Source organism: Cryptomeria japonica, chromosome 10 (genome assembly GCF_030272615.1).
Source record: "Cryptomeria japonica chromosome 10, Sugi_1.0, whole genome shotgun sequence".
In the NCBI taxonomy this organism is placed as follows: domain Eukaryota; kingdom Viridiplantae; phylum Streptophyta; class Pinopsida; order Cupressales; family Cupressaceae; genus Cryptomeria; species Cryptomeria japonica.
Window position 1 is genome coordinate 336,126,332 of NC_081414.1, and position 72,089 is coordinate 336,198,420.

Consider the following 72,089-nt stretch of genomic DNA (forward strand, 5'->3'; position numbering starts at 1 on the left):
TTGGCAATTAGAATTCATCTTTTATTTTGCTTCCTAGTTACAAAAAATCAACATCTTACACCTATCTTTCTCACACATTTTGCAGTGTTCTAAATTGTTCAACTATAAATGGGAAGTAGAAAGATAATATTTTGTTTATTTAGAAGAGCAAAGATGTGTACGGTTTGTTCAAAAAAGATAAAATTTTAGGCGAAAAAATGAGCTTGTTTAGACATATTATTTTACAAATCATGAAGTATAAAAAAGGTTTCATCTTGATCCAATGCTTCTTGGGGAGAAAAAAATTATAGAATGTAAAACCAATATAAGGTAATGCACCCAGTAATAAAATAAAATGATCATCAAAACGGGCTTAAAATAATACTTATAGTTTTCGTTATATATCTTTTTATTATATTATATTTTTGTCTTGAGATTTAAATATTTATGAATAATTAATATTATTAAAATAATTTCAATTTTTTTTTTTTAGTTTTAAGTTTTAAGAAATAAATTTGTAAATAGTAAATTATTCATAATTAAGATTTATTTTCAATCAATTAGTAAGAATTCTTCTTTTTAATATTTTTATGCAACAATAATAAAGTAATTGAATGAAATTTTTAATTACAATGATAATAAATTATTAAATAATTATTAATTTTAAATTTAAATTAAGTTTTTAAATAATAATCAATAATTAGATTGTTTAAAATTAAAATTGATGATTTATTAAAAATTGATCATTTTAGATTTTTTATAAATTAAAGAGAACACGAATGATAATTTGAAGATAAAACGATAATATTTATTACATTCTATGTTAAATTGGTTTCTTATTTTCAACTAATCACTTCAATTAATACTAAACTTGTTTGTTAAATTATCATTTGTGTCTAAATATAAAATTATCAATTTCTAATAAAATCATAATTCACATAATATGGAAATCTTGCAAAGAGTATAATGAAAACGAGAGTTTTGTCAAATATTATCATTGAAATTGACCTCATAGACATGATATAAATTACTATGGCATAATCATTACACCTCATTTAAATGCAGGTGCTAGTTTGTAAACTATTTACTTTCATAGATTGAGAGAGAAAGTGGAGGGAGCGAAAGGAAGACTAGGGCTTCAGATGGCGATGGAATTGCAGAAGATGGGGATTCTGATGCAGATGAGGATGAAACGGCAAGGGGTTTTTGTCCTGGCTTAGCGAGTTTGCTTTGGCTGGCCTCAGTTTATGCCCTTAGCACGAGGGTTTGTGTTGGTTTGGGGATCCTCTGTTTCGGGTGACGCTCTGGAATGTCAATTCTCACTTCTATGCGGTTGTGGGTGTGGGATGGAGTGGCCTTTGGTCATTGGGGATGGATCTTTGCATTCCAGCTGAGCATTGATCGTCCCCTATTTTCCTATTGCTCACAGCAACTGGGGGATTTGGAGATTTCTTTTCTGCTGCTCTCTGTGAGTACTTGATTAAGCGTTCGATTCGGGTTTACTCTGCCAGATTGCCTCTTGAGCTACTTGCGGTTTCAGCTAATAAATTTTCAAAGTATCTTTTTGTGGTAATCCCTCTCTCATCGGGGGCTGCGTTTTTGGTCTTACGCAATGATGGTGTTGGGGTTCGGCTGAGCTAGGTGCCGCTTGGTTCTTTTAAGGGAAAGCTCTGTTTTTTATTATGTTTTTTTTGGAGTTGGTGGGGTGTGGGGTCTACCTAGCTCTTAGGATGTACCAGCATTTTATGCATACAATATATGTTATACATACATTACATGTTACACATACATATAATTGCATGGCAACATGTAGCACATCCTATGCATGCAATACATGTTACCCATACATTACATGTTACATATATATATAACTACATGCCTACATGCTGGTGTATCCTAGGGGTTCGGTAGACGTTGCCCACTTTGTTGGGGGCCTTTATAGAATTATTTTACTCAAGAAAGAATGTTAAGTGATAGGGTAGCCTTGAATGAGGCAAATATCAAGAATTTGATTACCATCCAATTAGGTGATACCTTGACAATTATCTTATCAGTCCAAGAATTTAGCAACAAAATTATGAATTATTAAGTCAATCTTACATTTTTGAACTATTTCATGTTTAGTTAAGAGAGTAAGGTAAAAAATTGTGGGTTTACGTTCTGTATTTTTATATTTGGTGATGTAGATAGAAAGTAGATTCTTACGTTGTTATGAAATATTTTCATATAGTGCCTTTTGTCATTTGAGGGGGTCTCTCAATAGATTTACTTGTAAAAAAAAATAGACCTTTCAACATAGATAATTTTATAATAGATTTCTTTATTAGTTTTGATATGTTAAAGTTTGAGAGTTGAAAGGATTGAAAATCACATGAAACCTCCATGTTCTCTCCAAGAGACAAAGGAGAACATGAGAAATTGAAAAACATTAATCTTTTTAATAAAAAAAGATATATTATTTTTATTTGTTTACAAATTAACTCTAAACCCTATAAATTTAAAAGAATTAAAAAATACTTAAACAACTATGATAAGGAAGGCCGCCTACCTAGATATGAAGCAAACTATATGTTGTTGATGTGGGTACCCATTTTGAAGTGGTCTCAACATTCATGCTCACCATATGAATAGAGGTGAACATAAACTTGAATGCGAGAAAAAAAATAATGTCTTAATGAAATGTGTACCCATTCCAAAATAAGTATGTATTTGTAATGGATATGATTGATTCATGAATGAGATCTCATCCTAAAATAGGTTCCAAAATAGGTGCCCATTCCAAATGGGTATTTAAATTTAGTTCAAGATCTCATTTGTAAATGGGTACCTATTATTTTAGAAATTATTGTTCTTGCCCACTATTTTTTAAGCCTGATAATTTCACTAAAAGTGGACTCATGGTAATGAGTTTATTCTAAAATTATTTAAACTTAGACCATTTCATTTTTCTTTTCATTTATAATATCATTAATTAAGTTTTCATGGTCACCATATAACTCTATCTTATTAGAAAGCAAAATTTTATCCTAATGAAATGTGAAGGAACAGAGGCAGTCATGGTGGAAAGTTGATTGTTCAACCTAGTGCTACATTGAAGTGGACCTAATGTTCTCAAGATCTACTTAGGCATGCAAAGTTAAACATGACTTGATAAGAAATTAATGTGCATAGTTCCAAATTAAAAGAAAATTATTTCATAATTGAGACTAGGAAATAAAATAACAAAGAAGCAATAAAGAGTTAAATTTGGATTTTTATACAATGTATTAATTTTTACTCTATTAAACAATTGATGCATTCCTATTATGGTTGGAATATGAGATTTAGTTATAGAACATGGATTAAAAAAAATAGGCATTCAATTAATGTATCACTATAATGATTGGGATATGAGATTTAGTTCTAGAACATGGATTAAAAAAACTAGACATTGATATTCAAAATAATTCACAATCATAGATAAAATTGAGCTAAGCGATGTGATCAATAATAGATTATACCATGTGTTTTATTCTAACTAATGTGATTTTGTATATTATAACAACATTTCATATTTTTTGTTGATGAATAGTTGTGGTTAAAAGTGTATTCAAGCTTATTGTATGATCAAGGGAAGACCATCAACTTCATTGATCACAATCAATTTCTTTAAGATTTGTACAAATATTAGAAGACAAATTCCTTGATCACAATCAAACACTTTAGGAGTCATACAAATATTGGAAGCGCACTAAGAAAATATGCAAATTTTGATGTGATTGAGAGAGAACTAATACTAAAATTTTCACTAAATGTATTTAATATATAAAAATATTGATAAGAAATAGTTTAAGATATGAGAAAGTTAACTAGTTGAGATTTTTTTAATTGAAGAGATTTAGACTAGGATATATGCTATACAACCAATTTAAAGACTGTCATGTCACACAACATAGTCCCAAGTGAAAAAAAATTCAAAGCATACATTGATCCATACTAGGATGATCTATGGTGGTAGTTTAATAATGAGTACAAGTTTAATTGTTCTTTACTATGATAAATGAGTCAAACTAGGTATCAAGATAACGCATTAATGAAAGTTATATTAGTTAGCCCATTGAAGATGTAAGAGTGCAAGATATACACTTTATACCTTAAAAAAATAATGTACAAATATACAATCTAAATAATAAGATATTTGCTTGATATGATGTTTAATATACTTTTTTTCTCAGATTTTAAAATATACAACTTTTATAATATTAATATTTTACCTTGAACGTTGATTTTATTACTCTAATAACAGCTTTAAATAAAAATTAAAAAAATAAAAAACTTCTAATTATATAAGTTCAACATTGTTTCCTATTTTCATACATGAGCACCCATTCAACCAAATTGAAACCCACATAAACATTTACCTAAATATTTTTTAAAAGTATAATATTTCAATATTTACAAATTACAATCACACACATTCAAAATTGAATCCTCGAAATAAAATAAGACAGTTTCAATCGAGGACAACCAATTGTTGGAACAATTTCCCTTCAATTGCCTGCTTTAGCACTAGCATTGGATTTATCTCCCCATTGTTCAAGAACAATTTGAGCAGGTTCTTGGAATATCCGCTCATCATTGCAACGCCCTCTTCCTCTTTAATCACCGGCGTGCTCTGTGAATCACGAAGGTTCCAAAACACGATCCTCGGAGGCGCCCCATACCCTGCCTCTTTATATTTCCTCTTTATTGCCATGTAATCTGTTTCCCATGGATTTAACGAAGCTTGGTCGAATTCCATGTCACTCAACACAAACAACTGTTTAATCATTTTCTCTGGCTGGAGCTTGCATTTGCAGGCCATGCTGAGAATCACACCAAAAACTTTTTGAAAATCAGTATTCATACCCCAATCCATTTTCTCTGTAAATCTGTATTTCTCCGCCAGAGTGTCGCCCTTGACCAAGTGCAGCTCCGGGTTCGCGCTAAAGGTGATTACGTGGCCTTTCCAGGGTTCGGCGCTCATTTCCGAAACGAGCAGTCCAAGAGCAATGCAGACTTGCATGGGAAGTCCACTCATGCTGCCTGACACGTCACACACCGCCAGGCTGTCAGATAGATTCCCTTCCCTGGTCATGTCTTCCACCATTCGTAGCCACTGAAGCTCTGCTACCTTATCGTTGCCCTCCGACTCAAGCGCTTGTTCAACGATCTCATGGGGAAGCAGCGCTCCAGCCGCTATTTTCTTTTCACCGCTTTCCACATCTGCAAGAAATTGGGCGAATCTGTCTGAGTCGTGCTTGACAAAGAGCTTCTTGTAATTCTTCATTGCTACAGAGGCCACTCTAGTGTATGGCAATTCGCTCCACAAATTCGCGCTCATATACACCTCAGGCAACTGCATGGCTTTCCGCAGCGGAACCAGCACTTGTTTCCTCAGCCTGTCGCGGACCCTATAGGCATAATGCCTCTCATCTGCCACATCGGGGTACTCTTCACGCGGGAAAACTCTTCGCGCAATGTTTTCGCAGAGAAGAGTGGAAAGATCGTACGAGGAGTCGAGAGAAGGGCACCATTTTGCGGCTAGGGTTATGGTCCTCACGTTGCCGGAGTGAAGCACATCCAAGTCCTGTGCAAGTAAATTGGCGAAATGCTGGGCTGTTGCATCATGCAGTGCTCTGTACTGTGCATCATTGGAGTAGCGTTTCAGGGCTCTCGACGCATCTTCCATCAACTTTTGCCTCTTAGAAACCCTTGCTGCTTGGCTTTTCTGCTTTCCTTCCAACAACTGTGCTGCGATCCTCTCTTCTCTGGGCTTGAGAGTTCCACGCTTTTTGGCCTCTCTTGCAGCGGCGCCCTTCCGGGCAAAATAGCCGGAGCTCCCACGCCTTCGCTTAAATCTGACTTTGGCAAGGTCGATCTTCTTCTTGTGCGCCGCCTTCTGGGCCCTTCTTCGATCAGTCTGTTGGGGCCCTTGCAGTATGCGGAGAAGTATCTCGGGGAGATCTTTCAGGTACCCGAATTCAGCAAAGGTGGAGAGATTGGCAAGGAGGGTTTTGGGGTGGTGAGAATGCATCCAACAGGCGGCAGCGTAGAATCCCTCTCGGTCGGATTTGCCCGTTCCTCGGACCCCTCTCAATTGAGAGACCAGCTTCAGAGCAGTGAGAGGGTTTTGCTTCCATGCAGCTTCCAGCAATTGGGTTACCTTCTCAGACGGAGTGTCCGGCACGACGTGAAAGAAAAAGTCGAGGCAGGCGTCCCCTGAAGACAAATAGGTTGGAGAAAAATTCTCTGTCCTTCCCATCAGATGGGTTCCTTCCATCACCATGCCCCGCCGCAGCATGTCCATAAAATCATTGTTGCCTTCCCCGGTTGTTCTAGTTTCCGTACAAATGAAATTGCAGATCTCTGGAGGGCCCAACAGAAGCGCCATCGACAATTGATTTTGAATCTAAACGAGGAAAACTGATATCGATAGTTTAAGAGATTGTAGGGCTTGAGCGTTAGGAGAGTGCCGAGAGAGAGGAGATGAGATTGAATATGTAGTTGGTGCTGTCGGCGTTGGTTTTGTCGGCATAAAAACTTGGGGGCCAAGCAAACGGAGTTTCCGCCGACCATTAAGACCTTTTTTGGGAGTCTTTTTTAGTCTTAAAGCGTGATGAGCAAGACAAGTTTAAATTAGTCTAGAAGCGTTTTTGTATTCGCTCATGGTTATTGGTCTTTGCCTCGGTAACGCTTAATTCATCTCTGGCGCATCAGAACCGGACAGAACGCATCGGAAACGGTTATGTAAAAACAACTTTCGTACAGGGGAAATTTATCACAAAATTAATTCATTCAATTTTTTAAATTTGAGAGTAATAAAAATGATGGAAAGAATGACATTTCGTAGTCCGTGGGCCGTTTTGATAGTTTTTTTCTAATTTGTATGTATGATTTTCCTTGACCATGCAATAATTGTGGATAGTAAAATATACTTTAATAAATATATTGGAAGGTACAAATCTTAAAGAAGATTTGATGTATTGAAAGTAACAAGTAAATATGTATGAAAAAAATTATATTCATGAAGGATTTTATGAGTGAAATTTCATGCTTCTTGTTATAAACACTACATTTACATATTCTTAGGTAAAAATTAGTCATGCATTGAAATGTATTACTAGTATGTCCTCTCGTTGTCTTCAAAAATTTGATAAAGGTAGAAATCGAATCAAAGATCTAACTACTCGTTGTTTCATTATTTCAAATGATTGACCTAATTGTTTCGTTCATAAAAGTTGTCCACTATTTTAGATTTTTTTTTAAATGTTACAATGATTTCAATAAAAGTTTAATTTTCTAAATGGGTTGAACAGATTGTGTAACTGTATTTTCTACTTTTCTCTTTAAATAGTGAAGCATAGATAGGGTGCGATGTTTTTCCTCATTTTTTCCTACAAATTGACATCTTCGAATAAAGGCAACAATTTTTCATGTCAATTTCCAATGGAGAAATTTTGATCTCCCTCGAGATATATGTATTGGTTGCATGGGATTTTATGGGTTTCATGGTTTTCTTTCCTGATTCTTTCCCTTAGGAGCTATCAAATCAGGTTTTAATATTAATAAAATTATTGTGGTTCACCACTTTTATCACAAAAAAAACATTGAATAATGTTTAATGTAAAAATATTTATTAGTTTACATTTCATTTGATTTCAAATAGACTATTCTTTACTTCTAAAATTATTATTATTATTATTATTATTATTATTTATTATTATTATCTTAAATATATATAATTAAGTTTAATTTAGTTTGTTTCATTAAAATTAATTTATTTCAAGAAGATTAGTTTACTATTCATTTATTTAATTTAGGTAAGATTTATTTATTTAATTTAACTAAGTTGAAATTAATTTAAGTTATTAAGTTAATTTTTATTTATTTAATTGTGTTTGATGTAATTAAGTTTGATTTGGTTTAACTAATTAAGTTAAATTTAATTGAAGCAATGAAGTTTCACTTAATTTTTTTAGTTAGGTTTGAAATTTTGATAAAGGTAGAAATCGAATCCAAGATCTAACTACTCGTTGTTTCATTATTTCAAATGATTGACCTAATTGTTTCGCTCGTAAAAGTTGTCCACTATTGAACTACCATCACGTTTCCAAATAATTTAAGTTGTTAAGTACAATTTAATTAACTTTAATTTATTTAATAAAATTTATTTTAATCTTTTTCATTAAATTATATTTAATTTTTCAATGAAATATTATTATGTTCTATTTATTTAAAGAATATTAATCTAATTTTTTTAAGTTTAATATAATTAAAATTAAAATATTTAATCACATAAAACTTACGTTATTTAATTAAGTTTAATTGAATTTATTTCATAAAGTTTAATTTAACTAAATTTAAGAAAATTTAATTTAATTTATTTAATAAAATTTAATTTAATTTATTTCATAAAGTTTAATTTAATTGTTTTAATTATGTTTAATTTAATTCATTTAATGAAGTTTCATTTAATTAATTAATTTAATTTATTTAATTTTAATGTAAATAATTAATTAGGTATTATTATTTATTATTAATTAAGTTTAATTTAATTAAATAGCTTAAGTCTAATTTAATTTAATTATTTAAATGTAACTAAATTTTTTTAATTAAGTTTTATTTTATTTATTCAATAAAATTGAATTGAATTTATTTAATAAAGTTTAATTTCATTTTTTTAATAAAATTTAATTAAAGTTTTTTGGATTAAGTTTTATTTGACTTTTGTTAATTAAGTTGAATTTAATTCATTTAATTAAGTTTCATTGATTTCCAATAATTAAGTTTAATTTAATTCATTTAATAAAGTATAATTTACTTTGACCTATTTAGTATAATTTAATAAAGTATAATTTTATTTATTTAGTTTCATCTAATGAATTTTATTACATTTAATTATATAATTTTAAGTTAATTAATTAAGTTTTGTTCTTGATTATTAATTAAGATTAATCTAATTAATTAATATTTATTTTATCGATTTATTTGATTTTAATGTAATTAATTAAAATTTTATGTGATTAAATATTTTAATTATAATAACTTAAGTTTAATTCCATTTATTTAATAAAGTTTAATTGAATTTTTTTAATTAAGTTTAATTGAATTTTTTTAATTAATTTTTATTTGATTTTTTAAATTAAGTTTCATTGATTTCAAATAATTCATTTTAATTTAAATTATTTAATAAAGTATAATTTAAATTATTTAATAAAGTATAATTTAAATTATTTAATAAAGTCTAATTTAACTATTTAATAAAGTCTAATTTAAACTATTTAATAAATTGTCATTTAAACTATTTAATAAAGTATAATTTAAATTATTTAATAAACTATAATTTAATTCATTTAATAAACTATAATTTAAATCATTTAATAAAGTATAATTTAAATTATTTAATAAAGTATAATTTGCTTCGACCTATTTAGTATAATTTAACAAAGTTATATTTATTTAGTTTCATCTTATGAATTTTATTACATTTTAATTTAATTAATTAAGTATTGTTCTTGATTATTAATTAAGATTAATCTAATTAATTAATATTGATTTTATTGATTTATTTGAATTTTTTTAATTAAGTTAAATTGAATTTCTACAATTAAGTTTAATTGAATATTTTTAATTAAGTTTTATTTGATTTTTTAATTAAGTTTCATTGATTTCGAATAATTCATTTTAATTTATTTCATTTAATAAAGTATAATTTAAATTATTTCATAAAGTATAATTTAAATCATTTAATAAAATATAATTTAAACTATTTAATAAAGTATAATTTAAACTATTTAATAAACTATAATTCAAATTATTTAATAAAATATAATTTAAATTATTTAATAAAGTATAATTTAAATTATTTAATAAAGTATAATTTACTTTGACCTATTTAGTATAATTTAATAAAGTATAATTATATTTATTTAGTTTCATCTAATGAATTTTATTACATTTAATTATTTAATTTTAAGTTAATTAATTAAGTATTGTTCTTAATTATTAATTAAGATTAATCTAATTAATTAATATTTATTTATTTGATTTTAGTGTAATTAATTAAGTATTATTATTCATTATTAAGTAATTTTAATTTAATTAAGTTTAAATAGGTTTAATTAAATGTATTCAGTTAAGTAGTTTTTATTTATTTTAGTTTAATCTATTAAAGATAAATTAATTAAGTTTAGTTAATTCATAAAACTTCCATTAGATTAATTTCGTTTAGTTAATTAAATGTATTCAGTTAAGTAGTTTTTATTTATTTTAGTTTAATCTATTAAAGATAAATTAATTAAGTTTAGTTAATTCATAAAACTTCCATTAGATTAATTTCGTTTAATCTACTAAAGATAATTTAAATTAACTTTAAATTCAAAATTAATTTAATAGTTTAATTAGTTTAATTAGTTTAATGAAGTTCAACCTAATTGCTTTAGTTTAATCTTAGTTCAAAATTAATTTAATAGTTTATTTATTAAGTCTTAGTTCAAAATTAATTTAATAGTTTATTTATTAAGTTCGTTATCATTTATTTATTTATTTATCTACTAAGCAACGCATACACTCACTAGTCTGTAGTTAAATCATGGGAAACAAGGCAACCCCGTTTTACTCAGTTTAGCTTGTCCATATTAACAAAAGCCTACATATCCATCAATTATTTCAAGATATAAAAATTTCTTATAGCAGTTAATCAGTATATAAAATAATCTAAAACAAAAAAAAAACATTAATCAATATACTAGACAACTATTTATTGATTTATAACATTAAATCTACTTCAAGATTACTATTTTTCAAGGCTAACCTTATGCTATTTCTAAAATAAGAAGGCCGATAGTGTAGATAAGGTAATTATTCGATCAATTAATTACTTGTAAACCATTTGCTGCCATAGATGGGGACAGAGAGTGGAGGGAGCGAAAGGAAGACTAGGGCTTCAGATGGCGATGGAATTCCAGAAGATGGGGGGATTCTGATGTAGATGAAGATGAAGCGGTAAGGGGCTTTTCTCCTGGCTTAGCGAGTTTGCTTTGGCTGGCCTCAGTTTATGTCACAGTGTACTGCCCTTAGAACGAGGATTTGTGTTGGTTTGGAGATCCCCTGTTTCAGGTGACACTCCGGAATGTCTGTTCTCACTTCCACGGTGTTGGCTTTGCGTTTGTGGGTACGGGATGGAGCGGCCAATGGATCTTGGCATTCCAGCTGAGTATTGCTTGCCCCCTGTTTTCCTATTGCTCACAGCAGCTAGGGGATTTGGAATTTTGCTTTCTGGTGTGCTCTGTGAGTACTTGACTAAGTGTTTGATATCTAGACATACATTCCTCAAGTGTTATAATGTGAACACTTATTAGTCTATAGTCACCCTAGGATAATTCCATTATAGCACATGTTCTGTCTTGAAATAAGAAAAGGTCACAATTTTATTTTATCACTTGGAAGGATGTATGGGTAGAAAAACTCCATAGATCTTGGGTTTATTCATGCATATGTCAAATTCATGCTCTATGGTAACATTTCCCCACATTAGTTCTATTGCTTGACTATATGTGTAGTACACCGATGGGTTAAGAGACCCATGGACATCTAGTTTTGCGTATGTGCTAAAATAAAACTTATTTCCATGAGAATAAGATCTAAAGGAAAAATTCATCCAGCCAAGGGAAATTTAGGGGATGAAATCCTTATCCAAGAGTTTCATACTATAGGCACTAAGAAAATTATAGAGAATTTAGAAGTCATGTTGTTGGGCTGGAGCAACGCATGCAAGATCTGAGAGAGAAGCTCGAGCTAAAATCAGAGAGACTAAAAATGGTGGTAGCTATCTATGGTACGGGTGGAATTGGGAAGACCACCCTCGCCAAAGCTATTTTCAATAGCATTGGCCCCAAATTTCCGGCTCGTAGCTTTGTTGGTCCTGTTAAGGCAAAGGAGTTACGCAAATTGGAGAAACGGATTTTGAAAGACCTTTCAAGACATGATATTCTTGTGGAAAGTGTTGACCATGGTAAGGCACTGATGAAAGCTCATTTAAGATCCATTAGAGCACTTGTTATCTTGGATGATGTTGACCATTCCGGGCAACTAGAAGCCCTTAATGTGGATTCGCTTGCACCTGGGACTAGACTTATCCTAACATCCAGAGGATTTGAGCAGAGTATTGAGTTATTGAGCTGGCATGCATTTCTCAGAATAGATCCTGATGATGACTATGAAGACCGGTCTATAAAGATTGCAAAATCTTGCCAGGGAATTCCTCTTTTGCTTGAAGTAGCTGTAGCATCCTTATATGACAAGACTGAAACCAGTTATTGGGATGAATCTATAAGGCATTTAGAAAACAGTATTGACCAGAACATCCACAGGCGCCTCTGCGTAAGTACGCAAGGTCTTGAGTCTCATGAAATTGAAATATTTCTAGGCATTGTCTGTTTTCTTGTTAGGAAAGAGAACCTGGAAACAACATTGAGGTTCTGGGAAGCTATTGGCCGTGCTCCAAACAGAGCCTTAGAGAAACTAATTCAGAATTCACTTGTTAGAATAGGTCCCTGTATCTCCTTTCGAAAGTAAGTTAAAATTTCAAACTTCTAATTGCATAAGCTCTAAGCTCAACATTGTTTCCTATTTTCATACATGAACACCCATTCAACTAAATTGAAGCCCACGTGAAACTTTTACCTAAATAGTTATAAAAAGTATATTATTTCGATATTTACAAATTACAATCACATACATACTCAAAATTGAATTGTTGAAATAAACGAGGATTGAAACCTGTTTCAATCGAGGACAACCAATTTTTGGAACAATTTCCCTTCAATTGCCTGCTTGAGCACTAGCATTGGATTAATCTCCCCGTTATTCAAGAACAATTTGAGCAGGTTCTTGGAATATCCGCTCACCAGTGCAACGCCCTCTTCGTCTTTAATCACCGGCGTGCTCTGCGAATTACGGAGGTTCCAAAAAACGATCCTCGGAGGCGCCCCATACCCTGCCTCTTTATATTTCCTCTTTATCGCCATGTAATCTGTTTTCCACGGATTTATGGACGCTTCATTGAATTCCATGTCACTGAACACAAACAACTGTTTAATCATTTTCTCTGGCTGCAACTTGCATTCGCAGGCCATGCTGAGAATCACATCAAAAACTTTCTGAAAATCAGTATTCATATTCCACTCCATATTCTCAGTAAATCTATATTTCTCCGCCAGAGTGTCGCCCTGTACCAAGTGCAGCTCCGGATTCGCGCTGAAGGTGATTAAGTGGCCTTTCCAGGGTTCGGCGCTCATTTCCGAAACGAGCAATCCGAGAGCAATGCAGACTTGCATGGGAAGTCCTTCCATGCTGCCTGACACGTCACACACCGCCAAGCTGTCAGACAGCTTCCCTTCCCTGGTCATGTCTTCGACCATTCGCAGCCACTGAAGCTCTGCTACCTCATCGTTGCCTTCCGACTGAACGGCTTGTTCAACGATCTCATGGGGAAGCAGCGCACCGGCCGCTATTTTCTTTTTTCCGCTTTTCACGTCTGCAAGAAACAGGGCAAATCTGTCCGTGTCGTGCTTGATAAAGAGCTCCTTGCAATTCTTCATTGCCACAGAGGCCACTCTGGTGTATGGTAATTCACTCCACAAATTCGCACTCATAAACACCTTGGGCAACTGCATGGCTTTTTGCAGCGGACCCTGTAGGCATAATGCCGCTCATCCACCACATCAAAATACTCTTCGCGCGGGAAAACTCTTCGCGCAATGTTTTCGCAGAGAAGAATGGAAAGATCGTACGAGGAATCGAGAGAAGGGCACCATTTTGCGGCTAGGCTTATGGCCCTCAATTTGCCCGAGTTAAGCGCCTCCAAGTCCTTTGCCAGTAAATTGGCGAAATGCTGGGCTATTTCATCGTGCAGTGCTCTGTACTGTGAATCGTTGGAGTACCGTTTCAGGGCTTTCCACGCATCTTCCATCAATTTTTTCCTCCTAGAAACCCTTGCTGCTGCGCTTTTCTGCTTTCCTTCCAACAAATCTGCTGCAATTCTCTCTTCTCTGGGCTTGAGAGTCCCGCGCTTTTTGGCCTCTCTTGCGGCAGCGCCCTTCCGGGCAAAATAGTCGCTCTTGTCCTTCGCTCTCTGGGCCCTTCTTCGATCAGTCTGTTGGAGCCCTTGCAGTATACGGAAAAGTATCTCAGGAAGATCTTTCAGGTACCCGAATTCAGCAAAGACGGAGAGATTGGCGAGGAGGGTTTTCGGGTGGTTAGAATGCATCCAACAGGCGGCGGCATAGAATCCCTCCCGGTCGGATTTACCCATTCCTCTGACCCCTCTCAATTGACAGACGAGCTTCAGAGCGGTTAGAGGATTTTGCTTCCAGGCGGCTTCCAGCAACTGTGTTACCCTCTCAGACGGAGTGTCCGGCACAACGTGGAAGAAAAAGTCGAGGCAGGCATCCCCTGAAGACAAATAGGTTGGAGAAAAATTCTCCGTCCTTCCCATCAGATGGGTTCCTTCCATCACCATGCCCCGCCGCAGCATGTCCATAAAATCATTGTTGCCTTCCCCGGTTGTTCTAGTTTCCGTACAAATGAAATTGCAGATCTCTGGAGGGCCCAACAGAAGCGCCATCGACAATTGATTTTGAATCTAAACGAGGAAAACTGATATCGATAGTTTAAGAGATTGTAGGGCTTGAGCGTTAGGAGAGTGCCGAGAGAGAGGAGATGAGATTGAATATGTAGTTGGTGCTGTCGGCGTTGGTTTTGTCGGCATAAAAACTTGGGGGCCAAGCAAACGGAGTTTCCGCCGACCATTAATACCTTTTTTGGGAGTCTTTTTTAGTCTTAAAGCGTGATGAGCAAGACAAGTTTAAATTAGTCTAGAAGCGTTTTTGTATTCGCTCATGGTTATTGGTCTTTGCCTCGGTAACCGCTTAATTCATCTCTGGCGCATCAGAACCGGACAGAACGCATCAGAAACGGTTATGTAAAAACAACTTTCGTACAGGGGAAATTTATCACAAAATTAAGTCATTCAATTTTTTAAATTTGAGAGTAATAAAAATGATGGAAAGAATGACATTTCGTAGTCCGTGGGCCGTTTTGATAGTTTTTTTCTAATTTGTATGTATGATTTTCCTTGCCCATGCAATAATTGTGGATAGTAAAATATACTTTAATAAATATATTGGAAGGTACAAATCTTAAAGAAGATTGGATGTATTGAAAGTAACAAGTAAATATGTATGAAAAAAATTATATTCATGAAGGATTTTATGAGTGAAATTTCATGCTTCTTGTTATAAACACTACATTTACATATTCTTAGGTAAAAATTAGTCATGCATTAAAATGTATTACTAGTATATCTATATTTAAAAAATATATGTAAAATATGCCGAGAGATGTCTTATAATAGAAGAGAATCATCTATAAAATAAAAGTTCTTCTATATTACTAAAGACTAAGAATACAGATCCATTAAAGTCCTCCATGCAAAAAGTTGTGAATCTAGCTAGAGACAAGTGGCAAGGGTTCTATTTTATTTGGAGTAATAAAATAACACCTCCACAAAAGATGAAACATGGCATATTTCATGCATTTATAAACATTGCCACGTGTCTCTGAGTATATGAAACTATTATATCTTTAATGAGAGTGAAAGAGTGGAGCATTATTAACATGCAAGACAATTATGTCATATCTCTTGGCATTATTTTACATATTTTTGTTTCAGAATATAAGTATACTAGTATATTCTACATTGATGAATTATTTTCCCAAATCTATGGGTGATTACATACAACAATTGTAACAACTATTTGAAAATATACTAGTATATCTATATTTAAAAAATATAGGTAAATTATGCCGAGAGATATCTTATAATACAAGAGAACCTGAGGATTGATTGTTCCCTTTTAAATATTATTGCATACTTCCACTATCATTTGAATGTAACAGTTTCATATAGTTGGAGACAAGTGGCAAGAGTTCCATTTTATTTGGAGTAATAAAATAACACCTCCACAAAAACCAAAAGATGGCATATTTCATGCATTTACCCGTCATTTGCATGTCAAATTATTTCAAAATTGATTTTTTGTTTACAGACATTTTGATGTCATTGTAGATGTCTCTCGCCATAACAAGAGTTCTATTTTATTTGGAGTAATAAAATAACACCCACAAAAAACCAAAAGAGGGCATATTTCATGCATTTACCCATCATTTGCATGTCAAAATTGTTTCAAAATTGAATTTTTGTTTATGATGTCATTGTAGATTCCTCTCGCCATAAAAATCTAATTAAAAATAAGTCGTCCATTTGAAAGTATCTTCCAATCACAAAATGACAAGAGCTTCATGGTTCACATTATGACTTCTATTCTTGAAATTTAGAGAATATCAATCTTATTCTTTCAATTAAATAAAGTTATTTCCACCAAGTGTTATATTTATTTACGACTCTATAAGTTGGTTTTTAATTCTCCTAATTATATGTTAGATAGTTCTGATACTGGGAGAAAACTAGGAGGGGGGGTAGGGGGTGAATCATTTTTCTCACAAGTATAGCAGTTAATGCAGATTATAAAATTTATATCGGAGCACAAAGAAACCAACATAATGAAAGATAAAGCATGAAAGAACAATACACACAACACCAATATTTTGATGTGGAAAACCTGATAAAGGGAATAGCCACGGTGGGAAACCCTACCCACAATCAGATAATACTTCTACAATAGTATGTGAAATAATTACAATGGGGATTGCACTTGCAATCAGGCCAACCACCTAGAGAGCATTGCTCATCACAAAACAAAGTTTCACTGACTTACAAAAACATCGAACTACAATCCGGAAAGTGTTGAAATGTGGCGACTGATCAGCAAAGTACTGTACACTCAGCACGTATCCTCGCCGGGGTCCAGGGCCGGGCTGGGGCCCGAACAGGGGTTCGGGGGCGGCAGCCCCCGAGAAAGCGGGGGTTCGGGGGCAGCAGCCCCCGAGAAAAAAAAAATTTGTCGTTTTTGTTGATGAAAACCGACATTGTAATAAAACCCTAAAAAAGGCCGACTTTGTTTGTTGCCCTAAAAATGCATGTTATAAGCGGCTGGGATGCTTAAGGCATTGTAATGTTGATGTATTATTTTTGTTGGATAATAAGAAAGATTGGACGGCTGTGTATGGTGGACGTAACCCATTTTGGGTGAACCACGTTAAATCTCTGTGTTATCTGTGTCCTGTTTTATTTCTTTATCTTTTGTATTTAAATCTGCATATAATTGTTAGTTCATATTTGCTTCGGATCTGCTTGAAACCCTAACAATTGGTATCAGAGCGAGGTTTTCTGTAAATTGGCAGGACTTTCATATTTGAGTGGGAGAAATGGAGGATTCCAAATTCAAGGTTGAAAAGTTTAATGGCCAGAATTATAAGTTATGGAAAATGTAGATGGAGGATTACCTGTATCAAAAGGATTTGTGGCGGCCATTGGAAGGAAAGGCAAAGAAACAGACCACAATATCAGATGAAGAGTGGGACATTTTAGATAGAAAGGCACTGGGATCCATTCGATTATGCCTTGCGTCGTCTGTAGCATTCAATATAACAAAAGCAAAAACGACTGTAGATTTGATGGCAACATTGGCTAAGCTATATGAGAAACCCTCGGCTTCGAATAAGGTATTTCTTATGAAACATTTGTTTAATTTGAAAATGAGGGAGGGAGGATCTGTAACGGAGCACTTAAATGAATTTAATAAAATTACCAGTCAATTGTCTTCGGTAAAAATTACCTTTGCAGAAGAGGTTAGGGCTCTCTTGATTTTATGTTCTTTGCCAGAAAGCTGGAATAGCTTGGTTATGACTGTAAGCAACTCTGTCTCTGGTAAAAATACTTTGGTATTTGATGATATTGTTGGTGTTATCTTAAGTGAGGAAATGCGAAGAAAAAGCACAGGTGAGACTCCAACATCATCGGATAGTGTTTTGAATTTGGAGAACAAAGGAAGATCAAAGGAAAGAGGAAAAGGCCCTGGGAATGAGAAGTCACGAGGGAAGTCAAAGAAAGGACGCTCTCAATCTAGAGGAAAGAAAGATCGCTGGTACTGCGGAAAGCCTGGTCATCTAAAGAAAGACTGTTGGTCTCGAAAAAACAAAGAAAGAGACAAAAATGAAAATAACAGTAAGGAAGCTAATATTGCAAGTAATACTTTACAAGATGCTTTAATCTTATGTTTGGATAATGTTAATGATTCCTAGGTAATAGATTCTGGGGCTTCATTTCATGCTACACCCCATAGAAAATATTTTCTAGATTATGTTCAAGGTGATTTTGGATAGGTATATTTGGGTGATGATGAACCCTGTCAAATTGTTGGAAAAGGAAAGATAAAGATCAAGTTGCAGAATGGTAATGATTGGTTTCTGCAGGAGGTAAGACATGTTCCTAATTTAAGAAGAAATTTAATTTTTGCAGGGCAACTAGGTAGTGAAGGTTGCATAGTTACCTTCTCAAACAGTATGTGGAAGGTCACTAAAGGATCGTTAGTAGTAGCTAAAGGTGCGAAGGTAGGCACATTATATCTATGTACTGGTAACACTTACTCTACCTTAGCTGCTACAGATAAAGTTACTGCAGGGACAACAACAATAAATGTTGCAAGAACAGATTCGATAATGTGGCACCATAGGCTTGGGCACATGAGTGAGAAAGGGATGAAAATCCTTCACTCCAAAAATCTATTGCCAGGACTAAAGAAGATTGATTTAGAGTTCTGTGAAAACTGTGTTTATGGTAAACAGAAAAGAGTCAGATTTCTCAAGGTTGGGAAAGAGAAGAAGAGTGAGAAGTTAGAGCTTGTACATTCAGATGTATGGGGACCGGCTAAGGTATCATCTCTTGGTGGCTCTTGTTATTATGTTATTTTTATTGATGACTCAATCAGAAAAACATGGGTATATTTCCTAAAACAAAAATCAGATGTTTTTGAAACTTTTAAGAAATGGAAAGCTCTGGTTGAGAATGAGACAGGAAAAAAGTTGAAGTGTCTCAGATCGGATAATGGAGGTGAGTATTGCAGCAAAGCGTTTGAAGATTACTGTTCCTTAAATGGGATTCGAAAGCAGAAGACAGTTCCAGGAACTCCACAGGAAAATGGTGTGTCAGAGAGAATGAATAGGACCAACATGGAACGTGCGAGGAGCATGAGATTGCATGTTGGATTGCCCTTACATTTTTGGGCAGATGTTGTACATACTGCTGTCTATTTGATAAATAGAGGACCTTCAACCCCTTTGGATGGTGGTATTCCAGAGGAGGCATGGACTGGTAAAAAGGTAAAGTATTCTTTTCTAAAAACTTTTGGTTGCGAAGCTTTTGTCCATGTTGATAAAGAAAACAGAACCAAGCTTGATGCTAAATCTCAGAAATGTACCTTCATTGGATATGGGATAGATGAATATGGCTATCAGTTATGGGATTTTGAAAATAAGAAAATAATTAGAAGTAGAGATGTTATATTCAATGAGAAGGTAATGTATAAAGAACAGATGCAGGAAAAGAAGCATGAACAGGACAAACAAGAATATGTGGTGTTGGATGAGATTCCTGAAAATGAAATACCACAGGTACCTGATGCTCAGCAACAACAGATTGTCCCACAAACTCCTGCAAGTGTTAGACGTTCTACGAAGACAAGTAGACCCCCTGAAAGATTTTCTCCTTCTTTATATTCTATTTTATTAACGGATTATGGTGAACCAGAAGAATATGAAGAAGCAATGCAGGTGGATGCCAAACAACAGTGGCAACTAGGCATGAAAGAGGAGATGGACTCCTTGATGAAAAATAAGACTTGGGACTTAGTCCCTTTACCTGCAGAAAAAAGAGCCTTGCCTAACAAATGGGTTTATCGGCTGAAGGAGAAGGAAGGAGGTCAAAAAAGATATAAGGCCAGACTTGTGGTAAAAGGTTTTGCACATAAAAAGGGTATAGATTATGATGAAATATTTTCTCCAGTTGTAAAAATGACTTCAATTAGAACTGTACTTAGTCTTGTGGCTGCAGATGATTTACATCTTGAACAATTAGATGTCAAAACAGCTTTTCTCCATGGAGATTTGGAGGAGGAAATTTACATGTTGCAACCACAGGGATATGAGGTCAAAGGTAAGGAGAACTTGGTGAGTAGGTTGAAGAAAAGTCTGTATGGCCTAAAGGAAGCACCCCGACAATGGTATTTAAAATTTGATAGTTTCATGGCTGAACACGGTTATCATAGATGTCATTCTGATCATTGTGTATATTTTAAGAGATTTGATAATGGCAGTTATATTATCCTGTTGCTTTATGTTGATGACATGCTTGTTGCTGGGTCTAACATGCAACATATAAATGATCTTAAACAGAAATTAGCCAAGTCATTTGCTATGAAGGATTTGGGTGCAGCTAAGCAAATTCTCGGTATGAGGATTACACGAGACAGGAAAAATAGAACCTTGAATTTGTCCCAAAGTGAGTATATAAAGAAGGTGTTGAAAAGATTTAACATGTAGGATGCAAAAGCAGTTAGTACACCTTTGGCTAGTCATTTCAAATTGACTAAGGAGATGTGCCCAAAGGCACAGGAAGAGGTTAGTAAATTGTCTAACATCCCGTATTCATCAGCTGTTGGCAGTCTGATGTATGCAATGGTATGCACAAGGCCAGATATTGCACATGCAGTGGGAGTTGTGAGCAGGTTTTTGAGTAATCCGGGTATGGAACATTGGAATGCTGTGAAATGGATTCTTCGGTATTTGAAAGGAACTACTACGAAGGCATTATGTTTCAAAGGATCTAATGCTGCTCTAAGTGGATTTGTTGACTCTGATCTGGCGGGTGATATTGATTCACGGAGGAGTACTACAGGGTATGTTTTTACTATAGGGGGAACTGCAGTCAGTTGGATTTCTAGGCTGCAAAAGGTTGTTGCACTTGCAACCACTGAAGCTGAGTATGTTGCTGCTACAGAAGCCAGCAAAGAGATGATTTGGTTGCAATGTTTTTCTGAAGGAATTGGGTCAGACACAAGAGGATAGCCCATTGTATACTGATAGCCAAAGTGCCATTCATCTTGTGAAGAACTCTGCTTTTCATTCAAGGACAAAGCACATTCAGCTCAGGTACCACTTCATCCAGACTATTTTGGAGGAGGGTCAGTTACGGCTTGAGAAGATTCACACAAGTGAGAATCCTGCCGATATGTTCACAAAGGCAGTTCCACAGGAGAAGCTGATTTCTTCATCAGTTTCTGTTGGTCTTCTTGATTGATAATTGTGGAATTTATACCAGTCAAGTCCTAGTGTTTTATCCAGCGGATGTGAACCACGTTAAATCTCTGTGTTATCTATGTCCTATTTTATTTCTTTATCTGTTGTATTTAAATCTACATATAATTGTTAGTTCATATTTGCTTCGGATCTGCTTGAAACCCTAACAGAAAGAATGAACTATGGAAGTAGCATCTCCTAATGCTTGATACAGTTCCAGTTAAGCATATATGTTTGCCTTGCAACACCAAATCCTTCACAACCTTCTGTTGAATGATATATCAATGTTCGCACATAAACCTTTATGTGATAATGCAGACATAACCATCGAAACCAATATTACATGAATAAGTCACCTATAAATATAGATCATCAACCTTAATGATAAGGTCGACTAAACCTTAAACCTGTAAACCCATAATTATAAAAATTATATCACATGATATCACTGGACCAATATTATGATTTACATTACATAGCATGGAGCTAATTCAAATTTTCAAACAATTACATCCACCAGAAATCACGCTAAGACCAATCTCCAACACGTTTCACCGACTGGTAGAAACCCTTAGTGCAATAACACAGAATATATAACCAGATCCAAATAAGACCACCAAGTCAACACACCACCCAATGCGAAGACACCAAATAATTAGGACATGATCAAGAACACCTTCAACATGCTACAAACCATTTCCATAAGCCGGACCAAATCACTTAACCAAATCATCAAGTATTGCCAACTGATAAAGCTAACCGATACCAAGAAATATCAACCGAGAACATAAACGATAGCTTCTAGAGCACCAAATCGTGAATCAATAGAATATGACAAACATATAACCATCCTAAATAACCATCCAAAACCGAATCCAAGGATCTGATCATACCATATCAGAATCACAGCCAAACCAAGACAAACATCAAGTCTAACCGGGATAGGTCCAACCGGGATAGAAAAACCATATCCAACCGGGAAACAGTGTTGGCATCAATGACAACACTTAACCAAATCCAACATATTGCCAATGTTATAAGTATAATCTCCTTGGCTTTTCACATACATAGGGAATCATATTTGAAGATATTATTTTATTTCTATGTTATAGAACCATTACTAGTATACTTGTATTCTAAAAAATATACGTAAAATAATGCTGAGAGATATCACATTATTGTCTTGCATGTTTATTAGTCTTCAAGAAGGAAATGGAGCTTAATAATGTTGCACTCTTTCACTCTCATTAAAGATGTAACAATTTCATATACTTAGAGACAAGTAGCAATGATTCTATTTATTCAGGGTAATAAAATAATACTTATAGAGAAACTGAAACATGCATGCATTTACCTATCATCTACACGTCAAATTTATTCAAAATCAATTTTTTGTTTATAGATATTTGTACGTCATTGTAGATGCCTCTCGGCATAATAATCCTAAGAGTGCATGGCATTCATGACTAAGGGTTTTTCAGTAGAAGAATGGATAATATGTAGTTATAGATCTAATAATGTATGATGAAAAAATGGATAAGTTAAATAATTTTTTATTGATTTCTAATCTACATCAATATTACATTAAAAAATATCTAATATATTTATCTTAAACAATTTATTTTTACATATTTTTAATTTATTTGAGATAATAAATTTTAGTTATGATTTAAAATATTAAATATCAAATCCAATTTAAAATATAGTTAGATATTAAATATTTACATAGTTTTAATTTAAAATATGAACAATAAAAATTCTTATATCAAATATAAAGTGTAAAACCTAAGATTTATACATGATAACAATATGTTGTTTCATTTATTAACTAACTTTATAATCTAACAACTATTTTTATAATATATTCTATACATATAATCATAACATTTATATAACATATTGCTATACATAACAATCCTTTATCTTCTTGCATTCTACACTTAGGGGTAGGTTTCATCCATGCTATCCTATTGCATCCTTCATCTCGGATATTCATTATCCTATCCATTATCCATATCCCTTATTTCACCTTTGATCTTCACAAGGCTAGGGATTTTCTATGACCATCATACATCTTATGGGCTTCACCTTGTATGTATCCCTTATCATATTCACGTCCCTTATCCATTTTTGACATTGTGTATCCTATCACCATCCATACACTCTTTTTTTGTCCCTTTATCTTGATCTGACATAAGGACATAAAATGCAAAATATGGTTTTGATAACCTCTTGACATGTCCCTTATCCCATGTCATTACTTTATCTCATCACGTGATAGCCCTTGGAAATTGATTTCGTTTTATCTCCATAATAAATTGCCTTTGTCTTCCCTCTATACACCAATATTTCAACAAGCTTATTGATCCATTTGTCATATCCCTTGCCTTGCTAGACACCGGGGGCAACTTAATGCATAGATATCTTGAAAAAATCCTAGAAAATTAGATAAGTCTTGAAAAAATCCATAAAAATTGAAATAATATCCTGAAATAATCCAAAAACATTCAAAAAAATCCTAAAATAATATAAAAATGTTTGAAAAATATCTTGAAAATGTACAAAATATCAAATATATCCTAAAAGCCTAAAAATTAGAAAACAAAAAAATTAAAAAACAATCACTTTCATTTCATCTCATCAATTAATTATCCCTATTGTACATAGACAAAAAATTTAGTAGACGTCAGATAGAAAAAATAAAAAAACATTGCACTTAACAAATCACACATTCACAAATAAACTATTCAATCAACCAAGCATTCAAATTTGTAAACTATTAAAAAATGAAAGTAAGCAATAATGGATTAGTATAGTGCATTGGAGAAATTTCTTTTAAAAAAGTTGAGGCTAAAAAAATATATAAGATATAATGAAACATGTAATCAATTATATAACCTTTTTAAGATGGTTAATTGTTTGACATTCTAAATCAAATGGTTATCTTTTTTATTAAATAATAAAAATGAATGTAAAGGCACAATTCCATAAATGATCTCTAACTCCACAATATTTAAATGAAATAAATTAAAGAGAATTGAAACTTTTTTTAAAAAATGCTACATCAGTTACTTTTTTTATATATATAGTGAGTTGTAGCTGAAAATTTTATTTAATAAAATTAGAAATACAATTACGATCCTGGTTTAAGCAAGCATATCAATGGGAAAGAACCAGGAAGAAAACCTCCAGTTGTAGCTCGCATTCTTCTAAGTTTATTAAAATTACATCAAATTGGCTTGTTGCCAACCCAAATGCAGAATATCAAAACCAATCAGAAGATACAAACTCCTACCCTACTACTACAATTTAACCCTATTTACAATAACAAGAGAATTTATCAAGCATTGTTTACCAACTGAGCTTTGGTTCTTCATTCCCCAGAAGTGATGAAACTTCCTCTAATTCTTTTCCAATAGTTCTCTTGTTGTCGATAACTTGACCCTCTCCTTACATTCTCAATTGATTAAGGTACCATGCCAACATAGGAGTTACCTTACCTGCACTTCTACTTGCAACTAGAGAACTCAAAACACTTGTTAGCTTAACATAAGAAGCAAACATATATACATTTGGAGAGAATTAAACTCGATATGAAGCAATACGAACTGTCCAATATTACAAGCACCTCATTAATATTTACCTATGGAAAATATTAGTCAGATCATTCAAAACTATAAGCTTAGTTGAGAAATATTAAATATAAAATTTCTCAGACCAATGTGGACTCAAACAACTATGGAAAAATCTAGATATTAAAACCTTGTTTAAACAACAAATCCATCCTCTTGCTTACTGTGATTAATGCAAAACCATGAAACTGAAACAATACTAAAAGTTAACATTTTGCTAAGATTACTTTAGCGGTCTACAAGTTAAATACGCTGGAGTACAAAATTAAAGGTAATGCCAGAACCAATCAAACAAGTAATGCGACCTTTAATCCACATCTATCTTTAATGACAAATAATACCAGTGGCAATCACGTGTGTAAACACAATTAGTGTACTTTGTAGCCTACTACAGCTTAGGGCAATCAAATACATTAGAAACAAAATCTGAGATAACAAAAAGAACACTTAGGAGCCAACCTGATATCTCTTGGAAATAAATCATTCGAAGAGAATGTAGCAAACTAAATAGTCATAATAAAACTAAAGTAGAAAAGATTTATAGCTATATATATAAACCAATCTATGTGTATATATAGTAGTTAATCTAAGTGTGTGAAGGAAGTGTTAAAGACATTTGGAATGGAAGACTATAAACCAGTTGGATCACCTATGGTTACCGATTGTAGATTGTCAAAAGAATATGATTCACCCTCAGTGTATGAGAAGGAATACAGATCTATGATTTGGAAACTTCATTATGTTGTTCATAGTAGACCGGATATTGCCCATGCAGTTGGTTTAGTAGCAAGATTTCAGAAGAGCCCTAAGGAGACACATATGACGGCAATGAAGAGAATATTGAGATATCTTAGAGGGACAGTTGATTATGGATTGTGGTATCCATACAAAGGCAATTATTCTTTGTAGGTATTCATTGATGTTGATTCAGCAGGGAATGTAGATGACCAAAAAACCACAACTGGTGGGGGATTCTTTCTAGGTGGCAGACTGGTAGCTTGGACCAATAAGAAACAAAGTTGTATATCTCAGTCTATAGAAGAAGCATAAGATATGGTTGCACCCATGAATTGTATTGTACAAGCTATATGGATGAGACATGTCCAAGAAGGATTCAAGCAAGATACGACATAACCAGTGATCATACATTGTGATAAAACAAGTGCTATAAACATATCTAAGAACCCGGTACTACATGCTAGGACTAAACATATTGAATTGAAGTGTCACTTTCTGAGAGAGAGAGAGAGAGAGAGAGAGAGAGAGAGAGAGAGAGAGAGTATAGGAAAAGAAAGTGAGATTGGAGTATGTATCAAGTAAGGAGAAATTGGCAGATATATTCACCAAACAATCACCTAAAGCTACCTTTGAATATCTCATAGGTAAGTTAGGGGTTATACCCCTACCCAAGATCAACTAGGATGTTGGTGAAGCATCAATCCAGTGGATTTCCTGAATATCTTTCACTGTGGATTGATGAGAAGTGGGCTACTCCTTAGGGGGAGCAATTAAGATGAGGAACATAGAGACGATGGAGATGTACAAGCTAAGATGAAGACAGAAGATGCCTTTGCACCTTTGGCATTGTTGTCAAAGGGGGAGAAGAAATATGATAGGGGGAGAAGAGAAATAAAGACTAGGAGAAGAACTGATGAGCAAACAGTGAATGATGTACAATAGACCTAATAGATTTCATGATGAGCTTTTGGTGTTGTAGTTTTTGGCGTTGCCATCAATGCCAAAGGGGGAGAATGTTGGCATGTTGGCATAACTAATGGAGATGATGGTGTACCGATAAAGGATTGTTGGTGATGATATATTGATGGACTGTTGGTAATGATATAATTATGATATGATGGTTGATGATCAATTATTTGTGTTGTCTTGATGGTAACTGTGTTTGTTTATGTCATCCAAGTTATCTAAGTCTATTAGTTAAGTCTAACTGGTAATGGATTGAAATGAATTGAGTTGGAAAGAAAAAATACCAAGTGACAGTGAACCGGTAAGCAGAAATAGAGAAGGAGATGATTGTGGCAGTGATCCATGTTGAGTTAGGTGTTGTGGTTTGAAATATGTGCTTATGACAATGTAATGAGTCTATGGTTGCAACCGCATTATGTTTGGAGAATTAGAAGTCATGTTTGTAATTGATTGTTGTCATTCAGTGTAGGGTTTGAGAACTGGTAACAAGATCTTTTAACTGGTGATGTTTTATGGTTTGGCGGTGATTATTTTCATGTTCATAAGTTGATGATGACATGTCAGAATCTGTGTGAAGAGATAAGATGTTGTTTGAGCGTGATCAAGGAGCGAATTTCTTGGGAAATAGCGAAGTGCTTAGTAGAATGTTCTAAGGGTTTGACAACTTATCAAATCGATGTGCAGTGATGAGTTATGATCATTCAACAATTGTAATTGTCTTAAAATTTGTTGTAATGATCTGTAATATGTTTTGGTGGATTGTTTTGCCACGCTTGATGTAATTTCAAATTTTCTAGGGTTACGTAACCAACCTAATTGTAAAGGTTATTTAGGTCAAGTTTAAGAAGGTTTATTGTGTCGATGATCAGAGAAGTGTGTGTATGTGTGTCAAACCAGATTGTGATGTCTGCATGAGTGAAGCAGATAGGACCTGAAATGGATCTATATTAGCAAGCAAAGAGTGCATTGATCAGATTATTTATCTGTTGTTTCCTAACAATTGCAACAATATTAAAATCCCTTAACTGGGTAGCTCCTAACAGGCCTGATCTTGTAAATCCCTTCACTAGGTGGCTCATTAATTTGGGTTTAAATCCTTTAGCAAGGTTACTCCTAACAGGGTAAAGCTCCTAATAGGGCTAAGTTGTAAATCCCTTGACCGAGTGACTCCTAACAGGGTCTTCTCTTAACCGAGCATTGTTGTAAAGCTCCTAACTGGGCTAGGCTCTTAACAGAGTGCATTCTGAAAGAGTGCAAATATTGTGGGTACTTATTCCCACCATGTTTTTTCCCATTTGGGTTTCCACGTGAAAAATCCTTGTGTTCATGTTGTGGTTGGATTTTTGAGTTGTTCATTTGATGTTTTTACTATATTTTCTTAATGATGAGCACTTAAGTTAATAGGGGTAATGTTTTGGTAAAACTGATTTGGAGATTGTTTGATCAGTTACCGATACTAGTTATGAATTGTTTTATGAAGCATTTTGCAGATTAGTGAAAAATTGCAATTTATTCTTATTACTGATTCACCCCCCTTCTCAGTAATAACTGGATCCTCACAATAATACATCCATGGCATGCTCCATCTGGCCCTACTTCTTTAGCTTATTCTTGTTCTCTTTAATCCTCCCTTGACTAGAAACCATGCCCAGCACAACACTCTTCATAACTCCATCTGTAATGCAGCAAAGGGATCTTAAGGCATCACACAGGTTTTGAATCTTCAAATTATGTTCCTCATTCTTCATCTCAAGGGTAGCAACTCTCTCCTTCAACTCCTATAAATTCTCTTCTAGATTCTTGTTGTCATTTGTCTTAGTAGGGGAGTCCTGGGAACAGGAGACCATATCCTCATCACCTGACAAATTAGGGACCTTAGGGCTTTGTTCTGAAGTATCTAAGTCCACCTCAGTCTCCCTGATCTCATCCCCATCTTCCTCTCCTTCCATTTCCTCTTTGAAATTCTCTTCTAGGTTTTCCTCCTCCTCCTGGAAATCCTCATCCTCAGTATTGTCAACAAAGTTATCATCCTCCTCCAGATCATAAATTTCCTTCATATTTTTAACATTGGCCTGGTTATCAGCTTTTTTAATTTCCTCTTTTCTTTCCTTAGCCCACAGCTGCAATCAATTTTGTCCCACTCTGAATGGTTTTCCTCCTCATCATCCTGATAGTGCAGGTCTAGGTCAATGGTGATACTTTTACTTTTTTTTATCTTTAACCAAGGAATTCTTGGGAGTTTCTAGCTTTATCTTATCAGGGTTCACATTTAGCAGGGCAAGTTCCAGGGATTATTTATCCAAGATAGCAAGGGTATGTTTTCCTCTATTATTAGCCAAGGAGGTGGAGTCAAGTGAACATTGAGACATAGGGTTATCAAGAACAAGCTTGGAGGACTTACCACAATTTTTCTGTGAGTTTTCCTCATTCCCAAGCGTAGGGGACAAACTAAAAGTTTAAGTAAAAGTTCAACTTCTATATAACTAGTTCTAAGAAGACTTTCGTGCTTGCAATATCCTTTTGTGTAGTTTGTGAAGGTTACGCACCGAAGTTTCGATAGCCTGACTTTTTTGTGTGTGAAGAAAGACCATGCCAAAAAATATCAACGAAGAACAAAATAAGGAGACAATTGCTAGATTGTGGTCTAACTTGAAAAGAAAAGGTGATGGAAAATATTATTGTCCCTACAAAATTTGTAAGGACTTAAAGACTAGAAGACTTCTAATCAAAACAACTAAGAAACATTGTAGGCACCATGGTCACATTGAAGGGGGACATGATTATCATTCATTGGTAAGTTGTTCATTATATCATTTTAACAATTTATATACATAAGAAATCACTTCATGATGAGATCATGATCATGGTTTATTTATGCTAATCATTTTTATATAGGTCGAGCTCCCTAGCCAACATGATATGGACCAACACAACCCGGAGAATATGTTTTTCAAAGTGGAGGAACATGGAGGTGTGAATATCGAAGCTGAAGATAATTTTCCCATGGAAGATGATGATCATGCGCCATAAAACACAATTTAAGATGATGGTACAAATACATTGATCCATGACATATTTAGTACTGGCGCAGCCGATCATGATGATCAAGATGACTTTGATGTTGTTCATGATTTACTTGTACTTGAGAAGGCATACGAGCCCCTTTATGAAGGCTCCCAAACAACTCTTCTCTCTGTTGTATTGTTGTTGGTGAATTTCAAGGTTATGAATGGTTTATCCAACATAACAATCTCACGTATGTTAAGGTGTGTCGTATATGTCATTATAGTTAATAAAGGGTGAATCATGTATCATTAATATTCTTTATATTAACAAATTAATATTTTGTAGATTGATAGGTGAGTTTTTGTTGTCACCATCAAATATTCTACCTCGCTCATACCGAGAATTATCTTCCATTCTGAAAGATATTGGAATGGAGTATCAAGCAATAGATGGGTAAGTGCACAAAGTTGTGTCCAATTAGTGTGGAAGTTTTACACTGAGAAAAAAATGGCAAATCTCACGGAGCGCATGAGAAACGAAATGGGATCCCATTTCACGTCGGGATCCCAAGCCAAAATTTGAAACGGGATCCCGTTTAGCTTCGAGATCCTGAGCCTAGATCTAAGAAATGGGATCCCATTTCAAAAACAAAATGAGATAAAACGGGATCCCGTTTCCTTTTTTTTAATTTTTTTTTTTAATTTCTTTTATAAAAAATACAAGCTATATATACATGAAATATAAAATTTATATATAAGTCACATTTCTCTTTGTCTTTTTTTTCCTTTCTATCTCACTTTGTCCCCTCTCTCCCAAAATCTAAAACTATGTCTCTACCTCTCTCTCACGTCCTTAACTCTTTACTCTTTATCTTCACTATCTCTATACACCTCCCCTTACCCCCTACCTACCTATATTTCTCTAAATATACATCTCTACCTCTCTCTTAACATGCCATCTCTCTCTCCCAACCAGCTTATCTTTCTCTACATATGTCATAATAGGTCCTACTAAAGGGTCTTATGTCATAATCGGTCCTAGTAAGAGGTATAATGTCTTAATAGATCCTCTTAAGGGGTCTTATGACATAATAGGACCTATTGTGTCATAATAGGTCGTATTATGTCATAATAGGACCTATTATGTCACAATGGGACCTATTATGACATAATAGGTCGCATTATGACATTATAGGTCCTATTATGACATAATACCCCTTTACAAGTCCTAGTAAGGGGTATAAAGTCATAATAGGTCTTCTTAAGGGGTTTTATGACATAATATGACCTATGATGTCATAATAGGACCTAATGATGACATAATAGGACCTATACATCATCATGGATCTTATTATGTCATTATTGTTAGAGTAAAGTAATTAATTAACTTTACTCTCCTCTTAAGATTTCACTTTATGCATATTAGTCATTTAATAATTAATATTTAATTATTAAATGCTCTCACCTTAGGGTTAGGTTTTCCTTTCGGTGTTGATCTCCTTTATAAGGATTGATCTCTTGTATTATTGTCAATATTCTTGATTCATTTTTCTCTGATAATAAATCTTTTCACCTTGTCAGAGCCAAAACCCTTGTTTCGTTCTCTCTCTTTCTCTGTGACAGGTTTCTTGCATGCAGGTTTCTTTGGGTTCTGTGGATTTGTATTTCTCAAATCCTACAATTATTAGTCCTATTATGACATAATACCCTTTAACAGGTCCTACTAAGGGGTACAATGTCATAATAGGTCCTCTTAAGGGGTCTTATGACATTATAGGACCTATTATGTCATAATAGGTCCTATTATGTGATAATCGATCTTATTATGTCATAATAGATCCTACTAAGGGGTCTTATGTCATAATAGGTACTCTTAAGGGGTCTTATGACATAATAGGACACTATTATGATATAATAGGTCGTATTATGTCACAATAGGACCTATTATGTCACAATAGGTCCTATTATGCCACAATGTGATCTAGTATGACATAATAGGTCGTATTATGACATTATAGGTCCTATTATGTCACAATGTGACCTATTATGACATTATAGGTCCTATTATGTCACAATAGGTCCTATTATGACATAATACCTCTTAACTCTCTCTAAAAGTACCATCTCTCTCTCTCTCAACCAACTTATCTTTCTCTACATGTGTCCTAATAGGTCCTACTCAGGGGTATTATGTCATAATAGGTCCTAGTAAGAGGTATAATGTCATAATAGGCCCTCTTAAGGGGTCTTATGACATAATAGGTCGTATTGTGACATAATAGGTCCTATTATGACATAATACGACCTATTATGTCACAATACGACCTATTATGTCATAAGACCCCTTAAGAGGGCCTATTATGACATTATACCTCTTACTAGGACCTATTATGACATAAGACCCCTTAGTAGGACGTATTAGGACATATGTAGAGAAAGATAAGTTGGTTGAGAGAGAGAGAGAGAGAGAGAGAGAGAGAGTTAAGGGGTATTATGTCATAACATGACCTATTGTGACATAATAGGACCTATAATGTCATAATAGGTCACATTGTGACATAATAGGACCTATAATGTCATAATAGGTCACATTGTGACATTATAGGTCCTATTATGTCACAATAGGTCATATTATGACATAATACCCTTAACAAGTCTTAGTAAGGGGTATAAAGTCATAATAGGTCCTCTTAAGGGGTTTTATGACATAATATGACCTATGATGTCATAATAGGACATATGATGACATAATAGGACCTATTACATCATCATAGATCCTATTATGTCATTATTAGTCCTATTATGACATAATACCCTTTAACAGGTCCTAGTAAGGAGTATAAGTCATAATAGGTCCTCTTAAGGGGCCTTATGACATAATAGGACCTATTATGACATGAAAAGTCCTCTTAAGGGGTCTTATGACATTATAGAACCTATTATGACATAATAGGTCCTATTATGTGATAATCAACCCTATTATGTCATAATAGGTCCTACTAAGGTCCGTCTTATTTTATAATAGGTCCTAGTAAGAGGTATAATGTCATAATAGGTCCTCTTAAGGGGTCTTATGACATAATAGGACCTATTATGACATAATAGGACCTATTATGACATAATAGGACCTATTATGACATAATAGGACCTATTATGACATAATAGGACCTATTATGACATAATAGGACCTATTATGACATAATAGGTCCTATTATGCGATAATTGATCATATTATGTCATAATAGGTCCTATTATGTGATAATTGATCATATTATGTCATAATAGGTCCTACTAAGGGGTCTTATGTCTTAATAGGTCCTAGTAAGAGGTATAATGCCATAATAGGTCCTCTTAAGGGGTCTTATTACATAATAGGTCGTATTATGTCACAATAGGACCTATTATGACATAACAGGACCTATTATGTAATAGGTCATATTATGACATTATAGATCCTATTATGTCACAATAGGTCCTGTTATGACATAATACCCCTCAACTCTCTCTAAACATACCATCTCTTTCTTCCAACCAACTTATCTTTCTCTACATATGTCATAATAGGTCCTACTAAGGGGTCTTATGTCATAATAGGTCCTCTTAAGGGGTCTTATGACATAATAGATCGTATTATGACATAATAGGTTGTATTATGACATACTAGGTCGTATTATGACATAATAAGTCGTATTATGTCATAATAGGACCTATTATGTCACAATGGGACCTATTATGACATTATAGGTTGTATTATGACATTATAGGTATTATTTTGTCGCAATATTTCCTATTATGACATAATACCCCTTAACAAGTCCTACTAAGGGGTATAAATTCATAATAGGCCCTCTTAAGGGATTTTATGACATAATATGACCTATGATATCATAATAGGACCTATAATGACATAATATGACCTATTATGTCATCATAGGTCCTATTATGTCATAATCAATCCTATTATGACATAATACCCTTCAATAGGTCATACTAAGGGGTATAATGTCATAATACGTCCTCTTAAGGGGTCTTATGACATAATAGGACCTATTATGACATGGCATGTCCTCTTAAGGGGTCTTATGACATTATAGAACCTATTATGACATAATAAGTCCTACTAAGGGGTCTTAAGTCATAATAGTTCCTATTAAGAGGTATAATGTCATAATAGGTCCTTTTGAGGGGTCTTATGACATAATAGGACCTATTATGACTTAATAGGTCGTATTATGTCATAATAGGACCTATTATGACTTAATAGGTCGTATTATGTCATAATAGGACCTATTATGTCACAATAGGACCTATTATCACATTAGGACCTATTATGTCATAATGAAACTTATTATGACATAATAGGTTGTATTATGACATTATAAGTCCTATTACATCACAATTTATAAGATCTTCTAAAATCTAGAATCTGTATTATAACTCCTAGAAATCTGAAACCACTCTCAAATATCCTGCCAATATATACATGAAATATAACTTAAAGCATAAGAAAGGAAAAAGACAAAGGGAAATGTGACTTAAACTTAAATTTTATATTTCATGTATATATAATTTGTTTTTTAAAAATTAAAAATTAATTTTTTTTTTAAAATTAAAAATTAATCTTTTTAAAAAAAAAATGTATATATAGTTTATTTTTTTAAAAAATTAAAAAAAAGAGAAACGGGATCCCATTTTGTTTTTGAAACGAGATCCCGTTTGCTAAATGTTTTTTTAATTATTTAAAAAAATGAAATGGGATCCTGTTTTGAAAATTTTCAAACTTTGGTTCGACTATAGCTTCGGTTTTGGCTTGGGAAATGGCTTGGAGAGCCGACCCTTTGGCTTGGACCTAGTTTGACCTGCAACTTGAAGGCCAAATCAATCTTCATATAAAATAATGACTTCAAAAATATATCTGAACACCAAATTTTCAGATTTTTTTTAAACAATGAAAACCCATTATAGTAGAGACTATCTAGATTCGAAATATGTAATTTTTTAAAAAAATTGATCAATATTTTTATTTTTAAAATAATTACTAATGAAAGAAGTATATAAACTCAAAATAATATAGTTTTTTAGTTTTTTAATAACTTTTTTGTCTCTAAGTTTTTTGGAAAAAAAAATTATATGGCATCAAACTAGAGACAATTCTATACAGTTTTTTAAAAAAACCAAAAAATGTTAAGTTTAGGTCAAATTATGCTTGCCGTACACAAGAATTTTTCAAAACAATGATTATGCCCAATAAAAAAGTAACAAAAAAAAATATGCTGAAAAAAATTACAAAAAAATACTCTCATCAAAAGGTGAGTGAGTTATAGATCTTTTCCCAAAAGGATTTATAAAAATAATTTCATTTAGGTCAAATTATGCTTGTCGTACACGGGCATGGTATGGTTCTGAAAAGTGACTTTTAAACTATAGGTTTTAGTAATGCCTATTCAAACTTCATTTTTAAGATCTGGGTATTAAAATAAATTACATATTTGGAAAGTAGACTTTAAGCACTACATTTTCTATTAGTGAATTTTTTCAAGATTCATTCTTTAAGTGCCTCAAATATTTAGGTCAAACGGGACGAAATCAAAAAAAAAAAGAGAAAAAATTCCACTTTTTGGCCAAAAAGTGGACACAACTTCTTGCACTTACTCAGATGCTTGTCCCAATGATCATATTATATATCATAAATAACATGAATTTGCAACAAAATGCCTTGAATGTCATATCAGTAGATATTGAACATATCAAATAACAAAAAAGGTGCCTCGCAAGGTTCTTCATTATATTCTCATTATTCCACGTATGCAACAATTATTTAGGTGCACTAGCTTGGCACAATTTATGAATTACCATGCACACAATAGAAGTCGAGATGACATTATTCGAATGTCTATGGATGGTTCAACATTTATGGACAGAGGAAAAGTGGCCACACTTTAAAGAAGAACCTCGTAATCTCAAGCTTTCATTGGCAGTGGACGATGTCAATCCATTTGAAGAGATGAGATCTATTTACTCGGTGTGGCCAGTTTTTCTTATCAACAATAGCATTCCTCCATGGATGTCAATAAAGAGGGAGCACATAATATTGGTGATGATTGTTCCAGGTATTTTATCATTTAACAATCATCTACATTTAATTATAAATATTGCAGTAAAATGGTCATAATAATTATGTAATGTTTTTGTTCATTCAACTAGGTAAGTACCAAGTTAAAGATATGAATGTGTATATTGAGCCTCTTATCGACGAGTTGCTGGAGTTATGGAATGGTGTCACTATGTATGACATCTCTAGACCAATAGGACAAAGACAATTTCAATTCCATGCAATGCTTGTATGGACAATACATGATGCCTAGGGCTAGCAAATTTTTGTGGTATGTTACAATATTCAAGTTGCACGTTATAATTATAATTATAAAAATTAGCATATTTAATCCAATTATACATTATCTTGTAGGTCTTCAAACAAAGGGAAAATTTGCATGTCCAATTTGTGGTCCAAAGATGAAATCTTGTCATTCAAAAAGTTTAGGAAAGCAGGTGTTTGATGAGTATAGGCACTTCCTCCACAGAAATCATAAGTATCGAAATACCGAAAAACATCTTTTCAATGGAAAAGAAGAGACTACATCAAAGCCACGAAGAATGACACCTTGCCTATGGAAGTTGGAATATAATAGAATTAATCGTCAAGGTAATGTCATTCCATCTAATAGTTTATGTTTGAAATTTGTATTTTTCTATTGTGTTTTGTTTACTGATGATGTAATTTATGATCGTGAAGGTCGTCAAGGCATTAATGACCACCTTCCAAAAGGACTAAATAATTATCTTAGACAATTTAGTAGGTTGCCCTACTACGAGCAGCTACAAATTATGCATTTGTTTGATACTATGCATATTGGAAAGAATATAACAGAGACATTATGGAAAATATTGGAGGGAAGACGTGACAAAGAAAAAATTGTCAAAATTTGTACTGACATTCAGGAATCCAATCATGCAATGAAAAATGTCATTCAATCAAATAGCAATGGAGACCAAATTAATATAAGTGCCCTTCCTTGGTTATTAACGGACCAACAAAGCAATGCTATAAAAGAAGTCATACAAAAAATTTGATTTCCCACAGGATTTGCAGCGAACATAAACAATCTCATATCAAAGAAACGTGAATTTGGGCCAGGGATGAAAATACATGATTGACATACCTTCATTAAGGTAATTCATGTTCTTGTGTATTTACTAAATTTTTGTATACTACGCATGTACTTTTCATTGTATTATGTTAGAAAACAATAAAAAGATCATTTGATAATTGTTGCAGTACGTTCTACCTCTATCTCTCCCAGACAACTTTGACAATAATGTCAAGAAAGTCATATATGATCTTGGAAAATACATGAGGTAAGTAGCGATCTTTCGTCAATTTGTTGTATAGATAATATATTTGCAATTTGTTTTACTTGTTATGTAATATATTGTATAATATTTTGTAAAGTCTCATTTATATATTTTTGCATCTTGAATCTCTTCTAGGTGGTTGTCATCTAAAGAAATCCATAAAGAAGATAAAATATTAGAAGAGAAAAATTCCTCATTTAATGTGTGAAATGCAAAAGTGTCTACCTTCAACTTTTTTCAATGCATAAGAACACTACCTCATACACCAAGTTGAGAAGACTGAATTTTGTGGATGTGTACATACTAGGTCAATGTGGATGGTTGAGAGGCACTTGAAATTTTTGAAGGCTTTGGTTCGACAAAGAGCACATCCTGAGGCTTCTATGGTGGAGGGATATATGGTATACCAGACTATGGTGTACATTGTTGAATATCTTCCTAAGTTTGCAATAGACATCCACGTAGAACGCATTTGGGATCCCAACCCCATTAACAAATTCAAAGGGGAGTAATTGATGGGGAAAGGTAAATTGAGGAAAGTGAGAGGTAATTATAAGATGTTATTGTAGTTAATTAATTCTTAATATTTTAAATAAATCGGTTCTAAGTCATCTATTAATTATTTGTACATTTGGTTGGGAGTGGGATGCGCTACATTTGTATATTGCAAACAATATTGATTGGCTAATGGTATGAATTGAATGATGTCAACATTTTGATCGCACATTAACATGGGAAGGTGTGGCTTCATTGGTTAAAGAAGCTCATCGTAATGGAGATTCCAATGTTACGCAAAGGGAAATTGATTTAGCATATGGTTTAAGAGATAAACAGGTACGTATAATTTTATTAATCACTCATATGTTTATTAACTCATGATGCAATAATTTTAACATGTTAGACATATTGTAGGTCAAACACCACAAGGCTATGTGCTACAATGATCATAAATTTCACATCTAAAACTTGGATGACACAAAGAAAACTTGTGATTCTGGGATAACTATAGTCTTTGAGGTGACGAATATTTTATCTAGAAATGACATACATCCTCAAGAATCTCAAAATCGATACTATAGAATTTTGGATGATATACTTGAGTGTGACTTTAATTCTTTCAAATTAGTTTTGTTCATCATCAAATGGTATAGGCTACGACTGAATAAAAATGATCCTAATAGAACTGTTATTGAACATGATAATGGATTTACAATGGTTAATACAAGGTCGTTTGAGCTAGTTGGGGATGAGCCCTATGTTCTTCCAAGCCAATCTAAGCAAATATTTTACTCAGAGGTTCCACATAAACCGGGTTGGTCATTTGTTGTTAGACATGATCCAAGAGGAAGGCTAATAAAGTATAATGAGATGGAAGAAGAAGATACCGAAGAAGTAGAAGATGATGATGATGATGATGATGGTGGTGGTGGTGGTGGTGGTGGTGGTGGTGGTGGTGGTGGTGATGGTGAGGATGAGGATGACGATGACGATGATGACGATGATGATTTCGATGAAGAATAAGATCAATGACATGAATGAAATGTATGACATTTTTTGAACTTTGTGTTTATTTATGGAATTTGGATTGTTTATTAGATATGTGATGGATGGTGATTTAAAATACATATGTGATGGATTACATGTTTATGATGATACATTTGACATTTTTTGAACTTTGTGTTTATTTATGGAATTTGGATTGTTTATTAGCTATGTGATGGATGGTGATTTAAAATACATATGTGATGGATTACATGTTTATGATGATACATTTGACATTTTTTGAACTTTGTGTTTATTTATGGAATGTGGACTATCTATTAGCTATGTGATGGATGGTGATTTATGATACATATGTGATAGGTTACATGTTTATGATGATACATATGTGATGCCTATGATGCTCAATTACATATATGATGATACATATGTGATGCTTATGATGCTCATGATACATATGTATTTATTGTTTATCAATTTACAAATGTAATGCTTATGATGCTCAATTGTTGGTGTTGATTTCATGTATATATTTTGTGTGATGCTTCCACCCTTGGTGTAAACAGGTAATTGACTATAGACATCGTCAACCCTTTGGTTGAGGATCCTGCACAGTCTACATAAAGTAAAGGTAAGGAATTAAAAAAAAATACAATGATTATGATTATTGCATATTGTTCATGTTGTGTACTATGTAATTTTTAGTATATGTATCATGTAATTTTTGGCTAACATATGATAATTGGATTACATATGCAAGAACGTGAACCCCTTTGACGAGGATCCTGCACAGTCTCATGGATCGATAGGTATAAGTCAATACACCCTATAGAAATAGTTTATTTTTTAAAAAATACTAGGAAAATAAAGTTCCTCAGTTCTTCAAACCTCGACATTAGCAGCAAATATAATACAGTTATCAACACTTGAGGCCCCAGTTGGACTTATTCAATTTTTAATCTCAACGTCAACTTTAGGGCCAACTTCTTCATCAACATTACCCTCATTTATAAAATATCTCTCTCATTACCAAATAAATCTCTCATTTGTTGGAGTGCAGGTACCACCAAATAGGTATGTGTTAGATGTGTCTTCCTCGAGTGAGGGAAATGTAGGAATAGTCTATGAAAGTGAGACATGTAGTAGGTCTAAAATAGGGAGATCAACTAGAGGTCAAAAGATTAGAAGAAAATTCAGTAAACACATGGAATTTTTTCTTGCTCAAGGGGGGTCATGTTCTTATGATGCTGAGACCAAAGACGACATCGAGGTGCCCTTGAGGTACAAACATCTAGAGAAACAATGGTTACCCAAGGAACTTCCTCCAATAAACACCGATTTTTGTGTTAACGAGAGGATATATCGCATAACACCTTTGTCATTACATGGTTTGGGATTATTTTCCATGGATGGCATAAAGGACTATTACAACAAAGTTGAATTGATGGAGTATGTCGGACCTTGTTACAATAACAAAAATTGGATGTAGATTGTTCAATATAAAAAAATTATGCGTAGGTATGCACTGTCAACAAATTATATACAACAGAAAGATAATGATCAAAGTAAATGAGTGGCTATATACATTGATGGAAGGCCAAAAGCAATAGGGAATATTGCAGGTTTTATAAATAGTACGTGACCTGGGTCAACTAATAAGCAACCCAATTGCATATTTGAGGCGCGCGAGGGAAATCGTTTATTCGTATGTGCGATAAAATCAATAAGTGCAGGGGATGAGCTACTAATTGATTATAATTTGAATTGTATAGATACAAACAAAGTTACTAACATGGGGTGGTGTGTACAATATACCATTTAAACCAACCTCCAATTAGTGACTCCAATATACCATATTATTATTAAGTTTTTTTGCTAACTCTATTGGTTTCATTTCACTAATGTGTTTATATTTTTTCTTTGACACAGGGCGACCTAGATCTATCACATAACACAGACAGGGATGTAGGTCCCAACACTTCTACCAAGTAGGTAAACCTCATTGTAATTGTACAAATTAGATAGAAGCAAACTGTTACATTGTTATGTTATTTTCTTGAGTGTTTTGGAGTAATTTTGATAGTGTTAATAATATTCTTGTTATAGATGGATGTTCTAGGAAAGGGAAAGGAACCTCCCTTACATCGGCACCTCAACACAGTATTAAGCGATGTGGACTATGCAATTTCCACAAACCCTATAGAAGTGATAAAAATGTCTATCACAAAAAATAATAAAAAGATTGTTGCTTTGGTATGCATGACCCCTCAGACTGATGAGATAAAAGATAGGGTGAATCAATTGATGCAAGCAGCAAAAAACATGTAGTAAGTAGTAATGAAAGGTTTAAATATAACAAAAGTTCAATAATGGTTTATATTTAATACTCTTTTATGTCACTAACTAAAATATGTACTTGTTTTTATGGAATTTCACATGTGATCATCAACCTGGTGGACATGATCAGGTTATTGCGGGTAGTGCAAGTGATGACCATGTTCTATACATTAAAACTACTCATTTGGACTTGTGAACTTGCTTTTTTAATGCTAGTGTTATTTACATAGGCCTTTCCCTGTCTATACTATTGCTCTCTCTTTAGAATGAATAATAATAATGTTTGTGTGTATATATGATTGTAATAATAGTTTATTAAATTATTAATAAAGTATTTAGTTGCACAATTAGAAGTTCTCATTTGATCTGATCTGATCTCTTGTATTTTAATATACTATTATTAAATTATATTTCAAAGTAAGGACATTACAAAGACCAATAAGACAACATGAAGTTTGACAACATGAGATAGCACATTTAAGCAATCTAAATAAATAGATTCCATGGACTATGTTTTGTAAGGACTATACTAGCTTATCACTTACACTGCCCTCTTGTCAGAAATTTGCATACCTTTGTCCTGCATCAAAACCTACCTTCCTTATTCTCCTTCATACTATTGTATCATTAAGATTAGTATTGAACACTTAATAAAGGTTCATTTCTATACAACTCTTAATAAAGGTTCATCCTTGTTTACAATTCTTGCGGTTTTCATATATTTAATGTATGATTCTTCAAGTGCTGCCAATGTTCCTGTAAAAAGGCCACTTCATTCAAGGTTATTGCCAATTGCAATGTTGGCAACAGGCAGCATGCAAACATCCTCTACTACTCGTCATGTTGACCCGCCCACTATTGGTAGATCCCTCTTTTTCTCTCTCTTTTGTTATGTGTTTATTTCCCTTGAAGTGTTCTTTCTTGGGGGCATTTTATAGTGGATTCATTTTCTACAATAGGAGATGCACATGAGGATGCACTAGAGGTGAATACTAGTGATACCATACCATCATTTCTTGGTTCTTCCCATATTTCTAGTACGGTAATGTTGCAAACCACATTGGTGGTGAGCGATGAAGAATTGATTCCCTTGAAGATACAAAAGGTTCCAGGTACTTTAAAATTATTATTATATATAGTGTAATTGTAATTTACTTACTGATCACTCATTTTGGACTAATTATCCCATGATTTTTTTGTAGGAAATGATATTTTTTATAAAAATCTTAATGGCATTGCATTGAAGATGTTTGGGCAGGCACCATACGTAAAAGGTGGAACATCATATGTGAACTAACCCTAATCCACTATTTTTATTTCACATCATTTCTAGAATAGTTTTCCTTTGATCTATTTCTTGAACTATATTAAAGGTAGCTTCAGTTTATTTCTGAATCTAATAGGTTTTCTTTTTCTTAAAAGGTGGAATGACCAAGAAAACAGGTTAAAAGATGAACTTAGAAACCGTATGGTTGAGTTGTTCGGAAATGACACATTCGACCAAACCAAGCTCCTTGAAAAAGATGGCACATATCTAAAGTATGTGAGGAACCAGTATAGGACACATTTAGAGAAGAATGTAACATACGAGCATCCCCCCATGATTCTAGAGAGGGAGTGGAAGGACCTGATTTTGGATGCGAAGGAGTGAGTTGAAAGGGAAAAAGGAAATCCACCACTAGACGCCAGAAGAAGGTATGTGATACTTTTAAGAATGTAATTATGTACTAATTACTCTTTATATTTATATAATCTAACATATTTCACACTTTTCGTAGACTGGGTGACACATCAAAGGCAACCAAGGCAAGACAAGAAAAGCATAGGCAACACAAACTCGACTCTGGTGGTTATATGAAACTTGTCGCACGAATTGTAAGAATCAGTAAATGAAATATCACATCAAAATATTTATAAATTGCAAACAATTTTTTTTTTAGTAAACAATACAAGCACAATTCATGATACTAAGAAAAAATGCAGGGCTCTGAATTCAATAAAGTGCCCACAAAAGATGACAAGAGAATTGCCTATAAGCAAGGCTATACAGTCATGGTTGAACATCTACGAGAATTGAGTGGGCAAACACGAGATTCTGGTGCATCCGTCACACAGGTAAATAAGCTATATGAAAATAATTTCAAATTGAATACCTTACCAATAATCTATTTGATGTTAAGTTCCAACATAAAGTGAATTTATTTGTTTTAATTAAGCAAGCAATTATAACAATGTGCATGACATTAGAATGTAGCCTGGTAATCGTGGAACACAACCTCCACATGAAGGTCCATATGTGCATCCTAGTACTAGAGGTATTCATTTGCTATTCAATTTTTTTAATGTAATTATTAATACAAATAAACATATTAAATTGTAATTGATGTAGAAATTAATGTAACCTTTTTTGTTAATATTTTAGAGCATGTAGTCGGTGGTGATCAAGTGGAGCATGATCCGGGTAGACAACATTAGGAACATGATGTTCCCCAGTCAGGTAAAGAGGACCCCTGTTATTCATTTAAACCTATTTAATTACAATTGGTGTATTGATTAATGTAACCTTTCGTATTTCAACTCCAGAGGATCTAGAGGGTGTTCAACATGTTGAGGTTGAGGCTAGACAAAATGATTTTGAAGATGATGTGGCCCCATCAGGTAAAGAGCGTCATGGTTATGTTCTTTAAATTAATGAAATACTTGTAATAAAAATAAAAAATGATTTGAATTTAACCCATTTCTTTGTTATTGCAGAGCACCCCCCTTTGCATTGGTGTCCTCGTCCTCAGAAGAGGACTAGGCATACATCGAGATTACTAGCAAAGGGTTGAACAACTGAAGAGGGGGGAAGTGATGAAGAAAACAATGGTCCACTTAGACTTTTCATAGCTTCAAAAAAAAAAACCAGAAATGATTGTAATCTACATTATTTGATAATGACTAATTTTTATGTGTTAATGAATGTAATTATGTGCTAATGAATGTTCATGAATGATATGTGTTAATCAATATTGATGAATGTTGCATGTTAATGAGTGTTAATGAGTGTTATGTGTTATTTAACATTATGTGATAATGAATGAATATTATTTTTTATTAATGGATGAAACAATGAATGAATGTTAGATGTTAACGGGGAATTTAGAGTGATGTTGGGGGGGGGGCAAATGAGCTTCCACCTTCACATGGTTGGCCTTGTTAAGTAGATAATATTAAGCTATTCTCGAAACCAAGCGAAGCTCAATAAGATAACACACTTTTCAATATTTCATTATGTGGCACAATTAATCTTATTGAATCTTAATTGCAGGGTCCAATAGAGCCAACACGAACAACAACACCACAAGTAAGTGATTTGTTTTTTAAGTTACTTTTTCTCATGATAATCTAGGAAGGCTCATCTACAGTGTTATGTGTAACTGTGAAGGTGAGAAATTTAGATTTTTTGTATTTTGACATTTATTTTTTGTTCTAGGTGGATGACTTGGAAGAGGTCAGTGATTATTATCAAAACAAGGGTCATATATATATGTGTGTGTGTGTGTGTGTGTGTGTGTGTGTGTGTGTGTGTGTGTGTGTGTGTGTGTGTGTGTGTGTGTGTGTGTGTGTGTGTGTGTGTGTGTGTGTGTGTGTGTGTGTGTGTGTGTGTGTGTTCAAGATGATGAATATGATAATGTTGCCACTACTATCATGAACCATTCTCCAGAGGCATGGGATCATATGCAATTCAAAGATGTTGTAGTTAAAGTGGCCAAGGTTGAATTTTACTACAAAGTTGTACACTTTTATTTGCAAGAACACCCAGATCTTATTAATGACCTCTTGAATGTTCTTGCCCTTAGGGTAGACCACACACTAGTGGTTGACATCATGCATAAGGTATGGCTCTGAACTCTTTTTTTATGTTACTATTTTTAGGATTATCGAGATGTCTTTCACTTGGGTATTAAGCTTTTCTAGATGTTCTCTTTAGCAGCTATTTGGTTTGGAAAAATTTCATGACTATATTTTGTTCTATTGTATTTGTTATCCACAGTGGACATCTCTGTCTTATGAAGTCGTACATGGTTGTAGTACAAAGCAACAATGTAGTTGTTGTTAATGAGGCTTTGAATGAAATTTATGTAGAAGAGGAAGATTATGATAGGCTTTGAGAATCTATAGATATGCACGATAACTTTGACCAGATAGGGCTTGCTCAGAGGGTGAGAGGAACTTCTCTATTGGTTCTTTCATTTAAGTTAAAGTGGGGTGTAATTTAGCATTTGAATAGTTTTGTAATGATATTCAATTTCAATTAGGTAGATAAACATGAACATCTTAAATTCTAGTTAAAGGCTTTTCTATAGCAAATTTTCGAGGAGGCAAATGATTCTTGAATTCTATCTAGTTATTTATATTGCTTGCTAAAAATTATGAAATGCTTACTTATAAATGTTTATGAATTTGTGCCTGTATAAATTAAAAGTATGATTCATTGATGAAGATTGCTTCTGAAAATACCTAATTTAGTTATATCAGATCAACAAAAGACCAGTGCCTTCATCCCTTACTAATTTCATACCATTTCAAATTGAAAGATCCTACGTATAACCATGGAGACAGTTTGAATAATTTATTTTCAAAACAAGACCATCACATCAAAAGCATCTATATGGATTGTAACTGAAATATAAAATGTAGTTAGTCTTATTGAATTTTAACTCTGCTCTGAAAGACCAATAAGACAATTTGAAACTTTCCAACTAACCTTTCAAACTGATGCTCAAACTAGAAATTAGTCTCGATCACAATAGCATAAGATAGCACATTGACGCAATCTAATAAAATAAATTTATCACATGGAACTAATCAATCAATTGAAAAGCATATACCATTCAGAATGAAAAACACTTGAAATTTATATGGAAAATAGATAATCAAACCAATTGATTTCAATATGTATCATCCATCAACTTTGATATTTCCAGAAAATAAACTGCATAAGTGTTGTATAAAATTGTCTTGATAAGATCATAAAACTTGAGGTATCTCCCCCACTTGTTCTAAAAGATCCTTCATTTATAGATGATGATTCAGTTTGAAAGTGAAAGGGCATACCCTTTCATTGAAACTAAAATTAACAAAAACTAACTAAAAACTAACTTCCTAAAAATTGTCTTTACAATATGACCATATAATAAAAACAAAGAAAAATATGACTCTAGGCTCCAACTTAGACACCAAGTCTGGTCTCCCATCATCTTGCCATAGTTTTGGATATGCTCCAAGTACTTCTCTAACTTATATGTGTTTGTATCATGGATGATATCCCTGACAATGACTTCCAGCATGACAAAGTTTTCCATCTGTTTCACAGTCTCTTTCAATTCAATTCCATCAATTTGGGAAATATCAAGGGCAGCATTGAGAAGACTACGACATTATGAGATCCATGCATCTTTATCCTATAGCTCACCCTTCTGATCAGTTAGTTGTGGGAAACCATGTTGAACAATGTCTTTGCATTCATCATATTCAAATTGTAATTGTTTATCAAATTTATTGTGTTTAGCCAGCAACCTCTTTATTTTTTCAATTTATTTTATTTTTGCTTTGGCCATTGTTTTATCATGCAACCTTTTTCCCAATCTATTTGAATTTTTGTTGTGTGAAACTACATTGTCCATGTTCTTTTGAAACTTTGCCCAAAATTCTTTCAGCAAGCCTGGTAAAACCTCAAATCTTTTAGTTAGTAATACACCAACAATATTTGCCCTCACACTTTGCATCTATTTTAATATCCTTTTATTTTCTTGTTGCAACTCCTCACATTGACAGCTATCCAGAGTAAGAACCATTGACACTTGTTGCCCACTTCTCCTTAGCATTTCTTCATACAACGCCTTGTACTGGTTTCTCTCCCTCACTACTCTGACCACCAGTGCTTTATTGAATTCTGAAATATCCACTGTGATATCAGCACAAACAATTGGATCAATTTCACCAACTTTTAGTTTCATTATATGACCAAAGGCCTTGTCAACATCAATGATCTTTGGTCTCTTGTGGGGAGGGTACATAGCCCATAACCTCAAAGATCCCTCATCTTGATCAAATATTGAACCAATAAATACATCATTTACACCTTGTATATCCAATTTGAATTCCTTGTTTTCTGGATGCAATAAACTGTCAAAGATAAAAGAAACACTAAGGTCCCATTCAGGAAACAAAATCACCCCAGCCTCTATAAGCAGTTACCTCCCCTTTTGAGGGGTCATTGTGGTTATCTCTGCATCAATTTCCTCTTTTAATTTCTTTATCAACTCAACCTCATTATCAGGCATTATGTTGGGAATAGAGTCCCTCAATTTCTTCCCTTTAAATTGTACAAGAATTTTTTAAAATCTTTGGAATGAATAAAAACATCATCAGCAACAAAAGAAGAAAACTCCTCTAACCGAGAGTTAGCATGAACTTTTAATGATGTCTCTATTTGGCCCTACATGTCTAGCTCTTCTTCCTTCTCTAGCACTTTCCATCTAGAGACAACTGCATTCTCATCAGATTCACTGTCTGCCTCCTCCTCGGTTTCAATTTCCTCAAGTCTTCATCTCTTTTCTGCTAGTTCATTATTCAATTGATCAATTACCTATTTAGCCTCTGCATTCTCCATGTTCCTGAAGATATCTTCAGCCTCAATACTGACATGCAGATAACCTCCCAAGTTCTGCCTCTTCTACAAGACTGAATGTATCCTTCATGATCATAGTTTTTCCTGGCATAATGCTCATACAAATTGTATTCTTCTATCAGCTTCTTATCAATTATTTCATAAGCTTTGGTTGACACTATGGTGAAATCACCAAAACTCAGTGTCCTGGGTAGGAAGGCTTTCTTATGCATATCTGCAAAATGTTTAGCATTGGACACACTCAATTGCCTCACAATCTCTAGATAAGCTATTCTATTTGGTACTTGTTTTGGCAGCATGTAGGGGCTCCCCTCAAATCCATATACTCTAAAACATGTAAAATCCTTATTCACAAACCAGTCCCCCCAGTTATGATCAACAATGTGTCTTTCATCATAATCCCTAGGTCTTAGGAACCTCTTGATCTCATCAGAGATATACCCTTCACATGAAATCCCATACATTCGGTACAATGACATCATGATAAGTTCTTCAAACTTAATATAGTTGGACCTCATATATCGAGGATCCCAAAGAGATATCCACAATTGGATGGGCTTCTCCTCACCTTCCCTGTTCTTGGTATTTAATTTTAGGCCCTCAGGCCCAAAACCCTTTACATATCCATAAAATAACACTATATGCATCAATAGTGAATAAAATTGGAAATTGAGATGAGTATCATCCCTAAGGTTTAAAAAACCTTCGTGCAACCTCTCCACTAGATATGTTGCATAGTCAAAAGGCCTAGGTTCATACATTTGTATATCAAAGGCTAACACCAGCGGCCCAGTGCTTGCCAGATCAAGAACCTCCACCCCTCCTACTTGCCCACATGACATATATGTGTACTGCAAGTAGTGTCTGAACAAATCAATGTTGAATGGTGGCCCGTCTTCCTCTGTTAATTTTCATGTCTGCCTCTTGTGAATGGTAAATTTCTAGCCGGTATAAGTAGTGTCCATTCTGAGGTATTCTTCCTCCAACTCCCCAAAGGACAAGGGCTTATCAAGACTGGAGTCTAAATTGAAAACCTCATTTATGGTACCCGCAGAAAATATAATAAATGCTTCCCCATTTGGGAGTTGAATGCACCTCTTCACCGAATTATAATTCCTCACCAAAACCTCTATCAATCTTATGTTTACAAAAACATTGGGGACCGTTAGCTTACCTAAATTTGTCATCCAAGGATTGCAGAGCGGTATCTCCTTGGTCCTTCTCAAATAGTGGAACATAAATAGTTCATCTCCCCTTACCTTGGTCCAAACATCTCTGACCTCTCTATACTTGTCTTCTAATTGGTCTCTCCCTGGCAAGTGTTGCTTCAACCTTCTGGATTTTTGGTTGGGTGCCTGCATTTGGTCTATCATGTCTTGGTTTAACTTCCTGACTAGAGGCACCTCTTCAATTTTTCCTTTCTTCACCTTAGAGTCAGAGCTCTTGGCCACCCTCTTCTTTCTTGTTGAACTCAAAGTTTCCATTTCTACAATTACAATCCTCTACTCTATTTTTCAAAGGCGCAATGTGTTCTATCTGTGTATTCTTCTTCCACTAGCTCAGTATTTAGACAAGGCAATTTCTAGTTCCACCGTATTCTTTTACAATAATGAACTTCTCATAAAATTTGCCTCACATGAACCATAGATGCATATCTATTGCAAGTATTAAATAGAATAATTTTAAAAATTTTGGTTTTGAATTCTGATATGACAACAGCTCGCCGGCATATGTCTCCCCAATGAATATTTCCCTTTTGGCGCTCTCTGAACAACCCTTTAACTGCTTTGACATCTTACTTTCTCTTATCGAGATACCTTAAGCTAGTGACTCCTTTTCCTCCTCATCGGTATATCTCAAACTGATAATCTCATTGGGTGTCGGGTGAGCTCATTTAGCGTTATTGCGATAGGCATTGTTTCCCTGATGGGCTTCACCATCGGCATAGATCTTCCTGATGCAACCAGCTTCATCACCATGAGTCTTCCCGATAGTGTCTTCTCTCCACTCAATCAGTCTTCTCCTTCATCGAGTATCAGGGTAATCCGAAATGAAACATACTGATAAGAAAAGTCTTCTTGATAGAGTACGTTCCATCGGTATATGTTTCACCAATGATTTCTTTGGGCGTCAGGGTGGCTCAAAGTAACACATATTGATCGCTTTGGCTATACCGATGCAACCGGCTTCATCACCATGATTCTTCCTGATAGTGTCTTTGCTCCACTCAATCAGTCCACTCCTTCATCGGGTATCGGGGTAATCCGAAATGAAACATACTGATAAGAAAAGTCTTCCCGATAGAGTATGTTCCATTGGTATATGTTTCACCGATGATTTCTTCGGGCATTGGGGTGGCTCAAAGTAACACATACCGATCGCTTTGGATATACCGATGCAATTGGCTTCATCACCATGAGTCTTCCCGATAGTGTCTTTGCTCCGCTCAATCAATCTGCTCCTTCATCGAGTATCGGGGTAATCCAAAATGAAACATACCGATAAGAAAAGTCTTCCCGATAGAGTATGTTCCATCGGTATATGTTTCACCGGTGATTTCTTCAAGCATCGGGGTGGCTTAGAGTAACACATACCGATCACTTTGGCTATACCAATGGACTCTTCTTTCTGCCACTCTTATCGGTATAAGTCTTACCGATACCCTCATCGGCTATCGAGAAGACAATTATCCACTACTGTCGCTAGTGTTTACTATGTCGATGGGTCATATCGGTATAGTTTTTGCCGATGCATCAAGCTCCTCAACTTTTCTCCTTGATCAATATAACTTCTGTCGATGAGTACAACTCTAGCTTGCTACACTCTCTCATCGGTATATGGTATCCCGATGCCTCCTCACCTCAATTGGGTGATCGTGAACTTGCAAAGGAATTGGTGGTGTATTTTGTGGAATGGGTATACAATTGGTAAAACATATAGTTGGTTGTTCTCTCTCGTAGGGTAAAGTATATTTTGAATTTTCATTTTGGATTGGGGCATTGAAATGGGGCTTACTTTTGCAATTTGGAACTATGGAGCAATTAAGAATGCTTTGCTTCATGCTTGTTCATATGTTATGACTTGATCAAACCAGATGTCGCTTTGGAACTTGCTTGGATGAATAATATGATTAAATTTGTGTTTCCATACCTACTTCAGGTTCTTGATACACTCTGATGATTCTGTGAATATTTTTAGTTTCTCTTTAATAAACATTTTAAATCTTTTGCACAATTAAATATCTAATATTCAAAGAATTTATTTTTCAAAGTTCATTCAAGAATACACGACAAAAGTTGATGAGCTTGTTAAGGACAAGTTAGAGGTTGTCCAAGAAGAGAAATCCAAGGATAAAGAAGAGAAAGATCTTGTTGCTCAACAGGTATGCATTTTGCTTAATTGAGCCTCAAGGAGCACTTGTTCTACTCTACTGACGGTTTTTAAAAATTCAAATAAATATGTGCCTATTTTGTTTACAGAATATAGCATTTTAAGAGCATAATTAAGGAAATTATAGAAAATAGAATGCACATTTTTAAGAGAATAATAAAGGAAATTATAGAAAAATAGCATTTTTTAGGAAATTATAGAAAAATTATGTGCTAACATATTGCATTGTCTAAAAAGGATAATCTTTACAAGGATGCAATGGAAACTAGTTCTCAATCGAGTGATCATGAACTTGTAGAGGAATCACTGGTGTATTTTGTGGAACAGGTATTTTGTGGAATGAGTTAGAGGCTATCCAAGAAGATAAATCCAAGGAGAAAGAAGAGAAAGATTGTGTTACTCAACAAGTATGCATTTTGCTTAATTGAGCCTCAAGGAGCACTTGTTCTACTCTACTGATGGTTTTTAAAAATTCAAATAAATATGTGCCTATTTTGTTTATAGAATATAGCATTTTAAGAGCACAATTAAGGAAATTATAGAAAATAGCATTCGCATTTTTAAGAGCATAATTAAGGAAATTATGGAAAATAGAATTTTTCAGGAAATTATAGAAGAATTATGTGCTAACATATTACACTGTCTAAATAGGATAATCTTTACAAGGATGCAATGGAAACTAGTTCTCAATCGGGTGATCATGAACTTACAGAGGAATTGCTGGTGTATTTTGTGGAACAGGTATTTTGTGGAACAAGCTAGAGGTTGTCCAAGAAGAGAAATCCAAGGAGAAAGAAGACAAAGATCTTGTTGCTCAACAGGTATGCATTTTGCTTAATTGAGCCTCAAGGAGCACTTGTTCTACTCTATTGACAGATTTTAAAAATTCAAATAAATATGTGCCTATTTTGTTTATAGAATATAACATTTTAAGAGCATATTTAAGGAAATTATAGAAAATAGCATGCGCATTTTTAAGAGCATGATTAAGGAAATTATAGAAAAATAGCATTTGTTAGGAAATTATAGAAAAATTATGTGCTAACATATTGCACTATCTAAAAAGGATAATCTTTACAAGGATGCAATGGAAACTAGTTCTCAATCGGGTGATCGTGAACTTGCAGAGGAATTACTGGTGTATTTTGTGGAACGGGTATTTTGTGGAACAAGTTAGAGGTTGTCCAAGAAGAGAAATGCAAGGAGAAAGAAGAGAAAGATCTTGTTTCTCAACATGTATGCATTTTGCTTAATTGAGCCTCAAGGAGCACTTGTTCTACTCTACTGGCGATTTTTAAAAATTCAAATAAATATGTGCCTATTTTGTTTACAAAATATAGCATTTTAAGAGCATAATTAAGAAAATTATAGAAAATAGCATGCGCTTTTTTAAGAGCATAATTAAGGAAATTATAGAAAAATAGTATTTTTCAGGAAATTATAGAAAAATTATGTGCTAACATATTGCACTGTCTAAAAAGGATAATCTTTACAAGGATGCAATGGAAACTAGTTCTCAATCAGGTGATCGTGAACTTGCAGAGAAATTGGTGGTGTATTTTGTGGAACATGTATACAATTGGTAAAACATACAGTTGGTTGTTCTCTCTCACGGGCTAAAGTATATTTTGATTTTTTTATTTTGGATTGGGGCATTGAAATGGGGCTTACTTTTGTATTTGGAACTGCAGGGCAAGAAAGAATGCTTTTCTTGTGCTTGTTCATATTCTATGACTTGATCAGACTAGATGTGGCTTTAGAACTTGTCTGGATGAATAATATGATTGACTTTGTGTTTCCATACCTACTTCAGGTTCTTGATATACTCTGATGATTTTGTGAATATTTTAAGTTTCTCTTTAATAAACATTTTAAATATTCTGCAGAAATAAATATGTGCCTATTTTGTTTACATAATATGTATGCTCAGCTTCTTCCCCTTTTCTTTGTCACCACCTCCAATGTCTGGCATGGGAGTGGGCATGGGAGGTTGCTTTCAGCCAAGTATGAGTGGAATGGGAATGCCTCCCATGCCATCTTATGCTATGCCACCTATGGGTGGCTATTTATGGGATTGAAGAACTTAACGTGGGACACAATTCTTCAATCATGCATGGTTTTTGAGGCTGATCTTCGAGTGGAAAGATTAGATTGTCAAATTGTTTTTATTGTCCTTTGGTTGGTTGATACCAAATAATGAATCTTTAGTATTATCCTATTGGTCAATCAGTTCAAATCTCTCCATCCACCAAGCATTTGATGCCCGAACCGTTGCATGATTAGATTGTCAAATTATTTTTATTGTCATTTGGTTGGCTAATAAAGAATAATGAATCTTTAGTATTATCGTATTAGTCAATAAGTGCAAACCTTTCCATCCACCAAGAATCTGACAAGGATGTTGTATGTCTGACAACATCCTCATTGGATAAGCAGTGAGAGAGCATTGGAATTTCGACGGCCACCCAATTTATTCTGATGACTATCAAGTTTTGCTGATGGCTAAGCAATGAGGGGGCATCGACATTCTGACACCCACCCAATTTAATTTGATGACTTATCAAGTTTTGTCGATGCCCAAATCATTGCACATACAACATCCTCGTCAGTGCAGATGCCCTCATAGCCGTTAGACATCTGACGGCTAAACCGTGACGGGGCCATCTGAATTTAGATGCCTGAATCATTGTACATACAACATCCTCGTCGGTGTGGATGCCCTCATTGCCATCAAAATTTTGACGTCTACACAGTGACGGGGCCGTCTGAATTTAGATGCTCGAACCATCGCACATACAACATCCTTGTCGGTGTGGATGCTTTGGTTGTCATTGGAATTTTTACGACTTATCAATTTTTAGTGACGGCTAAGCAGTGAGGGGGCCGTCAAAATTCTAATTTATTCTGACACCTTAGTCGTCGGAACATTACCTGCAATGCGTTGAAATTCTGATGACTTGTCGATTTTTACCAATGGCCAAGCACAGTCATGGCTGTCATCGGAAGAGTCTTCGACTCCGTCAAAATTTTGATGGTCTCGAGCATTGTTAGAATGTTCGACTACAAGTTTTTGACGGTGTTGCTCATTGGAAGTTCGACGAATTGTAGTTGAAATCTCGTCAAACTGTCGTCGGAATTTGAGGCCAAATGTACTAGTGATGCAATTACTATTGTGCACCTGCAACCTACACACATAAAAGAAGGGGAAAAAGGTTGTGGATAGGGGTTTTCCTCAGTCAAACCCCGATAAAGGAATCAACCTTGAAAGAAAGTAATTGTGAATGCTTAAATGTAAATGATAGAAATGTTTACCTTGTAGATCTGCAATTGATTGATGATTATTACTTTTATTCTTGAATGTAATCACAAATGTTGTATGAAATGTCGTGTAACATGACAAAACCCTAACACACACACATGCTTGCAAATGAATGTTGTAATGTTGCTCCAATGGATGAATGCAGAAGACACATGAAGAAGAGAACTTGATAGATGCTTGAAGAGTTGAATTATTGATGATGATAATGAAGTCCTTCCTCTTGAATTTTTGTATAGTATCCATATATATCAAATGAGGGAATTGAATCTCCTTTTATACATGCCCGAGAGGATTAATTTTCATCCCACCAAAGGCTGACAAAGGAGACTTTAAGTCCCCAAAGAGTAAATTATGTTCAAGAGCCGGATAGGCCCATCTTAGGGCCACCCTAAGAGGGAGGACAGTGGCACCATGCCCCTGTCTTGCCCTACCTTGGGGCCTAGACAGGGTCCTAAGGTGTCATCAAGGTTGAGATGGGAGAAATCAAAATGAAGGTGCAAAGAGGGGTCTTAATCAAGTAGAGAGATGCAGTCACATAGGTGAGGGCCTAAGATGTGGTTGAATTTGTGAGGGTCACAATTTTATGATGCTGCACCCCCATTGAGCTATACCAGTAATATTCTGAGGAGCTGTAAGCCATTTGTCATATGCCCGATCATAAATTTTAGAGACTCCAACCAATTCCATTTAGGGAATAACTGATCCAACTACATTATCCAACCCATATGATTTGAATGCCTTTATAATCTTAATCATCTGAACAACCTACAACAAGTCTATCATTTTCCAAAAGAGGCATTTACTTACTTTAATGTGAGATTTTTGTATCTATTTTTATGTAAACAACTCCATTTATTAGCATCCAAGTTTCCAAATATACCAGAGATGTTATTATACATTCACAAATTATGTGACCCTAAAAGATGGAAAAGCCCATAAAATAGCTAATATTGATAAACAACTTGAAGTGATTCCAATTGATAAGGGGGTTTCTATGCATTTTGAAGGACAAAACCTCATTTATAGGAAGATTTTGGCAAATGTTATCTTTGAATGTAGAATGTGGATGAATAGATGACGCACATGACTTTTCCACTAATTGCCACACATCACACATATACTCACAACAAAATGCAACATCAATTGTTGCACCTATTTAATCCCCAAATTATTATTTCCTCTAATTTTGAATCCAAATCCATTAATCACTATTAGTGCAATAATTATAATCCTTCCGAAAATAATTGTTTTTTGGGAAAATATAAGTACACATTTCTTTTAATCACATTGTCTATGGTGAGGAATTTTTTATTTTAAATTTTTTTATTAAATATAGAATTCTTGTGTCTTATTGTAAAAAATTTAATCAATTTCCACTATGATCTTTGGAAAACATTATACCTGGGATTTTCCTATATCTCTTATTAGTTCCTTAGTTGTCGTGGATATAATCATCCAAATTAATTGAAGCATTATATTTATAAGGAAGAGGATATTAAATCACAAACCTTTTTCTAAACTTTAGACATTTCTAAGCCTATAAATAAGTTGTGGAAGTCATGAAGCTCCAAGTAGCATCGAATTCATCAATGCTTGTTCCTACAACACAACTAACCCAAAAATATATATCTGCAATAAAAATTTTGTTAACAAATTTTGTGCATTGATTTAGTTTGCAGGTAAAAATCAAAGGTAAATCGGCTAAAGATTTTCTTATGCCTAGTAGCAGAACAAATCTTCAAAGTGAAATTGGTTTGAATATAATCCAAGTGTTGATTATAGCTTTAATAAAAATCTTCAGCTTTCTCTGCTCTATATTATACAAATATTTTCCCCATTTTGTATGATTTTCTCTTAAGATTTTCTCCTCAAACTATAAAATGGCCACATATATCAAGCCCCGTGAGAAGACAAAAGTCAAAATTTAGACCAGGAGAAAATAATTACAAAATAAAAATACATCAGAAGAAACTGATACAATATCCTGCTGATATTATTAAATATATTATGCTAGTTACATTCATCTACTTCTTATATTTTTCCTAAAATTTTAGTACTACTGCATTGAAATTTCAAATTTTCATCAAATAGATTTTTTGTTTTCAAAAAACAACTAGTAGCTTAGAAACTACATTAAATTTGCTACAGATTCTCTTCTTACATATTTTTAAAATAATGTTCTTAGCTTATTCAAATTTTCATGTCAAGTTGCATAACTCCGATTTACTGAAATTTCATTGCCACTTAAGGCCCTATTTTGGCCCACCATGATCCTGCACATACCCAAATGTGCATGTATAATAACATCTTTGGTATTTTTTGAAACTTGGATGCTCATTAATGGAGTTGTTTACATAAAAATAGATAAAGAAAGATAACATTAAAGTAAGAAAATGCCACTTTTGGAAAATGATAAACTTATTAGGGTTGATTAGAGGATTAAGATTATAAAGGCATTCAAATCATATGGGTTGGATAATGTAGTTGGACCAATTATTCCCCAAACAAAGTTGGTTGGAGTGTCAAAAAATTACGGTCGATCATATGATAGATGGCTTACGGCTCCTTACAACATTATTGGTATAGCTCAATGGGGGTGCTTTACAGATGGCTTAGTTTAGCTTACAATGCATTGTTTTGGGATTATGTTTTTTATGCTGCTATTTAACATCAGTCGATTAGGTGTAGTATTAGAATGTCCTTACAGTATTTTTTCAAGTTTGTCAATATTATTTGTATATTTTAGTAGTCCTACTATGTCCTATATAAGGTTGTTCATGCAGTTTCTCTCTTTCTGATATAAGTTGTTAGTAATATCAGGAACAAGGCCCTATTAATAGAACCTCATATATTATCTCGAAAAAAATTCTAGAACAAACATTTCTAAGGAATTATATTGACATCTTGACATACAAATTTTTTTTTTTTTTTTTTTTTTATAGGTAATTGGCTAAAGCCTAAATAACTTTTGACTGGAGCTATGAACCAGTGGGGACACAGTAGGGGGCCCCATCCCCATTACATATCTTTGAATTATTATTATTATTATTATTATTATTATGTTTGATTAGATTGACCCCAAGACCTTCCCCATCCTATGGAAGGCCAAGAGTCACAACTTAGAATTCCTCTTTAGATGTCCCTATTGGGAGTTGAACTTGGGTCTCCAACATGAGAACCCAGTGTTTTAACCAGTTAAGCTCAACCCCTTAGACAACATACAAAAAAAAATCCATTGTCATTGGCGAATTTGTTTACTTTAATGAAGACCTTAAAAAATCTATGAGACATTCTTATGGGTGGGATATTTTTGGGCTCCTCTTAACTACATTCAAAGTTTGAAATTTTGGTCAAAAAATACTTATCACAATTGAGTTATACCAATTGATATGCCTTAAATTATTTATAGGTCTCCGTGCACTTTGTTGGGCAAGTCGCAATTTGGAATTTATTTTTCTATGAATTTGGGAATAAGAGGATCATGTCTGCAAAACAAGAACAAATATATAGGTTAAAAAGAAGAGAAGAATACCAGTTAATCAAGTCAAAAAAGAGGGAAAAATAGTCAAAATGCATCTCGCATACAACTTCAAACAAAACGAAATGTCTACTTGAATATTTGTAGCCGAAGTGTCTGTTAGATAACTAGTAAGTTTAGAAAACTACTGTGTCCAGCTTATTTTTTTGGAGAAGACATAAAAAAATAGAGAAGAACATGTCCAAATGAACATGCACACATTTTCATCAAACACGATTTCCAGTGTTTGAAATTTTCAACTTGCACATACTTACTTGCACTTGCAAATTTCAACTTACACCCACCTACTTGCATTGAATACACATTCAATGCAATAGATTTCTGAAGAGTTTTCTTCTGAAGACTGGTATAATGCATGTTTGCATCCAAGCAGGCCTCACTGCCAACGTGGTACTTTTCAAACACAAGCATTTTTCCACATCATGTAACTGCTTTCTCTTTTCCCAAGAGTGTTGACCTAGTTTTAGTTCACATAGGTAAGAAAAGAAAGGCGGTGTGCTTTGTAGATGAGTTCGATGGGAAGTTTCCATTGATCATGTGTGACTCCGGGTATGAGGAGTACAAGAAGGGCGACACAATATTTAAAGTAATGGCTAAAAGCAAATAAGGAAAACACACATGAATGCATAGAAGACCTACGTGAAGAAGATGCCAAAATAATTAGGCGAAGGATGGTGCCATGATAGTAGATATCATGAAAAATTTATTTCACACGAATTTTCAACATTTTCTTTTTCAGGCATCAAACATGACGAGAAAACAATGGAAATTTCTCCCATATAATAGCCTAAAGGTCAATGAATGTAACCTACATAATATATTAAATAATATCACCAGGATATTATATCATTTTTTATTTATGTGTTTTTATTTTGTAATTGTTTTCTCCTAGCCTCAATTTTGACTTTTGTCTTCTCGTGGGGCTTGATATATGTGGCCATTTTATAGTCTGAGGAGAAAATATTGAGATAAAATCATACAAAATGGGGAAAATATTTGTATAATATAGAGAAGAGAAACCTAAAGATTTTTGTAAAAGCTATAATCAACACTTGGATTATCTTCAAACCAATTTCACTTTGAAGATTTGTTTTGCTGCTGGGCATAAGAAAATCTTCAATCGATTTACCTTTGATTTTCAGCTGCAAATTAAAGTAGTGCACAAAATTTTTATTACAGGTATATATTTTTTGGTTAGTTGTGCTGTAGGAACAAGCATTGATGAATTCAGAGCTACTTGGAGCTTCATGACTTCCACAACTTATTTATAGGCTTAAAAATGTCTAAAGTTTAGAAAATGGTTTGTGATTTAATATCCTCTTCCTTCTCATAAATATAATGCTTCAATTAAATTTGGATGATTCTATCCACGACAACTAAGGAACTAATAAGAGATATAGAAAAATCCCAGGTATAATGTTTTTCAAAGATCATAGTGGAAATTGCTTAAATTTTTTACAATAAGACACAAAAATTCTTTATTTAATAAAAAGTTTTGAAGTAAAAAAATCCTCACCATAGACAATGTGATTAAAAGAAATGTGTACTTATATTTTCCCAAAAAAAAAAATATTTTCAGAAGGGTTATAATTATTGTGCTAATCGTGATTTATGGATTTGGATTCAAAACTAGAGGAAATAATAATTCAGGGATTAAATAAGTGCAACGTTTGTTGTTGTATTTTGTTGCAAGTCTCTATGTGACGTGTGGCAATTAGTGGAAAAGTCATGTGTGGCATCTGTTCATCCATATTTTGCATTCAAAGATAACATTTGCCAAAAGATTCTTGTAAATGAGGTTTTGTCCTTCAAAATGCGTCGAAACCCCTCTATCAATTGGAATCGCTTCAAGTTGTTTATCAATATTAGCTATTTTATGGAATTTTCCATCTTTCAAGGTCACATAATCTGTGCATGTTTAATAACATCTCTGGTATTTTGGGAAACTTGGATGCTCATTAATGCAATTTTTTACATAAAAATAGATACATAATGCTCACATTTAAGTAAGTAAATGCCACTTTTGGAAAATGATAAACTTGTTTGGGTTGTTCAGAGGATTAAGATTATAAAGGTGTTCAAATCATATGGGTTGGATAATGTAGTTGGACCTATTAGTCCCTAAATGGTGTTGGTTGGAGTCTCTAAAATTTATATTAGGGCATATGATAGATGGCTTGCAACTCCTCACAACATTAATGGTATAGCTGAATGGGGGTGCTTCACATATGGCTTAGTTTAGCTTACAATGTATTGTTTTGGGTATATTTTTTTATGCTACTATTTAACATCAACTAATTAGGTGTAGCAGTAGAATGTCCTTACATTATTTTTTCAAGTTTGTCAATATTATTTGTATATATTAGTAGTCCTCATATGTCCTATATAAGGGTTGTTCAAGCAATTTCTATATTTCTAATCTAAGTTGTTAGTAATCTAAGGAATGAGGCCCTATTAATAGAACCTCATATATTATCTCAAAAAAAAATTCTAGAACAAACGTTTCTAAGGAATTATATGGTCATCTTGACATGCACAAAATTTCCATTGTCATTGGAGATTTTTTTACTTTAATGAAGGCCTCAAAAAATCTGTGAGACATTGTTATGGGTGGGATGTTTTTTGGGCTCCTCTTAACTACATTCAAAGTTTGAAACTTTTGTCAAAATGCTTATCACAATTGAGTTAGCCCAATCAATATGTCTTAAATTACTTATACATCTCTATCCACTTTGTTGGGCAGGTCACAATTTGGATTTCAAATCAAACAATCTATTTTTTTCATCTTAAGAAAAAAAAATTCTATGCATTTGGGAATAAGAGGGTCATGTCTGCAAAACAAGAACAAATATATAGGTTTAAAAGAAGGGAAGAACATCAATTAATCAAGTCAAAAAATAGGAAAAATAGTCAAAAGAGGGAAAAAATAGTCAAAATGCATCTCACATACAACTTCAAACAAAATGAAATGTCTATTTGAATATTTGTAGCCGAAGTGTCTGTTAGATAACTGGTAAGTTCATATAACTACTATGTCCACCTTATTTTTTTTGGATAAGACAGAAAAAACAGAGAAGACCATGTCCACATGAACATGCACACATTTCCATCAGACACGATTTCCATTGTTTGAAAATTTCAACTTACACATACTTACTTGCACTTGCAAGTTTCAACTTACACCCACCTACTTGCATTCATTACGCATTCAATGCACTAGAATTCTGAAGGGTTTTCTTCTGAAGATTGGTATAATACATGTTTGCATCCAAGTGGGCCTCACTGCCAACGTGGTACTTTTCAAATGCAAGCATTTTTTCCACATCATGTATGTTAGGAAAATGGTGTTGTACACCTTGCATAATAATGTATTATTGTTGTATTATTTTATTATTGTGTGAGGTGGACATGAAATTATATTGTAATATCATATTGTATTGTTGCACCTAAGATCACCTAGATGGACGTGCAACATGAAGAGATTGTCTTGGAATATTCTTTAGCCACTTGATGATTTGTACTGACACATTGGTATTGTTATATTATATTCATTTAATATTGGGGAATGCAATTATGATGATGTACCCAATATAAAATGTGGGTCAAGGGTAGGTTGGAAAATATTATATTTTATTATCACATGGTTTTGATGTAATACCACTTGGTGGTTTTATGGGAGCTTGTGTTTATAAAAACAACTACAAGGCTAGTTATTTGGGTTAGCTAGGTTAATATTTGTGAAGAAGGAAGCATGGCATGGGATGTGTGGATTAATGCTTGGTCACATGGAGTGCTTGGTTATGGCTAGGTTTTTGAAGGCTTTCCATATTTGTATTGTAATGGGTGCATTGTTGGTAATACATGGTGGATGATGCTTTTGGAAGATGGGTTTTTCCCTCATGAGGGTTTTCCCATGATATATCTTGTGTCACATTTTCATGGGTATGTTGTCTATTCTTTGCTTATGACTTCTATGTGTTAATTTGATTAAAATTTTATGTTGAAATTGTCATAAAGTTGATTGCAAGTTTTCTTACAAGTGGTATCAGAGCTATTGGTTTAATGGTGTTTATAACCCTACTTGGAATCCATGAATGCATGAAAGAATGAAAAGACAAGGAAAGATATATGGTTTTCCAGGTTGTTATTGTAGATCTATGTTATTTGGGTTTGTTGTTATGATAGGTTGTTTGCAGAATTGGGGTTGGAAGAATTTTGGTCAATCTAGGGCATCATTGAAAACTACTTTGAATGAGGGTTTGAGGGGTGAGCTTTCATATTTGGCCTTGTGGGACAAAACGGACCTCATGGATGGATCCAGGTTGCTCAGGAGATGAAAATTGATATATAATTTGCCCTATTTTGTCACAGTAGAAATAATTGCAAAAAAAAAATTTAGAATCACAGCCATCAAATTTATGATAGCGTCTGCAGAGAATAAATATATATATATTTTTCCTGTCAGCAAAATTCAAAATTTACCTGCAAAATTTCTTTTTAAAAAATAATATATGCGGGGGCGCTTTTAAAAAAAAGCAAATTGAAAAAAAATAAATTAAATTGTATTGAGTAGGGGTCAAGCCACCACCCCCAACCTCGTACCCTCACTTGCAGTTGACGACAAATGTAGTACCTACTGACAACAAGTGCCGACAATACCTACTACTGGCAGGGACCCCGACCCACCACCATCATGGTTAGGATGCCACCATCGGTGGTCCCAACTACCGTGTGGTGGTAAAATCAAATACTGCCATGTTCAAAAAAATTAAATGTCGACGAAATTTTAAAAAAAAAATCTACCATGTATAATTATTAAACATTTTTTCATGTTTGAAATATTTGAAAAATTATTAAATTGCCATAGTATATTAATTTTTAACTTTAAATTTATAATTTTGATAATTATAAACTTCAGATTTAAAGCTTTAATACAAATTTGGAAGATGGGTGGTGGGGTTCGACCAATGGGCCCCACCCAGAAATTGATTTTTTATTTTTAAAATTGGAAATCTTATTGTCCAATTGGTGAAAAAAAATGGAAAATGGAATTTAGGGAAATTGAATTTTTTTTTAAGTCCACGTGTTCTCATATAGCGAAATTGGACATTTTCTTCCAATTGGCATAACTTTCACCCGGGGAGTCTGTTTTTCAACTTCTTATACTCATTGGAGACGTGATTCTAAGCACTATCATTTGGTATAGGTTTGGCTCAGTGATTTTGGTTATTTTGACATGTTTTTGGAGCCTATAAGCCAGATTTTCTTTGTTACAAGGTTTTGGTCATAATTTTTGCATACGGAATCGGATTTTGGATTTTGAATAGGCATTGGAGAGCATGTTCAATTGAATATAGTGTGGTGTTATTTTATTAGTTTGATGGGTATGGAGAGGTGTGTAATTGTTTGATCACTTGTATGTTCTTGAGATTTGGGGTGTAAGTGTGAGTGCATCTGGACGAGTCAAGGAACATAACCTTTAGGGAGTGCATATTTTCATTGGATATTTATGATGATATAGATTATCAGATTAGTGCTTCCTTGGTACAGGTTTACAAGTATTTTTTTTAAGAGTTGGACTTTGATGATGATAGGTACACATGTTGTCTTTAGTTTTAGGACATGGTTGGACATGTTTTGAGACTTGGAGTTTTATGTGCATGATAGTTGGATGCAGGTGATGTTTATGGTGTCATGGGTATGCAAGTACATGTTTTGCATGGACACGACATAGTCATGTTTGTGGTGATTTGGTTTGATGTTGGGAGGTTGTTGATTATCTCCTTGATGCTTATTTAGTTCCTTTGACTATGGTACTTGATTGTGGACATGTTTACCAAATCAGATCGGATGGTGATTTGGTGTTTGATTCATGTTGTCTGCATGATTATTCTCTTTGATATCTCAATTTGTAGTTTACTAATGTGATGATGGGTTTGCATGTTTAGTGATATCTACGAGTTATTTGATTGGTAGGTTTGAGCTCACCTATTTAGTTGCAGTGGGATGGATCGGATGTGGACTATCTATATCCACCAAGTTTGATTCATTATGGTGCATAATCCTTAGTTGACCTTGTTTGTGGTCATTTGTGCATTGGTATGGTTGTTTTGAGATGAGAGGATGGATGATGTTATAGTACTTGGATAGTTGGTATGGGACTTGTAGTATGTATTTGATCACGATGTCATGATAGCTTTGTTATTTATTTGATTGTACTTTCAGTTGGAGCTTTTGATAGTGATGATTATACTTTTAGTGGGAGTTTTTGATAGTGATGAGTTGGTGGTGTAGGATTTATTCTTGATTGGTGGTTTGTTGGTGGTGATTGTATCTTCTTGATATGGAGTTCATGATTTACTTGTTACTATTGACATTTTAGTTGATGTGTGTAGACCTATATGTCCTTCAATTAGGAGATGGTTTATCATGATGCTATGGAGAGCTTGGTATCAACGTTCAATGGGAGCTTGTAGCAGTGATGTGTATTCACCATTGGATGGTGGATGATCTTCTTACTGTGTAGATGATTGGAGGATGTCTTAGATCCTATTGTTGCAGAAGGGTCTTTCACATTTGCGGGTACACTTGTAAGAGATGGTTATCTTCATGTTATTTGAGGATGTTTGCATCTTGAGGACTCACGGAGTTCTTGGTATAGATGTGGTTTTATGCTTTCATTTGACATGTTTATCCTTGTTTGGATGGATTATATTATGTCATGGTACACTTTTGATGTGCATTTAGAGTCTTGGCATGATATGGTTTTTTTATATGTTCATATGGAGCATGTTATCTCTTTGAGATGGATTAGATCATGTTGTCATGTTTATGTTCTTGATTCGGCTATTGTAGCTTTGACATTAGTCTTGGTGGTTCTCTTTGTATTGAGTGTATGATCATTTGCTCGATACTTCATGATGATGCTATGTTGCATTTGGAGATTGACATGGATTGATCGGTTACAAGTACTTGTGGATACTTGGAGGATGTTGGTGATGCTAGTAGTCACTTGTGATTAGAGGCATGTGTTGAGGCAGGTTGTTGTTTCAGTTGGAAGTTTGAGGAGAATTCACCTGGTTTATGGATTGAGAGGAGGTTGTTCTTAGTGTGAATCATGATGACCTTGATAGCTTGATGAGAATTCTCGTTCCCCACTCTTGGTCTACTCGGCGGTTTACTACTTGAGAGGTATTGCCCAATGTTTCCTTTTAGGTGCATTATGTTTATGCTTATCTTTCATGATATGGATCTTGAGCTATGGAGATGTTTATTTCTAGAGGGTTCATTTGAGAGATGTATGGCATTGGTTATCTCCTTGTGCATTTAAGTTATTATTATGATGGTGGCAGTCATTGATATTAGTTTGGGAAATGGTTTATTGGGTGTATTCCCTAGGCTTGGGAATGGATATTTAGTTTGATATTCTTGGTTATGAGAGGCTTACATCCATGTTGATTACATGTTATATATGTTGGTTTTGTCCAAGGGAATGAATGGTATTTGGGTGTTGTTATTCTTTTCATGTGGGGTTTCATGGAGGAGATCATACTTGACACAATTAGCATTTAGAGGTGTGTGTAGAAGGACATACTACATGATTTGATTTGCAGTGTTTCTCTCTTTGTTTTAGTTATCTTCCTAGATGTTTGTATTCACATTACATTGGCTGGAGGTTGTTTGAAGCTATGTATTCACTGGTTTTGTGTTCATGTTTTGTCATGTAGGAGATGGCATAGAGGTTCCTTTATCTCTTTGTTTTGTTAGTGTGGAGAACATGGGAGAATGTTGGGGACATGATGTGAGAGTGGTGCTTGCAGGTTATCAGTTTACATGATGTTCATATTGATGTGGATGTTCTTGATACTACATGGTTTCACTTCTATGATATGTTGTTAGTGGATTCATTTTTGATATTGACATTACCTATGTAGTGGGAGTTCCTTGGTGTACATACGTGGTAGGTATTGCACTTGGGGTTTATGGTTGCATGTTATAGGTTGCATATGTCGATGAGATGTTATTCACTTGGTTTGTATGCCTTGGAGGCATGTATAGTTGATGTGTTAGCACTTGTTGTGGGTGTTATTTCAGCTATGTAAATAGCTACCTTTGTATTAGTGTTTGTGTTCAAATATCAGTTAGTGCAGGACTTATCATTTGTTGTGACAAATTGTGTGGCTTTTTCTTTGGATGGCCTTTTCATGTCCAGTGGCAGTGGCATGATGGAGGGTGGGAGCATTCATGTATGAGATGGTGGTCACTTTGTTTCTTATTGCAGGTATCTTGATGGAGCACATGGAGCACTTGGATTCCATGATGGTATATGTGCATGGAGAGATCAACCTCTTGTTTGTGTGACCGATTTCTTCTTGGCCCTTATGCAATATATACAACAAGTGGGAGAATGTTGGGAAAATGGTGTTGTACACCTTGCATAATAATATTTTATTGTTGTATTATTTTATTATTGTGTGAGGTGGACATGGAATTATATTGTAATATCATATTGTATTGTTTCACCTAGGAGCACCTAGATGGGTGTGCAACATGTAGAGATTCCCTTGGAATATTCTTGTACCCACTTGATGAGTTGTACTGACACATTGGTATTGTTATATTGTATTTATTTAATATTGGGGAATGTAATTGTGATGATGTACCAAATATTAAATGTGGATCAAGGATAGGTAGGAATAATATTATATTTTATTGTCACGTGGTTTTGGGCACATGGTTTTGATGCAATACCACTTGGTGGTTTTGTGGGAGCTTGAGTTTATAAAAGAAACCACAAGGTTAGTTGTTTGGGTTAGCTAGGTTAGCATTTGTGAAAGAGGAAGCATGGCATGGGATGTGGGTGAACTCGCAATAATGGTTCCCACTTTTTTGCCACTTTTGACACTGAGATGAACATTTTTAAAATAATCTTCAACTTCCGAGAACTATAACTTTTAAACTATTAAAATTTTGAAGATGATGTAAATTAGTGATTTGTAGCATTTTGTCTATAGATTCTATATATATTTTTTTCAAATTTTTTTGAAGTATTTTTTATTTTATTTTTCCATCTCCCTCAAAAAGTAGTTTTTTACAACAAACTACATATTTTAAGAGTGATGTGCCTCCTGAAATGCATAACTTTTTTTATATAAATGATAAAAACTCAGTTCATTCAAATTTTGGTTTGTGACATCAATATCGAGGTCTTGCAGTTGGTTTGCTAGTGATATGTTAAATATTTTTCATTTTATTAAGTTTTGAAGTCCAACTAGTCATAATTCAGACATAGGTTTAAGTTTGAAAACATAACTTGTTCTATATATATCAAAATTCAATTTTATTTTTTTTGTTAGAAAGAAGACATAGGGCATAGATATTTTTAGAATTTTTTTGAATTATTTTCCTATTTTTCCCAATGCATTGAACAGAGAAGTTCATGTTCGGTGAAAAACCAAAATTCCATAAAATTAAAAAAATAAGAACATAATAAATTCACAATGTAATAAAACTATACTCATTGGAAAGCTTGCTCCAAGTACTACCATTTAATATTTTTGGGTTATCAAGATTATTTCATTTGTGCCTTGAACCAGAGGTCCGAAGGCAAACATTCCTTAGAACTCTGAAATTTTTTGGGAGAGACCTGTAACAAGAGGGTTCAAATGAACACTGATTCGAGCGAAGGGGGGTCCGCTCAAACCATAAGGGGTTCGAGCAAACCCCCCTTCACTCGAACCCCCATGCTAAATTATGATGCGCACATTTATGTAACGGTTGGGTTCAAATGAACCTGACCTTTTCTAACTGTCGGCGTTCATTCGAACCCTTGCCGACTCAATTTTTTTTTTTTGCGCATTTAAGTAGAGTCGTATAAATATACATAATTTTTTTCATTTTTTAACACACAAATTATTAAAACAATTCGTATTTTTGGAGGAAATAAGACATTCAAAAATTATTTTGAGGGCAATAATTTGAAGATATTTGAAGGTTTTTTTAAAAGCATGGGGAACAAGAAGAGAAGGCAAAATAAGACTTCAAGGAATTATTCTCCCGAAATGGAACAAAGATATCGAGAACAAAGAAGGCAAAGATATCATGATGCAAGTATGTATTTTTTATTTTTATTTCTATTTAATTTTATATGTATTACGTACCAAAAATTATGTTTATTTGTTAGTATTGATTAGTTAAATATTTTTTATCTAATATTTTTTATGAAAATTAATTTAAATAATATCAATTAAATTAATTAAATATATACAATAATTCTATCTTAATTAATTCTAAATGGTGTTATTTTTATTAAATTAATTGGAAAGCATAATTAATTTGAAATAATATGTGTATTTGCAAATTTCAAATTCCATTAACTTGCTTGTTGTGTAATTGACTTATTCTCCTATATAATTAAGTCCATTTATAATAGATCATGGTTTTAATTTAAAATTTAGATCTTAAGGACCCCTCTCTTTCCCATTTATTATTTATAATTTATAATTTAATTTAGATAGTCCATAAATATATAATTTAATTTAGATTTTGAAACCATGTGTCTTTATGGTTTAGCAAACACTTCAATTGGTGCTCTAAAATTAACAAACTTGTCTTTTGTGTCTTCAACAATAGGCTCTTTTTGTTTTATCCTTAGAAAGGGGCTTGCCTCCCAAGTTGCCCTTAAGGCTTGGTGAGAGGGAACAACCCAAAGTGGTAACAAGCTAAAGCCAAGCTCTTCCAAGCCACTATAAATAAATGTGTTTGTGATGAAAGTTGCAAGCAACGGGTGTTACATGATGCTATAATGATGTTATGATTCCCCATAAACCCTATAGAGTGCAACTTCTATAGGTTGGGAGACCTTCCATTTAACGGAGCGTAACACGTTGTTGATTATAGCCATCTGAACGGATGCCCTTACTAGACACCTTAGAAGCCAAAAACCTTCTAGTTGTTGATGCAGGAGGTCGGACCTCTGAAGCGGTACGCATTCTTACGGTTGTTAGTAGAGATACAAAGTCTGCCATGAGGAGTTTTCATGGGGGCTGGTGCTTGGCTGCCCCAGAGAAGTGAGTGTCGTGGAGGGGAGCTGGTGGGGTCAAGCACCTAAGTATCCGCTCTGAATTGCGTAGCTCAGGGTAACCCCCCAAGTGAGATTCAACAACTATTGTCTCGTCCAGCCCTAGGATTTGTGTTTGCATGATCAAAATAATCAAACACTTTCAAACAAACAAACATTGTGTTTTATTTGTTTTCAAGTGTATGCAAAAATATTTCACATTATACTTGAGTCCCCTTAAAACCTATATTATGTGATACTAGGACCTATTATGTGATATTAAGACCTATTATCTGCATTAATACCTATCTTAAATATGACATAATAGAACCTATTATGACTTAATAGGTCTTATTGTGACTTAATAACATGATCACGTATGCAATTTAAACATTTCTTATTATATACTTGAGTATGGGCCTTAAGAGGTCTATATTTATGATATATTAGGGCCTATTGTGTACATGTGATAAATTAATGACCTATTATTGCATAATTTAGGTCCTAATATCACATACATAATAGGTCCTAATATTTGCATAATATCTAGGTCTTGAGGGGAGTCAAGTATAATGTGAAATGTTTTTGCATATGTGGTCTTGTATTAAGTCATAAAATTAATAAGACATATTATGTCATAATTTAGGTTCTAACTTATATTTAAGACATGTACTTAATTTCATGTGATAGGTCCTTTAATATCACATAATATATCTGTCTTAAGGGGAGTCAAGTATATTAATGTGAAATGTTTTTTGTATACGTGGTCATATTAATTAATAATAAGGCCTATTATGTGATATTAGGACTTATTACATTGATTATAGGTCTTAAATGTGACATAAATTTAGAACCTATTATGTCATAATAGGTTCTATTTAAATGAATTCACGTATGTAAAAATATTTCGCATTATACTCAAGAGTCCCCTTAAGACAAGTATATTATACAAATCATATTAGGACAGGTATTACATGTGATATTAGGAGGTCTATTATGCAATAATAGGTCTTAAACACATGACATTATAGTCCACCTATTATGACATAATTTTTAAACCTCTTACTAAATGTCTTGAAAATTTGGTTTCAAATTAAACTTGGAATTTCGTTGCATTAAAAATATTCTTTGTCATCTTAAATTATGTGCATAATGGGCTTGAGAAGAAGGGAGTTCTGAAGCAGGAGTCAAGGCAAACAAACCTGTTGAAGAACACAATATAGTTGATGAACATAGGGAGGAGCTTGTCCAAGTTAAACCAATGGAGGTTGAAGGAGAGGGGTCAGGCTCCTTACCTCCTACCACTGGTATGGATGAGCATATTGTGGATCTAGATAAACACGTGAAGAGAAAAATTTCTTATAAAAATTTAGATCATTTACTTGAAATGGATGTGGATGAGTTGAAACATCTCAGTGAAGAACCTAAACATACTAAAACGAGGTCAATGAATAAAAGTGCAAAAGAAATAATGTCTCATTTCAACAATCTTGATACTACACTAGAAAAAGATCAATTGTTATCAATTGTACTTACTCGTAAAGACTTAATAGATCCACTGAAATTGTTGGGTATAGATACAACAAGTCAAAAGAGGAAAACTTCTCAGCTACAAAAATCTATTGTTGATAATGTTAATAAAGGTTTGGTGAACATTGGTAAAAAATCTCAAACAGTAGATAAGACCATTTCAAGAAGAGTGATGTTGACATCTTTAGTAAATGAAAGATTGCCTCAAAAAAGACAAATCTCTTCACTGTCATTTGAGTCTGGTTTTAGTAGAAGGACAATATCAAAATATGTTAAAAGGGGAAATAGTTTGGATGATACTACCTCATAAGGGAATTCGGAAATTATGTGTAGACCTCCTTTTTATGATAGAATTGAAGATGTTGTTAGGAACTTTGTGACAAGTTTTTGGAATGCTAATACTTGTCCTTCATCAAATAGTAGAGATGTTATCAAGCAAAGGATTGGTCATGATTGTTATGATCTCCATGTAAAACATTGGATAGACACACAAAAACATGAATTGTATGTGTTGTTTACTAAAACAACCCCTCATACAAAGATTGGACAAACCATGTTTGAATGGTTAAGGCCATATTATGTGAAGGTAAACAATTTTTTTGAAACTTGTTGTTGTCTTTATCACATCGAATTTGATCTATACTATCAGGTGTTTTGAAAGATTAGAGAAGATAGTGATGGTTATGAAAAAGCTCCTCCTAAACGAACAAGTCAATTCATAGCATCCATCTTATGTGATAAATCAGATGATAATGCAACCGGTCAAATAAATTGCATAAAAGGAATTTGTGGACCATGCGAGGACTTGGCTAAATTGTCTTTGAGAGATGAAGATACTGACATGAGGAAGATGGTAAATTGCAAGAATTACAAGTACAAAAAAATTGAAACAAAATTTGGAAAGGAATCTGCAAGGTTAGATTATGTAGAAGAGGAAATACCTATTGGAACATTTATGGAAAATTTTCGTAAGTTGATAAAACCATACATATGCCATGGTTTTTTTGCCAAGTGGCAAGCAAAACAATTTAAAATATTAAGAGACACTTTCCCACTTGGAACTATTCTATCCGTAGTGGACTTCGTAGAAAATTACTCTTTTGCACATCAAAAAGAGATTCAATCAGTGTATTACTTTTCAAAGAAAATCACTATTTTGGTGCATGTGTGTTATCAACATGCACAGATGGATTTGGATGGTGTTGATAGTACATTTGAAAATTGTGTCATTAAGAAAGAGTACCACTTCTATATCAGTGATGATAAGGAGCATGACACACTTTTTGTACAACATTGTTTGAAGAAGTTGTTTGAATATTTGAAAGAGAGAGGCATAACAATAGTTAAACATTTTGTTTGGTCTGATGGATGTGCGACACAATTCAAATCTTTGAGGCCATTTTATGCACTATGTAGATATCATTGAAATGAAAAAATACCACATGTTTGGAGTTTTTTTTAGAGTGGTCATGGAAAGGGTGAACATGATGGTGCATGAGCTCGTATCAAACGTGCTCTAAGAAAGCATCAAATAAATTACATAGGAGATCGTATAGACGATGCACATGATGTTGTTGAATGGTGAAAGAAACACTTTGAGCAACCTAATTATCCTGCTGAATCATCATCGAGAACATACAGACCCATTCCATATAGAGTGTTTAGGGAGAT

The 72,089-nt window shown here is 33.8% G+C and overlaps 2 protein-coding genes and 1 pseudogene across 2 annotated transcripts; 1 reads left to right on the forward strand and 2 right to left on the reverse strand.

Annotated features, from left to right (window-relative positions):
* Nucleotides 1-4,435: 4,435 nt before the first annotated feature.
* LOC131033098 (uncharacterized) lies at nt 4,436-6,551 on the reverse strand. Its single transcript, XM_057964232.2, has one exon. It carries the CDS (start codon nt 6,389-6,391, stop codon nt 4,472-4,474), a length of 1,920 nt encoding a protein of 639 aa, XP_057820215.2. The 5' UTR covers nt 6,392-6,551; the 3' UTR covers nt 4,436-4,471.
* A 5,266-nt stretch (nt 6,552-11,817) lies between these two features.
* On the forward strand, nt 11,818-12,576 carry LOC131858969 (TMV resistance protein N-like). Its single transcript, XM_059212467.1, has one exon. It carries the CDS (start codon nt 11,818-11,820, stop codon nt 12,574-12,576), a length of 759 nt encoding a protein of 252 aa, XP_059068450.1.
* Nucleotides 12,577-12,625: 49 nt separating this feature from the next.
* LOC131859640 (uncharacterized) lies at nt 12,626-14,849 on the reverse strand (annotated as a pseudogene).
* Between the last annotated feature and the right edge of the window lie 57,240 nt (nt 14,850-72,089).

Bases quoted from the DNA above. Each gene is read 5' to 3' on its own strand.
- LOC131033098 (XM_057964232.2), bottom strand. From the start codon at position 6,391: ATGGCGCTTCTGTTGGGCCCTCCAGAGATCTGCAATTTCATTTGTACG.
- LOC131858969 (XM_059212467.1), top strand. From the start codon at position 11,818: ATGGTGGTAGCTATCTATGGTACGGGTGGAATTGGGAAGACCACCCTC.